This window comes from Castanea sativa, chromosome 6 (assembly GCF_040712315.1).
Source record: "Castanea sativa cultivar Marrone di Chiusa Pesio chromosome 6, ASM4071231v1".
Classification (NCBI taxonomy): Eukaryota; Viridiplantae; Streptophyta; class Magnoliopsida; order Fagales; family Fagaceae; genus Castanea; species Castanea sativa.
In genome coordinates this window covers 40,969,397-41,041,142 of record NC_134018.1, presented here as the reverse complement: position 1 = coordinate 41,041,142, position 71,746 = coordinate 40,969,397, and the positions used below count along the sequence as shown (strand labels likewise).

Genomic DNA, 71,746 nt, shown 5'->3' with positions numbered 1-71,746 from the left:
TAAATTCAATTTTGAACATCTTAATATGTGACTTTGGTTACTAAACTTGGAAAATCCTCAGAGTGGAATGCATCATCACTCTGGTTTAGTAATTGAATCCACCGACATATGGATGGAGAGATGCAGCCGTTGGTCCTAATGACTAGCAATTCTAAGCTATTAAAAATAAAATTGAATCATTGGCCCCATTTTTAATTTATGTAATCTTGTTAAAGTAGACAATAAATTAATCCATCTATATTCATTATTAAAAAAAAAAATTCCATCAATAATAAGATGGGGCAATTCAAGAATGGCACCCGTCATCACAAAAATGTTTGGAAGGCAATCTGCTACACCCCTACATGTACGCCACATAATAATAACAAGAACAATAATTCAAAGATGAGGAAAGGATATGCAAATTATTAAAAAGGTACTGACATAATAGATGACATGAAACAGTATAAATGGATAGAGTAGCGTGTGGTGGATGTGGATATACGTATACCATGACATCGTAGATGGAAGCAGTCAATCCAAAATCGGAAACGGCGCGGCCAAAACCCACCAACTGGGCGTTGAATGGCGTGACAGGCATGAGTTGCTGGAACAAATCTTTAAGACCCAGACCCTGAATCTGAATCTGAATCTTCTTATTACTAGTAGTACTAATCTCTGAAGAAGATTTAGTGGCAAATAATAAAACATCAGTGGGTTTGCAGAAGACGGAGACGACGAGAGAGCTGTGGGAGAGAGCAGTGCGGAGCTTGTGAATGTCGACCGCTTCCACAACATCAGTATCACAGTCCAGATACTTAGGGAATCGGTGGCAAGAGTGATTGCAGGCACTGTAGAGGTCTCTCAGCTCCTCGGAATTTATGTGAGATGGGTTTGTGGATATGTATATTGGCACTTTTTCTTTTTTATTCTTTAGCGACACTCTCTTTTCCTTGTCCCCTATGGCTTTGCTTCTAATATTTCTACTTACCCATCTTAATTCCATGCACTTCCCTGGATAACCCCCTTGTATCTGTCGTGTGCTACCGCCAACAACAGCAACCTCCATCTCTCTCTCTCTCTCTCTCTCTCTTTCTCTGCAGTCCATCTTTGTAGATAAATTAAAATATATAAAAAGTAAATAACAGAGGAAAGGCAGGATTCTCAATTCTCTGTGTGCCGTAAACACTTTTTTTTTTCTTTTCTTGCCAAAAACAAAAGTGGCAATTTCTAATTAAACCAATTATTCATCAATCATAATATGACACATCAACAATTTTATATATATAACAAAAAAAATTATAAAAAGTTTTGAACTCAAACCTATTGATTTGTTTTTAAAAAGAGAAAGTTAAAAATGTCACGTAACGAGTTTTGAATAACAAAGTTGTCATCCTAGCATTTTTTTTATTAAATTAATAATTATCCATTCAATATTCAAAGTTGAGCTTGAATAGTTGGAGAGTTGAGGTATTTTAAAAATAAAATAATAAAAATACATTATTGGCCCTTAAATTAAAGTTTGCATACTAAATATTTTTGGTTCTTAGGGGGAAATAAGCATAAACTTGCTTACTAGTGGAAATCAAGGAGATTTAAATCCAAAACTAAAGTCTTGTTAGCCCAAGATTTGACCAATAGACCACCTGTCATGTCGACTGGTTCTTGAAGTTTTAACTTCCAAATAAGTGTTATCAATCTTTTAAGTTTAAAAAATGAAGTATAGATGTGACAACTTTTCTATTATCAAAAAATTACACTATATTTTACACATTTTGAGCCTTTCCCCAAATCATATTTGTGGAGAATATATACCGCATATTGAGCATATGTATCAACCCTCTCATAAGATAAGTGTGTATATATTATGGAGTCCACATATTTTATAAGATAAATTTTATATAGGTTAGATATAGAAGATAAAAATTAGAGCAGTTGTTGATAATAATTACTCATTAAACTAAAAATCAGTCGTATCATTTTTTTTTCTCTACAAGCTCTTGGCAACCTAGTTGATGTATATCAAATTCCCAATACAGTTTTCTAGTCATATTTATATTAACACCTTGGTTATTTGAGTTTGGGTCTTATTTTAATACGACGTAGGTGGTAGGGATTTAATATGTGATCCATAATGAGTACCTATTGCTAGGAAATTTTAAATTCTTATTGTGAAATTTAATTGGATTTTCCTATTGATGAAAGAAAAATTAATTTGATTAGCCTTTAGGAATTTTTCTTATTAAATAAGTAATTGGTATTCCTTGTCAAAAAAATAAATGCATTTCTTGCTCAAAAAGAAATACACAAATTAAGGTTTTATAAATAAACAGTGTTGCTAACCTCAAAAAAATAAAATAAATAAACAGTGTTGCAAAAGATTTGATGGTTTTGGCCCCTGAGGGGAGAAGAGAAGAATTTCAAAATTAAGGGTGATACCAAGAGAGAAAAATAAAGGAATTTTCTCTATTTTTATAAGGTGAATATATTAAGAAGAATTTGTGTGGCTTGGATAAATGTTATGAAGTAAGAAAAAGAGAAAGTGTCGTCTGTGTAAAAAGAATGTAAAAAGAAAAAGATAGTGCCACAATGTGAGCATAATGCTAAGAAAAACAAGGTACAATAGGCGTGTGAGAGAGAGAGAGAGAGAGTATAAAAAAGCAAGGGGTAATTTTCTTCTCATAACAAAAATGAAAGTAGGGTTTTATCTAGGAAGAGGTTGTTTGGGTGCTACTTCCATACAGAGTTATTATGGTTAGAGTAAGTGAAGATCTCATGTGAATTCATACTAATTCCTAGAAAGAAAACATTAATATAGTTGGTGTAAGGATAAGAGACCCAAATATGGGTATTGGGCCGTGGGCCATGTCCGAGGACCTCAAGTGGCCCGAGGATAGGTGCTAATGACGGAGGTCTACATAACTATGGCCCGTGAAAGGAGTCTGGTCATGAGGAATTGGAAATGTTGTCTGAGAAGAAGTACCTCCTCGATTGGGCAAGGTAGAGGTCATACGTTCGATCTTTCATCAAGAATAAGGCTATAGACAATCATTTAGGTAAGGATAAACATCAGAAGGAGATAAGACAAAAGAGATTTGGAAAATATCTGAGAAGAAAGCTGATGTCACCGCATTGAATGCTCTACAGCTAACCCCCTGACCGCATTAAAGTGGAGGTGATACCTGAACTATGACCCTCAACCTTACAGCTGCCCACAAAAATTTCAAAAAGGTGCTGATGGGACAAGTATCAAAGCCAGCAATCTGATCTACACATGAAGGGCTAAGATGAAGTGAGGAAGGAGAATATAAGAAAAAAAATTCTCATTACAAGGGGATCACAAGATAATCTGTAGAAAAATCATGATACACTCAAGAACTGTAATTGTATTTAAGTTTATGGGAAATATATAAGAACAACCTTCCTCGGACTTTGCCGAGGAAGATTTTCCTTGCTCAAATTGTTTGTTTCATGCTTTACCATAACAACTACCTACAGTGATCATTGTCTAACTCATTGAAAGTTCAATTTCAAGCCCACTCTCTACAAATTCATTGATTTGAGCTTTTTGAGCCATTGACCCTTCTTTTGAGCTTTGAGAACAAAACGTGTCTTTACAGTTGATATGAATGTCAAGTTAGACATAAACTTGAGAAAGTATCATGAATTTGATTTAATAATATTGGATTTAACAACAAATTCAACAATGGTTGAGTAGTACCTCAATATCCGAAATGATTATACCACTGAAATTTCTGAAATATCCCAATATCTACATCCATACGTTTCTAAGAGTTGAGTTTGGTGATTGATATGATTTTTCAGTGGTAACTCATAACTGAAGGTAACTTATAAAAGAGAACATATATCTTGATGGGTTCGGAGGTTATGTAATGCGGCAGCTCATGAGGCTACTAAATTTGCACTACTCTCTCATCAGTCTTTTTTTTTTCAATAATGGTAATCTCACAGCAGTGTAAGGCAAATTACCCTCCCTGTGTTCTCTCTGTTGTTTAATGCCATTGCAGCTTATCAAAAAATAAATAAAAATAAAAGAGAACATCTTAATTGTTTAATTGCCAACTTGTTTTCAAAACAGTGGTTCAACGGGGCTACATAATCCTCAACATGTTTTGCAAATTGAGCTAATGACTTCATCTATCCATCTCTTTCTCCGTAATTACTAAGAATTTTTTTTTTTTTTTTTCATTTCTTAATGAATCACTCTGTCTCTAGTATCGTGATTTTTTCCTTTTTTTTTATTTTAAGTTAATCATTTATATATACAAGCATTAGAAGAAGGATTAGCGTTGTCTTTGTGTAAGACGATACTCCCAAACCCGAAGAATGAGATAAAGTAAATACTACATAGATGAAAGAAGTACAGATTGGGAATATGCATAAATACATCGATCCATTGCATGCACTAGAAAGTAGAAACAGCAAGAGTTTCACTTTGCCTAGCTAGTACTATTAGATAGGAAAGTTTTTCAAATTGGAGGAGGAAAAGAAGAGATAGGCGAGGCCTATATATAAGTGTCATTCATTGGTGGAAGTCAAAGTTAAATCCTTTTGATGAGGATATGAACACCGTTTCCGGGCTCTACAATCATTTTATAAGCAGGAGAATGTCGGTACTTGGGAGATAGGGAGAAAGCAAAGTTGGAGACAATGAGAGAGAGGAGAACCTTCAATTGAACCATAGCAAAGTTTTTCCCCAAGCACAAGCGAGGACCCAATCCAAAGGGGATATAGGCTTGGGGAAATTTGCAAGCATGGGAGACACCGTCGGTGAATCTGTCTGGTCTGAAATCGTTGACATCCGGTCCCCAAATATTGGGATCCCTGTGCAGTGTTGGAATGAGAGTCCACAAGCATACACCCTTGGGGATGACAATGTTTCCAACTTGGGTCTCTTCAAGGGCCTCTCTTGACACGAAGGCTGCTGGTGGGTATAAACGCAACACTTCTTGAATCACAATAGTCACCTGTACAGTACGTACGTACGTACGTTGAAATTAAATTTTCTTCATTATAAATATACTAATATAAGCTAGATGGAGAGATTATTATTACTTATTAAACTCTAAACTAAAGTATTTATATACCGTCTTCAAGTTCATGACTGAATTTACATCTGGCAGGCCATTTGGGCAAACTTGAGCGACCTCCTTCCTTATACGATCTTGCCACTCTGGATGTATAGCCAGTAGCAGCAAACACCAGGAGGCTGCAACAGCAGTGGATTCGTGCCCGGCAAAGTATATGTTCTTGCAATTATCAACTATGAAGCGCTTGGACTTGGCTGAATCCTTGCCCAGACTTTGATCAGTCATGGCTGCCTCCATTATCAACTGCAATAGATCCTTTTCAGATGAACATGTCTCCAAGCATTCTTGTTCTCGTTCTTTCACCACCTTCCAGATCAATGATTCGATCTCTCTCTCCAAACTGCTAATCTCCTTTTGCTTCCCCGTTTGAAGAAACCTGCCACTTCATTAATTGTCAAGTGTCTTGCCAAAATCCATCGAATTACACTTTTTTTTTTCCTTAATATTATGAATATGCATCCATAGATGGGAAAGGAGCCTACAACTAGAGTCTTATAATTGCATCGTTACAACACATATATTCAATTGTCATATTTTGTTAACTCTTAACTCAAAATCAACTTTAAGTACTGATGATGAACATGTACAAAAGATTTGTGAATAACATATTTTTAATGAATTATTAATAAGAGGACCGTATATATATATTCATATTTATAACCTACCCGAAACTTGTGACCCCCAAAAGAAAGCCTTGCTGGGAAATAGCTTTCTGAAGGCTTCTAAGCTTTAAGAAAATTTCTTTGCCTTTGAAATAAGAGCTTCCAAAACAAGCCCTGGAGATCACATCTGCTGATACACCCTTTAAATCCTCATCCACTTGAATGTCTGCTGTCACACCACCTTGATCTTCGATGTAGTCCTCCCATTTTCTTAACAATGGTTGTGCCGATTCAAGCATTAGCCCCACCATACCCTACCAATATTTAATGTTATCACTTGTCCTAAAAGTTATGATAGTGATACCGGGAATTCGAACAATAGTATATCTTTTATTACAAATTAAAATTTTCATGAAATGGATCACACTTAATAAAGAGAAATTTGGTCTCGTTAAAAGTAAAGAGAGTATTAAAATAATGGTAAAATGATCCTTCACAAGAGATCAACCTTTTACAATTGTAAGTGATTTATCATTATACATTATAAATGTGCATACGGAAAAATTATATTTTGTGCTGACTCAACTCGCAAAAGCGTTATTTAGCCCCACCATTCCCACGGCTAGTAAATATTAATCAATGATCCCGACTAGATCCTTTTAAATTAATTTAAATTTTAAGTAGGGAGAAATCCCACATAAATTGAGAGATATCTTGATCCACTACCTTAACTTTGTCCATGAAGAACTCTGGTGCAACAATTTTCCTCTGTTGTGCCCAAATAAGGCCGTTGGACCTCAAAATGCCATTGCCGAGCATGGGTGCAAGTCGCTTTGTCACATAATAAGGCTTACCTAAGGCCAAAGTGATACACTGGTTCATTTCCTTCACTAGCTCCGGCTGGTTTACATACAAGTGTTGCCTCATCCCCGTCGAATAAGTATATATCAGACCTGCATGCACCGTAAATATATACCAAATTAAATTATTTTTTTTGGTAGAATAACAAATTAAATTTGATGTTAGGCAAAAGGCCACCAATTGAAGCGAGTGGCAATAAATCAAGAATCCATAATTTAACAGACCACAACCAACCCATCTAGTTTTGGACTTGAGCCCAATCATTGCCAGCTCCATACCAGGCCCACTTTCTAAAAAAAAAACAGCATATTTCGCTTGGGTTTTTAATTATATGACTTAGAACTCACACCTCTTCATGCACAAAATGTTTAGAAGATTAAGAGAGAAATAAATTGAGCTGCAAAGTTAACAGCATATTATAGTCGTTTTAAAAAAATTAATATCATTTTCTAGGATTTTAATTGCTACTATTTTATTATGATATATATTATATAATGACTATTGATCTTTGACCTAAAAAAAAAAACAAGTATTGATCTTTCAATCTACGTTGTTATAAAAATTAAATAAATAAATAAAAAACTATTACGTTTATTGTGTTACACAATATTATAGTTCAAAAATATAGTTTAAAAATATTAGTCATTGTCTTAGTCTATTAAAAAAATTACTATAAGAGAATTCCGGTGCAAATTGCCAACTTTAATTAATATATTTGAAATCACTGGACACTGGAGGATGAGGATGTACCCAAAATTGTTGCTTTTGCTGATGGTAATTGTCGAACTCGACAAGTCAATGACATCGATCTGTATTCTAAATCTAAAATAAAAATAAATAAATTTTGTATTTCGAATGATAATGGCCCGTTTCCTCGGGGGTCGGGGCCTAGAGGCTAGAAGTTAGAAGTGAGCTGGGGAGGGCCAGCCGGCCAAGCCAGCCAGAGTGGACTTCCCCCTTAAAATCTGATTCTGATAGATGCTAAACAAAACTGAACTTCAACAAATTTATAAAAGTTGGAATCAGCACCAAACTAGTTCCAGATACAACAAAAACAGTTAATTTACTACTTCTGTCAAGATCTTAGAAAAAATAAATAAATAAAATAAAATAGAAGCACTAAACTACGCTTCAACTGGCTGGAACTGGAAGACGTTTATTGTTTTCTGTTGAGTTTTGACTTGGAACTGTATCCTCTTCAGCATTTCAATTTTACAAGGACTATCAAAAATGAAAAGAAAATAAAAGCGAAGAATGGCATTTACCCTTTTACAAGGAATGCTTAATTTAGTAATCAATTACCTTTAATTACCTGTGCTGAGCTGAGCTGAGATATATATACACATATACAGGTGAAATTATAGTGAAACCAATTAACTAACTGATTAGTACCATATATGGATTTAAACTTTAAACTACAGTGTAAAGAACACAAAACAAGTGAGCTTTCGATATGTCTTAAGCTAGCATATCAATAATATATCATGCCATGAATCATGAATGGTATTATATGGAGTATAATTTATTACTACGACGAACAGAGGTGGACCGACGGAAGAAAATTAGAAAGTGGAAAAGAAAGAAGTACATATTTATTCATACCGTATTCTTTTCTCCAATGTTCAAAATATGGGAAGAGAGTAGAAGTGTAGTCGTGGGCTAGAATCTGATCAGCATGATTTGAGGCTGCTTTGGTGGCCTGGAATTGGATCTTGTGCATCTCAGCAAGATTCCCATGTAAGAAAGAAGGTGGAGGCCCTTTGATACCTTGCATTTGTAGCTTCTTCCTGATCTTTTTAGACTTAAGCCACACACGGTTGAAAAGATGAAATAACAAGCCAGACAATCCCATAAGAGCTACCCAAAAAATGGTCCTCAAAACAAGGGGAACGACCTTCATCATCTCCTCCATTCGATCACACTCCTCTCTCTTCGACTTATTATTATTGTGCGGATGCCACTTGCAACTATATGTGCATATATATATTGGTAAGAGAGGTCCCAGGTGATGACATACGAACTATTTGGGAGAGAGAGAGAGAGAGAGGGAGGGGGGGGGGGGGGAGAAAAAACCCAGTTGATGGATGGAAATATATAATTAAGAATATAAGTTTTAAGGTTAATTATAAACTGTCCACTATATTTTATGGAGTCATATATAATGTTCATTTTAAACTATTAAATTTTGAATTAAACATCATAATTCAAGTTAAATGTGTAATGTTTCTCAACAAAAAAAAAATTAATGTGTAATGTGCTTCTCACCAAATACCCTAATTAGTAATAAGAGTCAAAATTAACAAATTATTAGAGGTAGGATGGGGTTAAAATTATTTAATAAGGGGAAAAAAAAAGGATGGAGTGAGTCAGTGAACATATATTCAACATTGTAAATTTATATGAATATGCATCAATCTTTTAATATTGACATATCAATGCATCCCACTGCCGAATGTACCCATTGATTTGTTAATGTTGACATTAATTTAGACGGTGCAAATTAATCTCGAATTACGCTTTAGATTCCAAATATGTATAATCTAAAGAGGACATTACAAATGACGTCATAGTTTCTACCGAACATGCAATTAACCTATATGTTGGTTGTTTTTCAAAAAAAAAAAAAAAAAAACCTATATGTTGGTGGATGGTGGGGCATCTTCAATTTTCCTGTATATAATTTGTAATAAGATAAAATGCACCCACACCCTCTATGGTTTAATATAATTTTTGTGCTCATCAAAAAAAATATATATATATATATATATTATTTTTATGACAGAATGTTTAATATAATTTTTAGGATAAATTACAAAGTATTCTCCTAAAGTTTGGGATTATTGTTTGAATTTTACACACTCAAGTTTACCTTCATTAGCAAAAGTAACCTCTCCATTAGTGGACTCGCCTACATGATGGTCGTTAAGTGACATGTTGGTGTCTAATGTATAATTTTTCCCATTTAAAGTACAAAAAACTTGAAATTACACATGAAATAATTATTGATATTTGATAGTATTAAAATATTGCATGCATGAAAAGTATAAGGAGAGAATGTAATTCTACATTGAATTTTTAACATAAAAAAAATTATTGAGCTGTGTAATGTTGCAAAAAATTAACTTAGGTATAACTTAAATTTCATGTTGATTTGTTGAAATATTCCTTAAGAGAAAAAAAAAATGGATGATGTAACATTAACACATAAAAGATTAGATCAAATGTAACTTCAGTTTATCATTTTTCCCATAAAGTGTAAATTCTAAAGTACACTCCTAAAATTTGAGATTACTTAGATTTTACACCCTGAAATTTGAAAGATTGAATTTTACACCTTAAAATTTGTCTACATTTATAAAAACAGCCCCTCCGTTAGTGGACTCGCTTATGTGGTCATCAAGTGACACGCTAACTTCTAAAGTGTTTTTTTTTTTTTTTTGCCATGTAGGTGGGTCCACTAACGAAAAGGGTTGCTTTTGCTAATAGAGGTAGCACAAAATGTACACTCTTTATGGTTTAAAGCAATTCTAATAAGATAGTGGTAGAAGCTATAACCCCTTCTTCTCTCCCCTATTTGTTTTGTTTCTAAAAAAAAATATAATAAAATAAAATAAAAGATCTCCTTGCTTTTAAAATTTCTAATTACCACCGCACACTCTTGGTGTGATGGTCACTTCACAAATATAAGTGCTCGTGGGGTGTGGGGTGTGGGGTGTGAAGGGCAATGGTCGAGGTTCAAATCTCCAGGAGGGAACTTCACACTCATATACACTTAGATTATGTTAGATTAGAATTTCTACCTTATATAAAAAAAAATATCTAATTAAACTCTCTATTGTATCTAATTGTCATAAACAACTAATTTTATCCACTTTCAATTTGAATCATTAGTAAAATTTAAGTCACATTAGAGCATTCTCTTTTAATTTTGCATATCTCATCAAAATGCAAAATAGATGATACTTTTCACTAGAATTGCACAAAAAAAAACTCCCCATATCCAGTGTGGCCCCTTACACAAGCACAATAGCAACATATATATATATATATATATATATATATATATATATATATATATATATATATATCTTTTATTCTCACTCTCTCATCGGGTTGCAGCGTGTTGGTTGAGAGTTGCAATGGTCACAAATCGATGCGTTGGTTGTGGGACTCATTGTTGTTGGTGGCAATTATGTATCAGACTAGACGATTGAGTTTTGTGATGCTGGTGGTGGTTGAGTGGCTGGTTTTGGCTGTAGAATTTGGTAGTTGTTGTGGCCGGATTTTGGCCGTGGGTTTTGGTAATGTGGGTTTAATAGATTGTTTTAATGGGGTATGTGAAAGTTGTTGTGTGATTGTGTGTGATGATTAAATGAGGAGCAAAAGCATGAAAGAGAGAGTACACATAAAAGTTTACAGTTTTCGGCCTATGTCCACTATGAGAAAGTTCTTGACGTTTACATATTATATTAATAATTGTGTTACAATGTACCCAAAATAGAGTTTATATACTAGAGAATATTTAACTATCCCTAGGCTAACCATAGACTAACTTAAGATTAAGATGCTTATGATTCAAAATTACATGAGCCTATAATTGGTCTGGGCCACTTTGGCCATAATATGTCTAACATGATGAATTGTAAAATAAAGGTTGGGATGTGTGGTCTATTGTCAAGTGGGAATGTAAAAAAAATAATAATAATAATAAAAATAAATAAATAAATAAATAATTGGGGAGTCAAATGGTGTTTTGAGGAGGTGAAATGTATATTTTTTTTGCATTCATGGATGGGAATGCTCTAAGGTACTCTTGAAATTGAACATATAAAGTCAACATTTAGCGGTAAGAATCACCGCACGTCTATCACTATTAGTTTGGAGTGATGCACAAGTATAGAATTCAAAAGGAATTAGCTTAGTGATTCCTAAAACTTCATGGTATTTATAAAATATTGGATTCGAAACCTCTTGACAGCATCTTGAGGCTACTCTCGAGAAATTTCTCCTTGTAAAAATATGGTGTGTGTGGGACAAGGGGACTGCATACACTTGGGAGAATAGTCAAATACTCGAAAAGATCAAAATACATTTATTTTAAATAAAAAAAATGATTAAAAAACACTTGTATCCTTGTTGAACTGCCCTAGTAAAAGTTGTTCATAAAAAATTAGAATTAATAAATCCTTATTCTTTTAGAGTTCAAATTTGGAAGGGATAAGGTGTAAAACCCATGTTTTACATTATTTAATAATAAATTGTCACATTAGTATTTTACCTAAAATTCAATACATTATACCACACCGAATAACATCTCAATAAATTCTCAATTTGGTTGGATTTATATATGGGTATTAGAATTGATTAGGTGTGGTTGTAGTTATTCTTAAATATGTGATAAAATGATATAGCATGTTGAAATTGGATGGGTATAATATGAGTTTTAAACCACATCTTTACATAATTTAATCTCATTCTTTTAACATTTTAAAAAAAACTGTTCAATAATAAATGTTTGTGATTTATTATTTGAATTAATTTTAATTATCAACCAATGATAATCTATATATGATGTAATACAAGAAAGCCAAAGCACATAAGACATGATGGGGTTGGTGGGTTAGGGCACTGGCAGAACGCAATTCACGTTTCATGAATTTACCATGGAGGTGAGGTGACGGCTCCCTATTTAAACAAGATGGAGAGAGGGAGCAAGTTGACGATAAGAAAGTGAATTTGGAATGAAAATAAATACCATTCGTTAGAGCATGCCAACAGAATAGCAATGTATCATTTTATCTATATTTTGGAGAGTGACACCCTAAAATTCATCCCCAACATATTATAACATATTAAGTATATGTTTGAAATTTGCTTAAAAAATTTTGTTTTTAGTTTTTGTCTTAGGTTTTTTGCAAATAATATAATTTTTATTTTTTTGTAATAAAAGTTTTGCCTTTTCCTTTCACTCTAAATAATTTAATTTTTAGTTTTTTTTAAATAAACTAATTTTTAGATTTTTGTAACAAAATTAACATAAAAGTTACCATAAAATATATATTTTGATAAACATTGTGCAATAAACAACAAAAAATAAGCAAAAGTCAAAAACATTTAGAGCATATTTGGTAATATTTTTCTCATAATATTGTTTATATTTTTAAAAAATACGTGTAAGTGAAAAAATGTGTGAAAATACATTTAATGTTATTTAAACTTTAAACATTGAAAACTATTGTTTAAGTGCATGTAACAAACAACCTCCAAATATTTTATTTGGGTTATATATATATGTTCACTGGACCCTTCACACCTAGAATGTCACTTAGAATCTTAGATGAGCATTAAGTTTTGTCCAAATAAATAATTGAGATGAGACAACTCGATAAATATATATATATATATATATATATATATATATATATATATTCACTGGACTCTTCGCGCCTAGAATGTCACTTAGATGAGCATTAAGTTTTGTCCAAATAAATAATTGAGACAACTCAATAAAATATTCAGTTATTAGTAAACTCATTTTCGCATATCTCTCTCTCTCTCTCTCTCTCTCTCACCCCGTCCAAGATATTGTTCACACCCGGCCCTAAACAAATCTTTATTTGCTGCTCTTGCCTCCTCAATCCTCACCATTCAATATAACGAATTTAATAGGTCTCTATTCGACTCAACCACCAGTATGAGTCGCATATGCTAACAATTTTTGAGAACTTATCTGCTTGAGATTCGCAAGCATATTTGAGAAAGGCAATGTCTAAGGGATACATTTTAGTGTATTTTAAAAAACAAATAAATATCAATTAAGTATTATTTATTCAACTAACTATATTATATTTTTCTGGGTTCAAAAACGGTTCTTTTTGTTTTTTGATAAGCAAAATTGCTTATTAAGTTTTTGTATTTATATTTAATTAACACCTCTTTAATAGTACATCAATCAACATCTCTTTAATAGGTTGTTAGAAAAATTCATTGTCAATGATTATTTGGCATACTTATAACTTATAATATTTTTTTATTAAATTGTTAGTGATTTCAATTGAGTTGGACTTCTATTGACTCAATATTTTAGCCTTTTTAGGACCATTTACGATTTGGGAAATTCTTGAATGATTTTGGGGACCTTGGGACCCTTTGTAAATTTTATGGACATGTGAGGCCTTAGGCCTAGGCCTAGAGATGGCCATGGAGAAAAGAGAACCTCTTTTGGTGTTTGACCATTGGATAGATAGAATAAAGAGTGAATGAATAAAGAATATTTAAATAGAATAGGCAAAGAATTAAGAGTCTATGAAAATTTATATATATATATATATATATATATATATATATATATATATATATATATATATATTATGAACTAAAAAATGAGTAGAGAGTGAGGACTTGTGTTGGCGTCTTCCACCTACGCGTGACTGTAGTGATACTCTACCCACTAGGTTTAAATCTGCAGGAGCAAGGGATTCGGGTGAGAATTTAGAAGCTTAGGTAGATAAAAAGTGTGATTTTAGAAGCGTAGGTATATTTATTTAAAGCTTAGGTAGATAGAAAGTGTGATTTTAGATAAAATCCAAGTGAGAATTTAGAGACTTTGTAAGAAAAATCCAAGTAAAGCATATGTGGGGGGCAAAAAGATCCTGATGGGAACGTGGGCCTTGTGGGCCGTGTTAAGGAAGGCCGACCTGATCCTGGGTTTAGAAATTGTTAGTACTATGGGTCGGCCCATGCGCCGAGGATCCGAAGATCCAGCCGAGGGTGACCTTATCCTCGGATAAATGTTGAAGAACTCGGGATTTCATAGTAAAGGTTGGGGAATGACACGGTCAAGACCAATGGTTAAAAAGGGGTGAACCCTAGAACGCCCCAGAAGCACCGGTGTTGAAGAAAAGTCAAAGATAAAGGCTGCTACCTCCACATTAAAGACCCTGCATCTACCACCTTGGCCGCATTTATGGGGAAGTGACACCTGAACAGTGGAAGAGAAACTTCTGGTCACTATTCAAAGGCACTGAGAAAAGAAATATCTAGTTTAAGGGGGAGATGAGGCAACACGTGTACAGAGCATTAAAAAGAGTAGTATTTAAAGAGCAATTTAAGACAGAAAAGAGGACAGAACTTTTTGTAACCTAAAAAGAAAAAAGACAAAGAGAGGGATATAATATAAGAACAGCTCTCGGCTTACGTCCAAGGAAGCCTATTTACAATATTCCTTGTTGTTTCCAAGTATTGGCAGTCTTTGGTTTGTTATTTAAGTCCCATCCATTTCTAACCTGTGCTTTCCACACTCTACAAATCGTATTGTTTAAGCTCATTTCGCCCCATCTTATCTGTCAGGTGCAATTGTGCACTTACAGCATATACATCTCAAAATTGCTTCTACAACTAGTCACTCTTTCAATCTCTTTTTTCCCCACTAATATTCCACCTCAACTCCGTCCAACAGTTTTTTTTTTTTTTTTTAAACAAACAAACAAAAACAAACAAACAAACAAAGAAAACAACAACAAGAACACAATTACTAATTTAAAAAATCCTCTCCCCATCTCTGCTCCTCTCTTCGTCTTATCTTCGTCTCAACTCCAATAAGTTCTTAAACGCTCAAAACAACACCATAGCAGTGGATGGAGCTCCTGAACAAATGAGTGTAGCTCGGATGATAGAATCGCCAACAAGCCTAAAGTCCAAAATGAAGTAATTTCTAATTTTCTAAAGTAGTCAATAAAATTTATAAAAAAAAACAAAACAAAAAATTTACTTTATGTCGACTTAAAATTTTTTAATTATAAAACAGACATTTATCCATAATTAATGTGCCAAATTTTATTTACTAAGCTAAGGCAAAAGGGGGAGGGTATTTGGTGTATAATCTCTTTAAAAAATCAAGGCTCACAAAGAATTTTGTAAATTTTTAAATATATTATCATACTCTTAATATTTCTTTTTTTTCTCTCTCTCATTTTACTCTTGAGTTATCAAATGATATGTTTGAATATCTTATAATAATTATTATTATTATATATATATATTTAATTGTTTGAAACATATGTGTTTAGTTACTCAAAATTATGAAGTATTTTGGGCATAACAATAATTATATTAAATTTCAATTCTAACACTATGCACCAAAAATTATTTTAATAGTTATAATATACATTCATATTATATTTTCTATGTCAATTTTTATCTTTTTTACTTGCAGCACAATCTATTTTTTTTTATTAATTTCGTCATCAAATTTTTTTATTTGAATTTTTTTCCTTGAACTAAAATTCGTTTTTTTTCTTATTAAAAAATAAATAAAATAAAATAAAAAACTAGTCTTTCATGTTAGTCTCCGCGGGTAATCACTCTCCTGCCATTTTATTAATAAAAGGATATATTGATTAACAAAATAATTTCCTAAAAAAAGAGAATAATAAAAACTAGTACTTAATATATAAAATAATCCATTTCAAAACAATAAAAATAATAAATAAATAACTTGTACCTAAATTTTTTTTTTTTTAAACACTCTTAAAAGTTAAAACAACTCAAAATGAACACAGTTATAAGATAAATAAAAACATACATATACATGCTAAGCAAAAGTGGACTGCAGAAGTCTTCCACATGGGAATTGGTAACTCAATGCCGACAACAAGTCGGGTCAAAAGTCTTTTAGGTGATGTCAGTTTTAACGGGATCAGCCGATTGGGTTTTTCTCTCTTTCTCTCTCACATGAATTTAGGGGTGGTCCCTGGCCTCCTGGCCTAGAGTAGCACAGTAAAATAAAATAAAAAAAAAAGATGCTGGGATGAGATCCTCTGAGTTTGGGGTGAGTTAATAATAAAAGATTTAAAAATGACAAGCTGGCGTGGCTAGTTGTTAAATTCAGGCGTGAGGACCACGTCTATGTTCCTCCCTCTCCAGAAGAAAAGGATAGCTAGCTGTTTTTGAACTGTCAGGATATATGATGAGTTTGGGCTGGGCACGACCATGGGCCATGGGTGTGGACTGGTGGCCATAAGATCAAAGTACGGAGGATTTGAAGACCACCGAAAACATATCAAATACTTTGTAGCAAATCAAATAAAGTTTTTTTTTTTTGGTAATAAAGTTGAGACCGAGTACATTTCTAGCTAGCTCTCTCTCGGTAGCCCTATCATGCTTCCCGCTAAACACTGCAAACTATGCTCATATAATTGGGTGTACCGCAAAAGGGACCGCGCCGTCCTTTAGCCATACCACACCCGCGTGCTTCTTTTTAGTTTTCTTTACATAATGCAACCCAAGAATCCCTTTTGTCATTAGCTGTGTACAGCTTTTAAAGCCCCTCCTTTTCAAGGTTTTTTTTTTCTTTTTTTTTATTACAAATCTTCTAGTATTTTACCAACATTTTTTTTTTTTTTCACAAATCTTCTAGTCTTCTACCAACAATTATTATTAGTAACAAGTCAGGACATAAAATTGTCATCTCTTTGGCTTGCTTAAGTTTTAAATTCCAAGTTTTAGAGCAACCACAGCAATTCGTGCAAATTTTCTATCTATTTTGCAAGAAAAAACCTACTTTTTCTATTTTACGCATCTACTTTTACAAAACATCAACATCAGTTTATCTATTCTACACATTTATTCAATAAGATATTCATTCTTTTTACATTTTTTATTATTTCCTTCCCTCTCATCTCTAGAACCCTCTCACAGACCCAACACAAACCCAAAATTACCCACACACAGCCACCATCTTCTCTGTCGAGCTACAGACCCAACACAAACCCAAAATCACCCACACCCAGCCACCATCAACAATCAAATAGAACAAACCCGTCGGAATCATTGGCGTTCACTGAGTCAAGACCTTGGATTGCCGGATCATGGTTCGCCGAGTAAGCTGATCATTTTCATGTGATCGGAGATGAGAGAGGATGATTGGAATCATGGTCCGTCGGAATCACCGCTGTATATGCTCGGAGAGGCTGATCGGATTATTGGATCAAAGAGGCTTATTGGCTTCATGTGATCGGAGATGATAGAGGCTAATCAGAATCATGGTCTGTTGTTTTCATGGTCCATCGGAATCACCGTTGTATTTGATCAAAGAGGCTGATTGGATTGTTGGATTTGCAGTGCAGAGTTGAAACGAGAGAAAGAGAGAGTTGTGCACATCAGCAACCACATCAGCTCATCTATAATTTTCTAAAATATAAAAAAAGTACCAATTTTGCACATTCTAACCCAAAAAACACACATTAGTCTTTGTAAAAATGTGCAAATATATACTATGGCTGTGTAAATGAACAGTAACCGTGCATATATGCACGGTTACTATTCACCGTGTAAATGACTTTTTATTCTTTTTTTCTCTCTCATCTCTCTACCTTTGACTCACCTCACTGTGTAAAGAAATGAATATTTTATTTGAATAAATATATATAATAGACAAACTAATGTAGGTATTTTGTAAAAATAGGTGTGTAAAATAGAAAAAGTAAGTTTTAGATGTGCAAAATGGAAAAAAAAATTCACATACTAATGTGGTGCATATATGCATAGTTACTATGGCAATTGTGTATAAATAGACAATTTTATACCCACTGATGTGGGTGTTTTTTTGGCCAAAATGTGTAAAATAAATGAATTTTTGTATTTTAGAAGACTATACACCCACTGATGTAGATGCTCTTAAACAACCACATCAGTCTATCTATAATCTTCTAAAATAGAAAAAAGTACCAATTTTACACATTCTAACTTAAAAAACGCCCACATCAGTCTTTGTAAAAAAGTGCAAATATACACCATGGTCATGTAAATAAATAGTAACTGTGCATATATGCACGGTTATTGTTTACCGTGTAAATGACTTTTTTATTCTTTTTTTTCTCTCTCCTCTCTCTACCTCTGACTCACCTCACTCTCTTTTTCTCATTTCCTTTCTCGCCTCAATCTCACTGATCAACTCTCTCTCATTTCATCAACTCTCTCAAATCAACTCTCTCGCCGACCCATGCCACCAACCCAAGCCCCATTGTCAATCTGTTGGTTGCTGGTTATTTTTCTGTTGTAGTGGGCTATTTCTGTTGGGTTGTTCTTTGGGTTGTGTGGGTTCCGATTGGTTGCTGGTGTCGATCTTGTGTGGGTTTCGATTGTTCTGATGGTGGCTGTGTGGTTATTTGGGTTGTGTTGGGTTTGTGAGAGAGATGACACTGTTAAAGAAATGAATATTTCATTTGAATAAATGTGTATAATAGACAAACTGATGTGGGTGTTTTGTAAAAATAGGTGTGAAAATATAAAAAGTAGTTTTAGATGTGCAAAATGGAAAAAAATTTCCACATACTGATGTGGATGCTCCTAGTCAAAACTCTTAAATGAATTATTTTACCGGCTAATGGAGCATCAAATTTAGGTTCAGTAACTTAAATGTAGTACATTAAACCTTCCAATTAAAGTCAAGAGTTTTTGAGCTCAACTCCCTTGTGTTTCTCAAATAAAAAAACTATCAATTTATCCACAAAGAAAAAAACAGCACTTCAAATATTTTATTATATTAACCAATAAAACACAAATATTATTTTTTTTTCAATGAAAAAATTCAAAACAATTAATTGTTTGTAAATTCAATTGAGAAATCCTATGTACTGCATTTTCCTGTTAATAAAACAACATAAATGTGCTTGTTTATTTTTCAAAATAACACCCAAATGAGTAAAATAGAGAGAGTGTGTAATAATAATAACAAAAATAACACAACTATTGATCATTAATTAAATTAATTAGATTTTTTTTTTAATTTGATAGTTGGAGATGAAATGTTTTGAACACTAAATGTTTCCGCTGAAAACACTAGAAGACACCAATCAATTGAGTTATAAAGCACTTACGCTCTGTTTGTTTCAATAATGATGTTTTCTAGAAAATGAATCATTTTCTAAAAAGCATTTTCTATAAAACTATCTCATTTTCCAATGTTTGGTAGCAACTTTAAATAAGTTGAAAAACAACCTCTTAACTTCCCTTATTTAGCTTACTGTGAGATAGAGTTGTTTTCCAAAAAAATTTAATGGAAAACAATCTCTAAAAATAAGTCATACTTTTTATATTGACCAAAGATAGTTTTCCTTTTACTTATATTTTTTTATGCTACCAAACATTGGAAAATAAGGAAAACTATCTTTACACAAGATTTTCCATTGAAACAAACGGAGCGTTAACAATTAAATTAATTAGACTGAATTTGGAAAAGTATGAAACATTTTTATTATGCCATATTTTGTCATCCCTTGCATCTAAAAGTTGTTTTTTTAATCTTTTTAATCAATTTAGTTACCAAATAGGTGTAACAACTTTAAAGCACTTTCTCACTATTATTGGTCAACGTAGCTTTATAGATTAAAATTTAGTTCCTACACCAATTTCAAACAAATACTTAGAGTGGATCATTAGACATCACGAGTCCAAATCTTCTATTACTGACGGCTCTAGAAATTTTTTTTAGGGTGATCACTAAAAAACTTAAATTATACAAAATTTAAAAAAGAAATAAATTAAATATATCAAGGTCACAAAAAAAAACACCCAAAGTCATGAAGTAATACAATTTCGTTTTACTAGCAAAGAGAAAAAGTTTTTTTTTTTTTTTAAATTAACAAGAGATAGAGTGGGAACTAAGAATGCTGATATGAGAATAATATAGTGAGAAAAAGTCTGAAATGATAATATAGAAGAGAAAAACAAAGAGAGAGAGAGAGAGAGAGAGAGAGAGAGAGAGAGAGAGAGAGATAATATTTGCTAAAACTATGAGTAGAGTCACCAAGGAGAGCAAAATTATTGAGTTTGCAATGCCAAAGAAAAAGAGAACTAAAGAAGTCTGATATGAGAATACTGTTAAGGACATATTTTATGTAGTTGGCTAATCCTTTGACAAAGCGTACTTTACTTGTATTTGGATTGATCTAGGATGTGTTTAATACTTCAAAGAACATGTTGTTCAAGTCTAGTATTAAAGCCATAAAGATTGGACCAAGAAATAAGTGAAGAAAATGTGTTTACTATTACTAGACACTTGCGGATAGCTGCTGGACACCTGCTCGACAGCTGCTCGACAGATAGCTATCTATCGAGGTTTAATGAGGCTCGACAGATACTATCTATTAAGGCTACCTATTGAGGTTACAAAAATCGGAATTTTCAGATCTGATTTTTGGGCCAGGCTTTTATATTTGTGTAAGGTTTCTTTTCTCACAACCCTAGACATATATAAGGCATATTTTAGAGGTCATCACATAAAAGAATACAAGGAGAACATATGCAAAAGGTGACCGAAGCCTACTGCGTCTTTGCGCCTTAGGATTTTGTAACCAAGTGCTTCTTGATCTTCATTGTTGATGAAGTGAAGAACTTTGCAACCAATATTCTTCTTTCTCAAGTTGGTGAGTGAGTCACGTACTGGAATTCGTGCAAAGGAGTTAGTCACGTACTGGGATCTGTGCATCAAAGGGTGGCGTTCATATATTGAAGAGTTCAAAGGTTCTGAAGCGATGGAAGGTTTCTGCTGTGAGTTCATCTACGGGGATTGTAGAGTCTAGGGACAAATGTTTTATACTAGATCTGAAACTTTTCTTTACTATAGTGGATTACTTTTCGGGAAGATTTCCCCCCAGGTTTTTTACTGTGAAACTGGTTGGTTTCATTGGTTTTCCTAGGTCATCATATCTTGTCTTATTTATTTTTTCGCTGCACTTAATTTTGACATGATATTGATATTTGTTTGTTTTAACAAGTTTTATGCATAATAAATCTAATTAACAACTTGGGTTTAAAACTTGTTAATTCTATCAACCGGGGTCTAAATTTCTCATCAAGTGGTATCAGAGCGGGTACACTCTGATTGGATTAATTTCCTGAGTGTGATCCTTGACCCCCGTTGTCATGGATCGTGGACAATCTCTTTTGATTCCTTCTTTATTTGATAGAACTAATTATGCATACTGGAAAGTTCATATGAAAGTTTTTTTGCAGGCTCTAGGTGAACAGGTATGGTAAGTTGTTGAAGTTGGTTGGATTAAGCCAAAGAAAGCGCCAATGGATTGGAATGATGCAACAATCACAGCAGCAAATTTCAACAGTAGAGCCTTGAATGCTTTGTTTTGTGGGGTAACTAATGAGGAATTCAAGAAAATGTCATCCACGGAAGTTGCCAAGGAAGCATGGACCATTCTTGAGACCACCTATGAAGGTACCATGGCTGTAAAGACTGTGAAGTTTCAAAGACTCACTAGTAGCTTTGAAAAAATAAGGATGGAGGAGGATGAGACATTTGATGAGTTTTATGCTAAACTCAAGGATATTGTGAATTCTGCGTTCAACCTTGGAGAGTCCATAGCAGAATCCAAAATTGTTAGGAAAATCCTTAGATCCTTACCCGAAAGATTCCATGTCAAGATCACTGTCATTGAAGAAGCAAAGGACATTGATCAAATTCCTTTGACTGAGCTTGTAGGGAACCTCTAAACCTATAAGATGGTATTAGGCCTGATGGGAAAATGTGGAAAGAGTAAAAACTTGGCTCTTAAGAGTATAGAGGAAGAGATTGAGGACTCTGAAGATGAAGATGAAAGTGAAGATGAAGATGATGATGAGGATGAGGATAAGGATGATTATCTAACTTTCATAACTGATGAGATTATCAAGCTTCTTCAATTTAGGAAAAAGGATAAGGGCAAACCTCCTAGGAAATCTAAATCCTCTAGGATGGGTAAGAATGAGAAGCCCCTCATCCAATGCCATGAGTGCAAAGGTTTTGGTCATATGAGGATAAAGTGTCTAAACTACCTTATGAGGAAAAAGGCCAAGAAGTCAGAAGATAAAGGGTTGGTTGCTACTTGAAGTGACACTGAGAATGACTCTTCTGATGAATATGTGGATGAATGTAGTCACGTTATGGTCTTTGCTGCCTCAACTGATAAGGTGATTGTGGAGAGTGCTAGTGACAGTGAGGATTCTTCTGATGAAGAAGTACCCAAGAAGATGATCATTCCGGAAACCTATGATAAGCTATGCATTGAATTCATAAAATCTGAAAAGACTTCTCATCTTTGTAAAAAAGAGCTTAATGAGGTAAAAACTGAAAAGCTGATTTGTTAGTCAAACTAGATGAAACTACAAGGTTAGTTGAGACTCTCATTGTGAAGAACACCTCATTAGAAGAGAAGGTCAAGAATCTTGAGGTTGAGCTTAGTCAAGCTAGAACTCAAATAGAGAGGATGTCTGATGCAAAGCTTGAAGAGGTCTTGATTGCTCAAAAGCCTAGTTCTGATAAGACTGGCTTAGGATATGCTGTTTTCTCCGGCCCCTCCTCTTCCACGGCTTCTGGATCAAGGATTGTCATTATGCCTCAATCCAAGAAAGGTAATAAAGGTATAAAATCCAAAACTGTTTTGGCTAATTTTAAATCATTTGTTAGACCTCATGTTTGTCACCATTGTGGTGTTTCTAGACACATTCATCTTAATTGCTTTAAGTTGTATCCTCAAAAGCAAGTGTCCAAACAGTCACAAGTTTCTTCTCCTTGACCTACACCTTTGTTTGGAGAGTTATTAAAAGTCTTGAGGTTTTTAACTCAATTTCAGGAGAATCTTAATTCTTCTATGTCCTTTAGTAGTCATACTAGAACACGTGCCTTTTCATCTTCACGGCTAAAGACTCGTGTTGTGTGGGTGAAAAAGGAGCCTAAGACTTAATTGTCTTTTATGTTTGTCCTATGCTTTAATTCTTTCTATCTAAAGTAGGACTCTCTTTGCTTGATTTCTTTTATGTTTTTGGAATCATGCCTTTATGCATTTGCATTTTTCTTTCATGCTTTCATGATTGTTTCTCTGTTTTTGCTTGATTGTTTAGTTTTTATTTTGTTTTGTTTTCAAAATAAAATAAAAAAATGAAAAATCAGAAAAATACAAAAACAGTGTGTGTTTGTGTACATCGGTTCTTGTGAACCTTAAAATGGCCATTGAAATATAGTTTTCTAAACTTTGTATCTCTTGTATCTTAGATGAGCATCTCTATGCACAACTAAGCAAGTGAGCTTTGTGGCTCTTTGTTTGTGATGAGTAAGGTTAAGTGATCTCTTGTACTTAACACTCATATCACTCTTTTTGATGGGTAGGACTAGAAAATCCTAAGAGAAAGGCATAAATAACCATCTCACTACTGTTACCCGCCAATCATGATATGACATCTGTATGCTTCGGCATAGCAAAAGTGTAATGTCAAAAACTTAACATAATTGGGTATTTCTTTTCTCTCCTTTGTATACCCATGAATGGTTTGCTTAATAAAAAGAAAATATGCAAAGAAATAAAAGCAAAAAGAACAAAAATGCTTTAAATATGATTGCAAGCATGTTTTCTAAGAGATGTGGGAGTTATAGGATGTACCTTGAAGGTGATAGTCTCCATCAAACAGTTATGGTTGTGTGTGAGTTAAAGTGATTTTCTCACATCTCAAATCGTCATAACATAGAGACATTTATGCAATCTTGCGATGTTTTCACACACAACACGCAATATTCTTTGCTACTCTTGATACATGTGCAGGTACAATGTGATTTGGCCATCACAATGTTTACATGTGTTGATGTATGCTCACTAAACTGTCTTAACTTATTTTTGAAATATAAAATTGGTTAGACTTGTTTAGTGTGTGTGTGAGTTTTTGAGATCCCTATGCTTAACTCTTTGTTGATTGAGAGATGTTTTGAGAGGTTAATATGTTTATTGGATCATTAGCTGAGTTGCATGTTTGATTGCATTCATATCTGTGTTTTTTCCTTCTTGAAAAACTGATTTTAAGCCATCTCAACACCTCCTCGACACCTCTCGATACCTGGCTTATATGTCGAGCTCTTCTGTTGCATCTTATCGCAATCTCGACACCTCTCGATAGCTAGATGGATCGATCGAGAAAGTTTCTGTCTCCTCGATAGCTTCTCGATTACTATTCGATCCATCGAGGTCTGCTCGATAGCTCCTCGATAGCTCTCGATCGATCGACATCCTTTACATGCATTTTTTTCATGTTTTGCATGTTTATTTTATATTGTCATCCATAGCATATTGTTTTATTACATTCATGCATTTTTATGGATTCTTTGTACCCCCTTGATCATTTTTTATCATTTTTATGTTTCTCGAGCGAAGCTTTCTAGCTTCTTGTACCCATTGTCAATCGTGACAAAAAGGGGGAGAAATTGGAGAATTTGTGGTTTCTTTCTTTAAGATTTTACAAGTTAGGGGAAGAAATACATTCCTTGTAAGGGAGAGATGTGTTTCATCTTGTTACAGGGAGTGCTTACCTCCTTGTTGTTGTAGGAGCTACTTTTAGCTTCTTGTTCTTGTACTTAGGTCTTGTGACCATGTTTACATACATTGTGCTTATCTTTGATATATATATGATGATGTATGTTTTCTTCACCTACCTCTACATGTGTTGTTTCTTTTCTCTCTTTATACGCATGTTTCTTTATTTGTATGCAATCTATTATTTCTGTCTCACACTAAGATGCCTTGATGAGTTTTGTTTAAAGTGTTTCAGAAATACAGGTTGTTAAGTCTTCCATGCCATGAACTCTCTTCTTGCAAAGTTTTTCAAGAGTTTGTGTTAGGGTAGATTTTATTGTATTCAACAAGTGAGTATGAGTTGAGTGATTTATGACTTCTCTTATATGTTAATTTGTTTGTTGTGGTTTTGTCACGGATTACCAAATGGGGAGATTGTTAAAGACATATTTTATGTAGTTGGCTAATCTTTTGACAAAACGCATTTTACTTGTATTTGGATTGATCTAGGATTTGTTTAATACTTCAAAGAACATGTTGTTCAAGTCTAGTATTAAAGCCATAAATATTAGACCAAGAAACAAGAGAAGAAAATGTGTTTACTATTGCTGGACACTTGCTGGACACCTGCTCGATAGCTGCTCGACAGATAGCTATCTATCGAGGTTTAATGAGGCTCGACAGATGTTATCTATCGAGGTTACGAAAATCAGAATTTTCAGATCTGATTTTTGGGCCAGGCTTTTGTATTTGTTTAGGGTTTCTTTTCTCACAACCCTAGACATATATAATGTATATTTTAGAGGCCGTCACATAAGAGAACACAAGGAGAACATATGCAAAAGATGATCGAAGCCTTATTCTCTCAAAAAGAAGCTACTGCGTCTTTGCGCCTTAGGGTTTTGTAACCAAGTGCTTCTTGATCTTCGTTGTTAATGAAGTGAAGAACTTTGCAACTAACATTCTTCTTTCTCAAGTTGGTGAGTGAGTCACGTAGTGGGATTCGTGCAAAGGAGTTAGTCACATACTGGGATCCGTGCATCAAAGGGTGGCATTCATATATTGAAGAGTTCAGAGGTTCTAAAGCGGTGGAAGGTTTCTACTGTGAGTTCATCTACGGTGATTGTAGAGTCTAGGGATAAAGGTTTTGTAGATCTGAAATTTCTCTTTACTATAATGGATTGCTTTTCGGGAAGGTTTCCTCTCAGGTTTTTTACTATGAAACTGGTTGGTTTCATTGGTTTTCCTGGGTCATCATATCTTGTCTTATTTATTTTTCCGCTGCACTTAGTTTTGACATGATATTAATGTTTGTTTGTTTTAACAAGTTTTATGCATAATAAATCTAATTAACAACTTGGGTTTAAAACTTGTTAATTCTATCAACCGGGGTCTAAATTTCCCATTAAATACAGTGAGAAAAAGTCTGAAATGATAATAAAGAAGATAAAAACAAAGAGAGAGAGAGAGAGAGAGAGAGAGAGAGAGAGAGAAAGAGAGAGAGAGAGAGAGAGAAATAATATTTGCTAAAACTATGAGTAGAGTCACTAAGGAGAGCAAAATTATTGAGTTTGCAAAGCCAAAGAAAGCATAACTGTTGGTACAACCAAGGAGAACTCACGACCACAATATTTCTATTGGTACCTTTTTCTAAGTAAAAATGAAATTAAAGATTATAATGGGTTGAATGAGTTACAAATTTGAATAATTAGAGTTTTTTTCTTTTTTTTTTTAATTGCCTTCTTGTTGAATAATTTGTATGCTTGTTGTTGTTTGGTCTAGTCTTATTTTTGTTTGAGTTATTTTTGTGGTCACTTGGGCTAATTTTTATTGTTGTTATTCAAGCTTTTTTTTTTTTTTAAAGGGGCTAAGAATTATGGTTTGGGGGGGGGGGGGCATAATTATTTTTGGAGAAATTCTATGTCCAAAATATTTTTATAACAAATCTTATGCGACAATCTATTAATGATGGGTAGAAATGTGGTATTAGTATTGGACTCAAATTAGAATCGATATTAGCTTACTGTATAGGATTTTTTGTAAAATTATTGTAAAAATGTTCTAGATGTAGTATTACACTTATTTTTGTTGAACCAAAATTATTGTGATTTTCAAGGCAGAGTGTTCAATATTTTTTTAGGTTGGTCACAATATGTTAGTTTAGTAAATAATTTTTTTTTTTGCAAGTATATATATATATATATATATATATATATATATATATATATATATATATATATATATATATATATGTACACACATTTTTTTGCAAGTCAGGGTGACCACCCTAACATCAATGCGGAGTCGCCATTATCTTCTGTCCTATTTTTCTTGTTTCACTTTATGCCCTACCAATAAAACTTACCGCGTGTACAACTATTTTATTAAAATCTAATTATTTTCCTTTACTTGTTTTAGTTTCCTAAAATAAATTTTTTTTTTAAAAACCCAAATCATTCCACAGACCACAACCAGCAACCTTCGCCAACACCACTAGGAAGAGATGTCAACGTCATCAACAACCAGCCACCACCTTTGGCCAGCCATCCACCACCTACAACTAGTGGCCAAACATAAATAATTTTCTTTATAAATTTTTATTTAATTTAAAAACCAACACATCCCTACCAATCACTACCACCCTTCTCCGGCGCCACCGGAGAGAGATCCCTGAGATTTGTGATTTTTTTTTTTTTTTTTGGTTTCCCTCTTGCATTTCTTGTCAATGGCAGCGTGGACAGAGGCAACGTTGTGACTTGGCGGTAGAGAGGGGAAGGGGTGAAAGAGGAGAGAGAGATAGAGAGGGATGCATTTTTACTTGATATTGTAGCAAGTTTTATAATTGGCAATATGAATAAATAACCGGATGTGGGAGCTTTTTTAAAAAAAAAAATTGAGCTACAAAGTTATTTATTTTACATTTTAGAGGATTTTGCATTCTCATCTAATAATCAATTTGACCTCAGATTCTATAATTTTTTTACTCAAATTTATTGAGGGCTTCACATGACTCACATCACTCCTCTTGTTTTCTTTTTTCCTTTAGTTCCAGAGAGAGAGAGAGACAGAGAGAGAGAGAGAGAGAGAGAGAGAGATTTCTTGGAGCAAATAAAAAAATTGTAAGAATTTACTTAGCAAAGCCATAGTGCTTTTCCAATTGAAGTATTGTAGCTTCCACTAATTTTGTTGTGCAACTGACGATTTGTTACAATGATAATTTTTGGGGTTTGGCTAACCAAATTAAAAAAAAAAAAAAAAAAAAAAAAAAAAAAAAAAAAAAAACAAACGTTTGGACCATTGCAAATATTATGGATGCATAGTGTTTGTTCTACTATAATAATTTAAAAGTTATCATTGAGAGGGTAACCAATCTTGTTGATAGAGACATACAGTTCTCATTAAAAAAAAAAAAAATTATTGATAGAGTTACTAACAGTGTAACAATTATATATTTATTTATTTATCTCTAGTTAAATCAATGTTTATTTAACTGTGTCATATCATTGTGTGTACAAACAATTTTTTTTTTTTTGTTGATAACATTGTGGATACGAACATAATAGTTACTTTAAGATGATACACGATATGCATCATTTGATATATATTAAATCATAGTAAAAAAAAAAGTCACATTATAAAGTGTTTACTAGGTAGACTCATGATTCACACAATATAAATATACTTATTGTATTGATCAAATTAAATCAGTGAATTGAGCATATTGTATGATACATAAACAAGTACGCTTATATTGAGATTTTAAACAAGTACGCTTATATTGAGATTTTACTATATATTTGAGATTTGATTAAAGTCCAATGATTAATTTTAATGCAAGCTTCTTGGGTCACTTGATTGAACCCAATAAATCATTCACATCCTCTCTCTCTCTCTCTCTCTGATCCCACACACTTTTCAATATCAAGTTTGATTCTCTTCCTCGTAGTCTCTCCAACTCTTAAAATCCTCATTTTGTTCGTCTCTCTTTCACTCATCATCCTTTTGGTCTCCTAACTTGTCCCCCCACCCCGTTCCCCCCTTCTAATCCATGGAACCATAAGAGTCACTTTTACTCACTTTTGGTGTCTAGTGGATTCTCTTTGAACTTTTGATTTAGGTTAACAGTATTCTTTCTTAAATCTATTAGTAATTTTGATTTGCTCATTTTCAAATTTACAATATATGTATCGAATTACTTTGTGATAATGGATGTGCATTATCTATTATAGGGAAATATTTTATGGCAATATGAATGTTCTAATCTAGTATTTTATTTTTACCATACTATTTTTTTTTTTGAAGGATCACCATACTACTCTCTCTCTCTCTCTCTCTCTCTCTCTCTCTCTCTCTCTCTCTCTCTCTCTCTCTATATATATATATCTACTAGCCTCATCACACGCTCTTTGCGCGAGCGATGAGGCTTTTTTTTTTTTAGTGAAAGTAGCAAAAAAAAATCTATTTTTTTTAGTATATATATAATTTTTATTTTGAGAATCTAATTTATAAGTGAATAAAAAATTTGAAAATCAATTGGAGAGTGACCCTATTTTTTAGGCAATATTTTAGTGAAAGTTAGAGTTGTATTTTTACCAAATTGTCCTTTAGTTTTGTCTCTACTTAAATATAGGGATGTAAGGCTATTTTAGAACAAACATAAATAGTAGTATTTAGTAGTATAAATACTAATATTTAAGGGGCTTCCCATGTTTGGACCTGATTTTTTTTTTGTTCTAAAATACCCCTACATCCTATGTTTAAGTTGGGGTAAAACTTGATAAAAATGCTTCTTTAACTTCCACGTAAAATACTATCTACAAAATAGGACTACACTCCCAGTACACTCACGCTAGTTTTCAAACTCAATTGCTTCTTCTTCAGTTCTCCAATTCTCTCATTCTGTGTTAATCTTCTTTTCACCATTATCATCGTTGTTAAGAAATTCCTCTCACCCACATCTTTGCTTCAGATTTCACTGTAGACTCTCTCTCTCTCTCTCTCTCTCCCCTTTTTATTTCTACATTTCTCACTTCAATTTCTCTCTCTATTTGGCCATGTTTTGCTTATTGTTATTTTGAGACTTATTGAATATTTTTTGGTCAATTGTTTTACTGGCCTTCAGAAGATGCTATTAAAAGATGTTTAATTTTTTATGACTCTTCATTGATGTGTAGGCTTTGAGGTCAGTACTATTCCGCTTCATTCTTCTCTACATTATTTTCTGGTCTATTGTTTTACATTGTCTACTGACATTAACGTCATCATTGTAATGGTGATGAAAAATATTACTTGAATCAAATACTGATAGGTATTTGTAATTTTTTATCTTGGTTTTGCTAAAGAATTATCATCATACTGACATCAACGTCATCATTGTAATAGTGATGAAAAATATTACTTGAATCCATTTTTTATAATGGTGATCAAAAATATTAAAATATTGATGGGTATTTGTAATTTTTTATCTTGGTTTTGCTAAAGAAGAATTATCATCATACTGACATCAACGTGATCATTGAAATGGTGATAAAAAATATTACTTGAAATCCATTTTTTATAATGGTGACGAAAAATATTAAAATACTGATGGGTCTTTGTATTTTTTTTATGTTGGCTTTTCGGGTTGTACTTTTGTTGTTTGTATAATGAAAAATATTAAAATGCTGATGGGTCTTTGTAATTTTTTATGTTAATTTTCCATGTTGTACTTTGTTGTTTGTATAAGAAAGGCATTGGGAACTCCGTTTCCTACGTAGTGTTGAGTGACTCTCCTCTATTATTATATATATTTTGTCATTTAGTATAACTCTACATGGTTTGTGGGACTCCACGTAGTACTGTGTGACTCCTCATTTTTTTTTTTTTTTTTTTAGTCATTGAATTAGCTTCAATTGATTCATTGGGTTTATGTGTTTTTTTTTTTTGGTGTAGATGTTGTGAATTTGAATTTTAGATATGAGATAGATGCTACATAGATCTCTTAAATATGGGGTTATCATTATCTTTTCTATATCATTATCTTATCTTATTTTTTCTTTTCTTTTCTTTTCTTTTCTTTTATTTGGTTAGTTTAATGAGGGTTTAAGTATTTTCTCTAATTAACGATGATTTTTTAAAGAATAGGAATGATATATATTGATTTGTCTTTTTTTATTTTTGTGGTTATCGGGTTTGACTCATTATTTTAGTGTATGTGTTCTAAGTAGTGCCCTCTCTTCCTCTTATTATTTTTGTCTGTTGTTTTTCTTGCATTTAAGCCTTACTCTTTTTTTCTTTTTCTTTTTTGTATTTTTTTTAGGGTGACATATCAACAATTTGGTTAGATTGCATAGCAGGCACATTGGATAAATTCGGGTGAGCAAAGTGGTAGTCAATCTATCAAGTTTTTTTTTTCTTTTTTTTGAGAAAGCAATCTATCAAGTAGTTGTTATAAAAACATTTTTTTTATAAATATCATACCTTATGAAATTTAATATTGTCCTTTTTTGTGCCTTTCATTGCACTTTTGATGATTTTGTAAGCAATTTCTATATACGCAAATTTGCTAAAACAAGAATGATACTGGAGAAGTTATCTTTTAATATAAAATTTAAAAATTGTGATGAAAATTACTTCTAAATAATAGACTAACTTTTAGGGGTAAAAACCTACACCCTTAAATATATCTTATATTTAATAGTTTAAAATGTTATGTCATTTTAAATTTTAAAAATTGGTAAAATTTAATCTGATCCAAAATAACTTACCAAAAGACAAAAGGAATCCAAACAAACCATGCCTTTTGAATTTTCAATGTGGCGTTTGGTACGGGGAATCCAAATTACTCCTGGCATCTAGATTCTCAGGAATGTAGCTATTCCTATGTTTGGTTTCATTGGGAGATTCCTAGGAATGTGAGATGATAATGTTTGGTGTATTCCCAGGAATCTTAAATGAATTATTGTTTTTCCCATTTTGTCCTTAGATTTGAATGTGAAGTACCAAGCCCATTAAAAAAAAATCTTCCTTTAAATAAATAATGAAAAAATATATATAAACTATTAATTAGTCCTTTAAAAAAATATCTTACTCTAAATAGATAGATAAAAAACATTATATAAACTATCAATTAGCAACACATTCATTAAAACTGTGATCTAACATTTCAAAATGACAAGAATAATACAAAAATAACTATTAGCAGAGTTATTTATTATGTTTATGTTGTTTTGGCAGGAAAAGATAAAGACAAGAGAGAAGATATTGATAATTTGTTTTATAGTTTATCTTAATTGCTTAAATGATAAGGAAAAAGAGTTAAAATTGTCAATTTATAAAAAATACAATTTCTTTTAAATTTGGAAATCTGAATTTCCACCTGTTTTAAAGAGAATCCACATTCCTACTGAGAGAGGTTTAAGGATTCCCCTGACATCTGATTCCCTAGCATAATTTGCAACCAAACATGGGAATCTTTAAACATTCCTGAGAATCCTAAAACATTACCCCGTACCAAACGCCACCTAAGTGTTACGTGTCCTCAATTAATAAATTGTGAGTCCTTCAACTTTTTTTTTTGAGAGCGGTGAGTCCTTGAACATTTATTTCATTTTTTTTTTTTACAACTTCAAGCAAAAAAAAAAAAAAACAAATCCCAATGTTTTAGGTATTTTAATAATATGTTGTTTTAAGTATTTTAAAACATGTTTCTTTACATTTAAATTTAAAAACATTGCCAGCAATAAAAATCCCGTTGTTTTAGGTATTTTAAAACATGTTTTTTTACATTAAATTTTTTTGAAAAAAAAAACATGTTTTAAGTATTTTTATTCCTAAAATTTTTCTTATTATTTTTAGATATTATTTAGAAGTAATTTTTTCCATGATTTTATAATTTTATATTTAAAGAAAAGAGGAAAAAATAAAAACCCACGTTTTATAGATTTTTACCCAGGTATTTTTTATTTATTAAACTTTTGGGCTTGGGTTCAAAAAAATAATACATGCACCAAAAAAAAATTACATCACTTGATATTAAACTTAGAGAATAGGTGGACTCCTCAAATGGTATTTATTCATATAAATAAATAAATAAAAAGAAAAAAAGAAAACAGGCCCACCTAGAGATTCCAATGTTGCACAATATCTAGAAGCAATTAATTGGCAATCACATTTAAGATCCTCATGTCGTTTGTTCACATTGCATAGTGGTGCAAGCAAGAAAGAAGTGTGAATCACTTGGCGGATTTCATTGGGAAATTAATGATCTATTAGTCTATTTCTTTAGCACAGTCTCATTTTTCTTTCATTTGATTGGTTGCCTTATTAATATTCTCATATTTGATTTCTTTTTGCAATGATTGAGAAACTCAAGGGATGACTATTTGAAATGCTTTGGATCAATTTTCAAAATCCAAAACCAAAACAACAGTGTAAATTTTTGGTGTTAATCTAAATTCACATGCCTAAATTCATATATAACTCCCATTAAAATATTATTAAGAAAAATAAATTAATAACATGAAGCCTTTTTTATACAAAAAAAAAAAAAAATTAATACCCTTCAATGGGGGATGGAAATTTCAATCAATTGAGCTATTATTTAAAAAAACATTATATTATGGCTAAAATATTGTGTTTACATATTTTTAGTGTTAGAGCATTGCAACTCAAAAATAAGGGTGAAATATTATTTTGCAAAATTTTTATATAACAAATTTTACTACAAAATTTTAACATAGCACATGCTTCCACTTTTACTAAAATTCTATTAGAATTTCACATATTACTACAATTCTTACATGTCATTGGGCAAGTGCCTTGCATTTATAATTTACTCCAATGTTTACAAGTTTAAATACACCCTATTTGGACTAGGGAATAATTATTGCGCTAAATATGTATATATGTGCAACTAACACGATTATTTTTGTCTTATTTAATGCAGAAATGAGTCTGGGAAATACACCTATGACTCAGAACGTTGTCGAGAACTACAGAGATATTATGATCGACGTAGTATACAAATAGAAGACCATGAAAGTAGACAAATTCGTTTGGCAAGACGTCGTGCCAATTATGCAAGACGAAGACAACAAACTTTGAGTGGTGATATTACATTAGTGGGAAGTCCAGCAAATTTAAATGAGCACGTTGTGCAATTTAATTCAACATCATCATGTGTATCACTAATACCACCTAATCGCGAGGCTACACCAAGTTGTCGTCTTACGCATATCCGTAACTTGGCGCGAAATATGCCAGCTGAGCGAAATGCTATACAAGAAACTAATGGTGAGATCATACTTTTGTACCTTTTAAAAAAATTCATTGCTTGGAATATGATTATTGTGGGGAAAAATATAAATTTTAGCATGTTAGTTTTATGTCAATATCAAGAACAATACTAAATGTTTATAATAACTTTAGGTTTACCTCCAATATATCCAACTATAATGCCAAATTATTTTGAGGCTGGACCAAGTCATATAAATTCTAATGTTAATGATGGTAAGTTTTATGTCAAATATTTATAAACTTTGCACCATTGTAATTTTTTTTAAACTAGCGTTTTTTATTATTACATTGCAGATGTAAGAAAGAACTGAAGAAGTTGAAAATATAAATGATCAAAATCATGGGGATGGCTACAGAGAACAAGGTTTGTTACTCAATGTCACCCTTTTTATTTCAATTTACATGTTTATTATTATCAATTTTATTATTTGTTTACATGCTGCATATTCAAAACATTATTAATATTTTGCTTATTTCACAACATAATATTTGATACAATTTTTAATATTTTCTTATACAACTATCATTACACTCTTTATCTCTAACTTTTTCTTCAAAATTAAAATTAGGTGTTAACAACACATTTGATGGTACTGCACATGTAACAAGTTGTATGCAAGGCAGATACAATTGTGCCAAAGATTTTAAAGAAGGTAGAGAGACCATTAGGTGCCAACTACCACAACCAAAGACATGTCGCTTTTGTAATGCCCGTTTTGTTCCATCGAGAGACATCCTCGATGTGTTGCAAGGATGGAAAAAGACGCTTACCCAACATACTAATTTGCCTTGAATTTATGGAGCTCATTTGTGAGCAAACACCATGAGACAGACATTTCAGGCAATATATACGGTTTTACAATAACATGTTTGCATTTACCTTAATGGGTGTGCACGTGGATGAAAGCGTGGCCTCGAATAGTCAAGGAATATATACATTCCGTGCCCAAGGTGCCAACTATCATAGAATTGGTAGTCTTTTACCACATACATCTCTAAGTGTGCAGCATATACAATTGTATATCTATGACACCGATCTTGAAATACAATGCAGAATGTCTCAATCTGTAGAAGCTCACGAAGATATTGTGCGACTTATTCAAAGGATCTTAGACGTGCATAACCCATTTGTGGAGAGATTTCATCAACTATCTCGAACTCCAAATTTACATCAATGTAAACTCTTCATTAAAGAACAACCTCTAAACGAACCTCAATATTGCCTTCCCAGTGCTTCCCAAGTGACAGCTATTATTGTAGGAGATGAAGAAGCTGGACGTTTAAGTGGTAGAGAAATGTTGGTTCAAACATTTTGTGGTAATTTGATCAATGTTCAAGATACAGCAGGATATTATGATCCATTGTAGTACCCAATACTTTTTCCATTTGGAACATATGAATGGGATATCAACACATGTGACATTAATAGAGATAAAGTGTCATGTTGATTATTATGCATACGTCATTCAGGTAATAGTTTTATTATTTTCAATCTATTACTTCAAAATGCCACTTACGCTATGAAATAATTGAACCTAAATCTATTTTTACTATTGTCGAAGATTCGCCACAATGATCTGGTTTGGAGGACGCCTTTCACAACAATATGTTGTTGATAATTATGTAAAAATTGAAGCACACAAGCTTAGGTGGTTTGAGCACAATCAAGATTCTATTAGGGCGGATCTGTACCAAGGCTTACAAGATGCTTTTTGTGAAGGAGAGTGTGATACTGGTAATGTAAACTTCACACTTGAAATTTACATTACTTCATTAATGGCGAATTTGCATCAATATTTATTAATGACCTAACTTTGTCATCTTATATTTAGGAAATGTTGGACATAGAACCATTCTACCATTATCATTCGTGGGAAGCCCACGTGATATGATCCAACGATTTCAAGATGCAATGTCATTGGTTCAAAAATTTGGGAAGCCAACTTATTCATCACAATGACGTGTAATCCAAGATAGGAAGAAATCCAAAATGAGCTTTTACTTGCACAAACCACACAAGATTGTCTAGACTTGCTTAAAAGAGTTTTGAAATAGAAATTTGAAGAATTAGAAGATGATATCATGGTTAAGAGGGTTCTTAGAAGAGTTATTGTATATGTACAGGTCTTTGAGTTCCAAAAAAGGGGTTACCACATGCACACATGCTTATAATTCTTAATGAAGATGATAAATTGCATAATCTAGAGGATTACGATCGGGTTGTTAAAGTAGAAATACCGTGCAAGGAAGAACAACCTCAGTTACATAAAGCTGTACTAAAGCATATGATACATGATTCTTGTAGAATACAAAATCCAAGATCATCATGCATGAAAAATGGGCGATGTAAAAAATGATACTCAAAGCCTTTCTCACTAGAAACCTACCAAGGCAATGACTCATATCCAGTTTACAAACGATATGATACTAATAATCCTGTGCCATTGAATGATCATTGCAGAATTATGGTAGATAACACTTAGGTTGTTCCATAATTCCATATAATCCTTGGTTACTACTAAAATATAATTGTCATATTAATGTTGAAATATGTTGCAATATCAAGAGTGTAAAGTACTTATATAAATATGTGTATAAAGGCTCAAATCGTGTCTTTATGGAAGTTGAATCAGGCCCAAATTATGATGAGGTTCAACAGTACATTGATGCAAGATGGGTATGTGCTCCAGAGGCATGTTGGAAGATATTTGCTTTTCCTATGTATCGAATGTTCCTTGCCGTTTTTCGTTTGCAAATTTATCTTCCTAATAGACAACAGGTACGCTTTAGACCATTATGAACCTATTGCTAATGTTTTGGAGCGAAGTAAAAAGGCAATGCTCATTAAATTTTTTTATTTGAATATGATTGGTCATGATGCACGAAATTATCTATATAGAGAGTTTCCTGAGCATTATTGTTGGGATTATAAAAAAAAAATGGACACGAAGAAGATCTCATAAAAAAAGTAGTGGGTAGGGTACATATTGTTTCACCATTTGATGGAGAGAATTTCAACCTGCGTGTTCTTCTTAATCATGTCAAGGGGCCAACAGGATTTGACGATTTATTGACTGTTAATGGGATAACCTATCTAGCTTTTAAACAAGTAGCTGAACAAAGGGGTTTACCAGAGAATGATAACAGCAAATGACAGTGTCTACTTGAGGCAAGAGACATTCAAATGCCATCAACTTTAAGAAGATTGTTTGCAACAATATTGGTATTTTGTCTACCAATTGGAGTAAGAGAATTGTGGAATGAGTTCTACCCATACATGGTAGAAGATTACCCATCAACATCTGTTACAACAGAGACACGCCGTACAAATATATTTCTCAATGATTTAGAGACGTTGCTCTTGCAACATGGAAAATACATCACAGAGTATGATTTGCCGGTTTTAATTGGAGAATGTGACAATGATTCAACTGTACCAAGACTCATACAAGATGAGCTAACTGTTCCTAATGTAGATGAAGAACTCACTTTAATTAAGAAGTTGAATAATGACCAGAGAGTCGCATATGAGACAATCATGACAGTTATTGATCGTAAGGAAAGCATGATATTCTTTGTCGATGGGTCAGGGGGAACTGGGAAAACATTTTTGTATCATACAATATTGGCAACCTTGAGAAAATCTGGTCACATTGCAATTGCCACAGCTACATCTGGCATAGCAAGAAGATTACTCCACGGTGGAAGAATAATGCATTCCAGGTTTAAGATTCCTTTAACTCTTGATGCTTCATCTACTTGCTCAATAAGTGAACAATCAGACTTAGCTGAACTTATTAGACGTGCCACCATAATTATTTGGGATGAAGCCCCAATGGTAAATCGACGTGCACTTGAATCTTTAAATAGAACATTTAAAGATATTATGGAAGTAAACTTACCTTTTGGTGGGAAGGTGCTAATTTTGGGGGGAGATTTTCGTCAAGTACTTCCGGTTGATCCATAGGGTACAAAGGCAAAAATGATTGATGCATGTATAGTCAAGTCCCCATTATGGAAAGATGTCGAAGCGTTACATTTGAAGCAGAATATGAGGTCTGTCAACAATGAAGAGTTTGCTGAGTATATACAATGAATCAGTGATGGGAACAAACCATTTGTAATGGATAATTCGATTAAACTACCCATTTCAATGGCAATGCAATGGGAGAGTCAGCATTCTATATACAACTTGATTGATAAAGTTTTTCCAAGTTTATAAGAACATGCCAATGATGCAAGATATATGGTTGATAGGGCTTTGCTAACACCTATAAATGATGATGTCGAACAACTTAATGCAAAGATAATTTTTCAGTTTCTAGGAGATGAGTTTACGTTACATTCTTTTGATAAGGTTAAAGGAGATACGTAACATCTATATCAACAAGAATTCCTAAATTCTATATCTACAGGAGGCTTACCACCACATATATTAAGGTTGAAAAAGGGTGCTCCAATTATGTTGTTGTGCAATATAGATCCAAAAGCCAGATTATGTAATGGTACAAGATTGATATGCCGTGGATGTTTTAACAACGTAATTGACGCTGAAATTTTGACTGGACAATATATGGGTACAAGCGTGTTCTTACCAAGAATCCCTTTGAAGACAACAGAAAATGTACACTTGCCATTTGTAATAATCAGACGACAATTTCCTGTATGTTTAAGCTTTGCAATTACAATAAATAAAGCACAAGGTCAGACAATTCCAACTGTTGGAATTTATCTTATTGATCATGTTTTTAGTCATGTCCAATTATATGTGGCGTTGTCAAAGGGAGTCTCCCAATCCACCACAAAACTATTGGTGCAAAAAAGAAGAATACCCGAGGAGGAAGGTGTTCACACAAACAAAATATTGTGTATAAAGATGTTTTGTTCCCTTCATCATAGGTATTAATTAACAATTGGAAAGAATTGTCTTACATATAGATTTATTTTAATAATTTACAAATTTTATTGGTTATGCGGTCTTCGTTTTAATATTTTATTTCTTGATATTTTTTATGTGTACAATTAATTGGTAACAGTAAGGATGCTCAACTCAAATGTGAGGATCGAGTCCACTATGCTAAATAATGGAGTGCATGTTGTTCCTACCACTCATTGGGAGAATTGGAAGGATGATTGTGAGAGACCTTGCCTGAGCGGTGCCCCTCAAAAAAGAAAGAGAGTGATTTTTTTGGTGTGCTTTTTAGGACACATCTCTTTTTAGGTAAGTGTGGTGTGGAGTCGCCACTTATTTTTTATGTACAAAAAATAAGAAAAACTAAATACAAAATACATGACTTAATTGTTTCATTTCATTGATTGAATAAAAAAATATAAATTTGAAAATTTGAACTTTACATGGTTTTGGGTCCTAGTTACAATCTACCGCATATACATGGCTTTTTGTCCTAGTTATAATCTACCAAAAATAAATAAAGACAAGACTAGATCTACTTAGCCAAAGACCTAAATTCGGAGGCTAAGTTACGCAATGGGAAGGTATTAGGCACCCATTCCGCCCAGACAAAGTCTAATCTTCTAGACTCTTGTGACCAATGTACCATTTTATGCATGACATAAATGATATGTTATGTACATGTGAAATAAAAATTCTATCACACAAATATATTATGAATGAAATCTTTTCTTTTGAAAATCAGATTTGTTTTAGTTGGTAAAAAATTGATTTTGATTTTTTAAAATACCAGATCTGTTTTATAATATGTAGAAAAAAGTGGTTTTTGAAGAAAAAATTCAGATATGTTTTTATTTAATAAAAACAAAATCTTTTGGTTGGTTTAAAAAATTCAGATCTGTTTTTAAGAGATAAAAAAATGGTTTTGAGTTTTGTAAAAGATCTGATCTGCTTTGTGATGATAGGAAAAATGTTTTTTTTATAACAGAAAAATCAGATCTGTTTTTTATGTTTTAAAAGAATGAAAAGGACTTTCTTTTTAAGAAGAGAGCTTCACTCCTAATTCAAATTTTTGCTACATGCACTTAAATAAAAACAAACATAATCATGTTTAATCTTCTTTTTTATTTCAAAAATCTACATGTGTTAAAGAAAAATCGGATCTGTATCTAAGAAAGATACAAATCAGTTTTTATTTGAAAAAAATCAGATCTACATCTATGAAAGATGCAGATTTGTTTTCTTTATATTCAGAAACAGTCAGATCTACATCTAATAAAGATATAGATCTGATTTATTTTAAGGAAAAGAATTGTTCACATGCAAATTATTGACATTCAAGAAAGAGATTATGACAATTACATAAAAAACAATCATGCTTTAAATCAAACAATTATGAGCCATTCATGTTATGGATAAAACATTCATCAACATAAAAAAGAAGCATGCTCTTGGATGCTAAATGCACTTTCGTGTTCGGGTGCCATTTGGACTCTCTTTCTAGGGTTTTTTGATCGATCCTTGTATCTAGTCGCGTTTTCATCCTCTGTCCATTTTTTTAAATGTCTTTTCTAGATAATTCAGGCTTTTTAAGAACAATTATCTTGAACAATTATCTTGTGAATAAATCCCTTAAAATAAATCTTGATAAAGTTCAGATTATCCATAATTTTATTGTTATCCAATCATCCCTTTAATTCCTATGCATGCATCCTTATCTTAAACACTAATTATCAACCAATCACAAAATTATTTAATTAATTTTAAGTACTCAACCATCAGAATTAATTTAAATTAAGCGTGTGTGGTCGACTCTACCTAGACACAATGCATATGGACCGTGCAAACTTGATCATACGATATCTTTCAATCCGATGGTTCAATTTAGAAACCAGACCCACTGTTGTGATCGTTAGAATCTCAAGATAATTGTTATGATATGCAATGAATGAATTGATGCATGCAATGCAAGAACAAATTGATGCATGTGATGCAAAGACAAATGATGAATGTAATGCAAGAATGATTTTATTTTTTTGGTACATGGATGGTCACTCCAGTCATCTTCCTTGATTAAATCATGGGTGCAAAAGCAAGTGTCTACAATGATCAATCAATATTGAACATGGAGGCCATTGATAACAAGGTATATTTCTTTTTAATGATATCTTTAATCAGCATCCCTTTCTATTGTTTTATCAAAATTAATATAAAAATGTCATGCTAAGTATGGGTTAGGTTCAAAAATTGTAAATTTATTCACCTGGTTAGGGATTCACTATTCGAGCTGACAAGAAAGAGCTTTGGAAAGATGTGAAACGAGTTTTAGAGTCATAAGGATTGGAAAGGTGTGTTACGCTATTTTTTAAAATTGGAAAATAACTAATTGATAATCTTAATATACAAACAATTTTTTTTCTTCATTTTGAAGTTCCAAGAACAAAGACAAACAACAAATCAATGTCAAGAGCAATGAGGTTTCCAACATCCATAAGAATAAGACAAAGGAAAGATGAAGGATGATGTGATCTCTAACACTCATGCCAACAGAGACAAATGAAGAATTAAAATCAAGGACAATTTGTTTCAACATCCATGAGGAAAAAAAAAAAGAACAAAAAAACCAAGGACAATGCAATTTTCAACATCCAAAACAGTAAAGACAAACAGAAAATGAGAGTCAAGGATGATGCGATAATAAAGCAGGTACAAATCATTATCACATCTACTTTTTTAAATTAAAAAAAAATTAATTACATAGTTTGTATGTAATTTTTTTTAAATGGTAATTAAATGATAGTTCTTCAAATCCCAAGCTGAAGTAGACCATTTCACATACATGAAGTTATGCAATATCATTACAAGGTCAGTTCAAATATTTCATTTCATGAGTTTATGCTTGATGTTTATTGTACTTATCATTATTGTGTACATTTTAAAGTCTCTATTAATAACACAAACTAACACATTTTGTATCATAGGTTCATGGCAAATGCTGGAAAGCAATTAGAATGTGGAACAAATAACATTGCTACACCAACTTCTCCACCGTAGCTGGCTTAATATTAATAAGTTCACATATTCCATGTTTCAGATGTGATGAATTATTTTACAATTTTACCTGATGTAAATATTTCACTTTTCTACATTGATCCATCAACTTCTTCATAATAGCTTTGGTAGAGGTCACCACACGTATTTTGTAAGTAGTTTTATTGCTATGATTTCATTATGCATTTTCATTATATGCACTATTTATAAGATTTATTCAATGGATCTTTTTTTCCTTCCTCTATAGGTTAATACTAAATTGTAGTATTATCTTCCAATCAATGACACGCATGAGCGCGTGAGGCTCTTCTATTTTTCTGTGTAAGGATTAATTTAGAGCATTTATTATAATTTGGGATTACTACATTTTTCAATCATAAAAAACCTAGGGGGTGTGATGAGTATTATGCGTTAGTAGGTGAAATAATTTTTCATCAATTTAGTTTGTATACATTAAGAGGATTCAGAAAGTTAGTTATTACAGTTTTTGACTTCCAAAAATACCCCTGATTTAATTAATTTATCCTTATTCATAACAATAAGAAATGAGGTTAAAATCATAAATAGATAAAAATTAAAAGAAACACCTACTGGTTATTAAATCCCCACTAAATAGTTAATGTTGATCACCAAAAAAAAAAAAAAAAAAAACCTTCCCACTACCCATGTTTGAAAGAAAATAACCACCCCTCCCAAAAAATAAGGAAAAACTATCCCACATTTTTTTTTTTTTTTAAAAGTGCCATACTAAACTATCCTACATTTCTTTTTTAAACTATTACATTATCATCTTTTTTTGGATTTATTACACTATCAAATTTTTTATAATTATTACATTATCAATTTGGATTTAGATAAACACGCAAAAGCTTCTAATTGAAAAAGGAATCCTATTCTTTTCAAAAAATAAATCTTATCTATTTTTTAAAATTATGATGAAAGAAAGATTATAATACTAAATAAAAAAAAGCCTCATCACACGTGCAAAACGCGTGTGATGGGGCTAGCGTGTGTGTGTAACTAAAACCTTTGACTTTTTATTGACCTCTCCAGAGCTTGCCATATCATTATCTTTTTTTAAAGAAAATTATTTTTGTTTAGTTTAAACTTAACAAGGGCCAAAGGCCTTGTAACTGAATTGACACCTTCCTATGTACAAAGTGCTTGGGGATCTAGGGGGAAAGAGTTCGAGCTGCAGGGTTAGCAGTATGTTGTGATTACTTCTCAAAAAAAAAAAAAAAAACTTTACAAGGAGGGAAACTATACCTCTCTAACAAGTCCAACTTAAACTAAAACTCATCATTATCATTTTTTTAAAACAAAATTATTTTTGTTCAGTCCAAACTTAATAATGAGTGAAACTCTATCTCTCTAACAAGTCTAGCTTAAACTCAAACTCAAATGTTGATAATTTATCTCCAAATTTACGAGGTTAATCATAAACACTATAAAAGCAGTGCAAACCCCAATTTTTTTTTTTTAAAAGCTGAGTAGAGGTACAAGTTCTTCTTCTGTTATTTTCTTCTCCTTTACTTTGTTGAAAAAAATTATTTTATGATTTTTCATGTATTTCTTAAAAAGTAATTTTCGTACATGAACCACCAAACTCTCTTTAGCCGTTTTTTACAAGGTAAAAAAGCTTGCAATAATTGATATTTAAGGTTGCTGCTTCTACATATGTATTTGCTTCACCTCACTATATGAAAGTATATTAATTTTTTGGGCAAAAAACTTATATACGATATATCAAGGGGAGGTATGGCTTTCATAATTTCAACATGGGCTCTTGCTCAACATTTTTTAGCGTGAGCCATATGCTGATAAGGTTAGTTTAAAGTTTAGACCCACTAAAATTTAAAATTTATTACTTTATGGGTTCGTGTATTTTTTGTTGACTACATGGCTATATAAATTTATGCCACATATACATTTAAAAACATCAAACAATTGTGCATTTTCACTTTGTCTGTTAAGTTTTAGTATCTATTTCACATAAGATGTATGTATTAAAACAAAAAACTATCATTGAGAAGAAAATCATCGGTAAAGCGTAGCGAAGAAAATGAGAAATCTAAGAAGAATAACATTCATAAAGCGTATAAAGAAATTGTATAATATTATTGTTACTACCATTGGTATGACTTGATTCTTGGACCTTTTCACTATTTAGCAAAAAAGAACCCAGCTTACAAATAGTAATTTTGGAAAAAACTCATAGGTTTCTTGTGTTTCTGAAAGAGATGAAAGAAAATAAGTTACCAAATGAAAAATCAATCAATATTATTGTTACTACGTTGGTGTGACTTGATTACTGGATTTTTTCACTATTTAATAAATAAATAAATCGACTTACAAATAAAAATTTTAGAGAAGATTCATAGATTTCTTGTATTTATAAGAGATATAAAAGAGAATAAGTTAGGAAGAAGTTACCAATGAATAAAACAACGTTTTTTTTTTTTCTTTGAAACTCATCTAGTAGTTATTTCCGTGTAGCTATCTCCGTGTATCGCAATTGTTAGCTATTCACAAATTAGCGTGTGGACTAGAAGATAGCAGCTGAAGTAAGAGCAGGCCCAAAAGTAGAGTCCAGTTTCTCTATGGTCCATATTCCATAAAGTGATAGGACAAAATGCGAAAGCCCATTGAAAAGCTATTTGTCGTGAAGATCCAAATCCGGAATTTGAAAAGAAATCAGACACGGACACAAATTGAATTCAAATCAGACATAGACACGTACATAATTGATAATTCTAATCTGTCTGTCTCTCTCTCTGTGTTTTTTTTTTTTTTTTTTTTTTTTTAAATATTTTTTATCCTTACCTTTTCAGAGATTGAGAGATACAGCTCCAGATTGCAGTGGTTTGGGTTTTTTCTTTTGGGAAACGGCCAGGCGTAGAATTTTGTTGTTATATTTTAAAAATATACAATAATATTTTAGGGGTTTTGGATGATAGGGAGTGGAGGGGAGGGAGAAGTTGAAGTTGAAGTTGAAGTTGAAGTTGAAGTTAGGGTTTAATGATCTGGGAAGCTGAAAGATAAAAGTTTTTTTTTTTTTTTTTTTATAAATATTTTAAAATTAGTAATTGCGGAAAGGAAACAGATTGATAGTAAATGTTGTTATCGTGGGTGGTTGATTAGGTTATCAATTTTATTTTATTTTAAGAGTTAAGAGAGATGGAAGGCAGTAGGAGGATATCGGTGAGTCCTCGGCCTGGAAGGCGGGTAGTGGCAAAGAAGCGAGCACGCGGAAGCGGTGTGGATGGTTTCGTCAACAGCGTTAAGAAGCTTCAGAGACGGGAAATCAGTTCCAAGCGTGACCGTGCTTTCAGTATGAGCGACGCCCAGGAACGCTTCCGTAACATCCGTTTGCAGGTAGGTACCTCATCTCTTCTTTTTCTTCTTTTTTATTCTTTTTTATATCAACCAATTCTTCTTCAAACTTCAAACCCACTTCATTTATCCATAGGTCTGCTCTTCATAATTTTTATATTTCTCATTTGATTTATTCGTGTGTAGGAGGAATATGACACCCATGATCCAAAAGGTCATTGTTCCATGGGACTGCCTTTTCTAAGAAAGAGGTCAAAGATAATTGAGATTGTCGCAGCACGTGACATTGTGTTTGCTCTTGCTCATTCTGGTGTTTGTGCAGCATTTAGCCGAGGTATATATATGTATAGCTGCATTATTATTCTTTCTTTTTTTGATATTCTGTTTGCATCTGATAGTAGAATGACTATAGAGGGGATTATTATATCGGTTTCCCTTGTTGGATGCAGAGACTAATCAGAGGATATGCTTTCTGAATGTCAGTCCTGATGAAGTTATACGAAGCCTGTTTTATAATAAAAACAATGACTCGCTCATCACAGTTTCTGTATATGCTTCAGACAATTTCAGTTCTTTGAAATGCAGAAGCACAAGAATTGAGTATGTTCATCTTTTAACACCACAGCCCCCCTCTCAAAAAAAAAAAGAAGACAAAAACTCCTAAAAAATTGAAAGAATCTCAAACTATCTGACTACCTGTCCCAATTTCCTTTTGTCTGCTTGTACTTCATGTTGAAATTGTTGTCTGTTCATATGTTTTAGATATATAAGGAGGGGTAAACCAGATGCTGGCTTTGCCCTTTTTGAATCTGAGTCACTGAAATGGCCTGGTTTCGTAGAGTTTGACGATGTCAATGGGAAGGTACTCACTTATTCTGCACAGGATAGGTAATACATCTTTATATGAGTATTCGTTTCTGCTAAGATATGATTATCTATTACGCAATTAGCTTATTGATTTTGATATGATTTTTCCTTTTCACTCTTGTGCTAGCATTTACAAAGTATTTGACCTGAAAAACTATACAATGCTGTACTCCATATCGGATAAACATGTTCAAGAGATTAAGATCAGGTAATGAGTCTGTATGTGCTTATACATTTGCATGATAGTGGTTGCTCATGTTGCACGTTCTTTTTGGAATGAGCATGTTGCATCTGTTGTTCTCTCTAATACTACTAAATCAGTATTTGCAATTGGTTCCTTTTTCCCACTTTCATATTCACTTATGTTTCTTGTTTTTTATGGTTTTTCCTGAACAGTCCAGGGATCATGTTGTTGATTTTTACCAAAGCAATTAGCCATGTTCCGCTTAAGATTCTTTCAATAGAAGATGGAACTGTTCTCAAGTCTTTCAACCATCTTCTTCACCGGAATAAGAAGGTGGATTTCATTGAACAGTTTAATGAAAAGCTACTAGTAAAGCAAGAAAATGAGAATCTACAGATTCTTGATGTAAGGGTCTCTATTGATATCTTTTAATGGTATTTGTTCATTTTGATTTAGACATCTGACTGCTATTATACATAGGTCCGCAATTTTGAGCTGACAGAAGTTAGCAGAACTGAGTTCATGACACCATCAGCATTTATATTTCTGTATGAGAATCAGTTATTCCTGACATTTAGGGACCGAACAGTGGCTGTTTGGAATTTCCGTGGGGAGCTTGTAACTTCATTTGAGGATCACCTTTTGTGGCATCCTGACTGCAACACAAATAACATATACATCACAAGTGATCAGGATCTTATTATCTCTTACTGCAAGGCTGATTCTGATGATCCACTGTCTGAAGGAAATGGTATTTTTTTTAAAGAAAAAAATTCAATAGTAGTTATTTTTGTGATTTCCACTATTATTGTATTACAAAGATTCAACTTTGTGGTATTTACTTGTGGGGAAAGTTCTACAGTGGCTACGAATTTTAAACTGTTACAAACAGATGTGGTGATGAATATGATTTTTGGATTTAAAAATATAATAAATGAATCTATGATATACTTTTTTCTGATTGGTTACACATCATTTTGTAAAAGTTATCTAGTAAAATTTGTAGTATCTCTAGTATTACCCTACTTGTGGTGTTTTCATAGGGGCAGTATTTTAAAACTTCATAAATTAGGGTGGTGATTAAATTGTCTGAACAGAGATAACAGAATGAGAGAAGAATATGGATATTGAATGGTGTGGTTTGCTTTTACAATGTGTGTGGGTGTTTTGTTTCGCATTTCGCTTTTGGGGAGAGAGAGGGGGGGTGGGGGGTGGGGTGGGGGTGGGTTTGTATGTGGCTGTTTGCTATAAATTATTGTCTTATTATTACTTATTTATACAAAAAATAGTCTATATTTTGTTGTTCTCTTCAATTGTACAAGATGTTGAAGCATCTCTTCTTTGAAAATGCATGACTATCAGCGATATTAATTTGTCTTTGCATCACTAATGCAGCAGGATCCATCAATATCAGCAATATTTTGACTGGGAAATGCCTTGCTAAGATTAGAGCAAGCAACAGCTTCCCCATGGAAAATGAATGCAGTTGCAGTGGCAATTGTTGTGGTACTAGTTGCGCTTTAAAGAAGCAGAGTCCAGCCTCCAGAATTAGGAGCACGGTTGCAGAAGCCTTGGAAGATATTACTGCTCTCTTTTATGATGAAGAGCGGAATGAAATTTATACTGGTAATAGGCATGGTCTAGTTCATGTATGGTCCAACTGATGGTTTCTGTATTTGTTCCTAGTTATCTTTAGATTTATTTTACTTTTCTATCGTTGAATTGATTGTTCTGCTGCACCATGAGAATGGGAACTGTACCATTTCATGTTATCATACCAATTCTTTTTTTTTTCTTTGTTTATTAGTTGAATCTCTTTTATATTAGGATCAAGTTAAACTTTACATAATATTAAACAACATTTGGTCCGTTTTGGATACAGTTTATTTTGCTAAAAACTGAAAAAATAATAATAATAATAATAATAAAGAGTTACTGTTCACGCGTTTGGCACTGTTCATGAGCTAAATCACTGTTTATTATAAACAGTGCCAGATGCGCATTCAGGAAAAAAAAAAAAAAAAAAAAAAAAAAACGCAGAAAACGCAACACCCAAACACTCACTTTGTCACCTAAATTCTTTTTTTAGATTAATATTTTGAAAATCCCGACTATTGTTTCAATACTGGGGAAGGTGTTGAATGATTTTGGGTTGGCCAACCAATATCCTGGTGGGCTGGCTCTGCCTTCCTCTTTTCTTGGGTGGACATTTTTCTGGTAAAGTTTCTTCACATGGATCAGGGGGCACAGTCTCTATGATGATTATGAATACTCAAGTCAAGGCATGAGTAGAGTGATCCCTTTACGATTTTCCAACTCCCATCTTGCTTGTGCTCGAAGCAATATCTGATGTTGTCCTTGCTACAAGTTTATAGTAACGCTGTGACCACAAGAGGAAACAAGTTGAATGCTGCATCTTTAGTGTCAAATGGGATTGTTAAAATTGGGATTCTATGTAGGTTGGTGAAGGTGCTTAACGAATCTGATCTTAGAATCGTGTTGAGAATTATAAGATACTACTTTTATTTAAAAATAAAAAGTGTTTAAATAATCATTAGAATTATTCGTTAAAAAAATGTTAAATTTCAATGTAGTGTAATTTTTATACCATATATGACTACATCCCTATAAACTAAAGAGATCTGTTTTGTTTTGTATATATATATATTTTTTATATATAAAAACGAAAACTATCCAAAAGTTCATCAATTAGCAACCATGTATTAAATTACGTTTTATCAAAAATATAAAAAAAGTACTTAATTACGAATACATGAGGAAAATATTTTTAAAGTTCCAAATTGTTACACTTGATATCATTAATGCATTGATCGCCCACACAAGTGCCAATTGAAGTACCTGAAGAATAAAAAATAAAGAACCTACTAAGAGTACTTGTGGGGTGCTGGCAAAAGACTCTCCAAATGTTAAGTCAGTGAAAGAAGAATCTCCAAGAACCTAGTAACGTGAGAGCTAGGAATTATTTTTCGTACCTTAAGGAAGATGAGGTTTAATACTTCTATAGTGGTGTAGAGGTTGACTAAGTTCCCTTGAATGTAGGAGAATTCCTTGTGAAGAAGATCTGGAGTTAAGGCTCCGAAATCTTAGGGCTTCTCTTCCCATATGGGGAAGACATGAAAATGTAGTGGGGTCTTTAGACGTGGTGTGCAAGTTATTTCCATGTAGGAACGCATGAGTGGGGAGTACATAAATGCTTGTGGGACCCAGTAGGTTCAATCGTCGGTGTGCCCATCCATTTGTTAGGATGATGAACCATCTGTCGGTATCCGAGAAAAGGATAAAGTGCAGGCCACTCGTTAGGTATATACACGAGCTACCTGACGGGTCTTCGAGCAGGTGATTGACTCGTCGAGATGATGAGGCATTCAAATATCTTATTCGACCGGGCCTTGGTTGTAATCCCATTGGAAGTGACATCTATCCTGACGGGTCAAAATGTGTTGACAACCATGATGGACAAAAATACCCCTATCACACTTGATAATGGAGTTGATTACAAGGTTGATCTTGATACACAAATACTTGCTAGAGAATGAAAAACACTGGTTGAGCTGTTGGGGGACTCTTCTTTGCCCAATTCAGATAGGTATCTCACAAAAACATGCCTATTTTACTAGTTTTTGGGATGAGCCATGATTGTTTTTTTTCCTACCTTTCCCTCGTCAATTGTCTTCCATTTATCCTCACTGTGGGAGAAACTTCTTCTATGATTCTAGCTCAAATCTTGAAATTTGGATTTGAGTGTGATATCTAACTTTCCCTACTTAAAACTCATGGGGGGGGGGGTGTTTGTTGTTGTTGTTGTTGTTGGTTTTTTTTTTTTTTTTTTGGGTCAAAGTAGCTCAAAATGGATAGGCTTACTTATTGAGTTATGAATGGTTGAGTTACCACTTTATTATGGTGATGTTGCCAACTAAATTACACTAAGGTTCCACGTTAATGCTGCATTGTAACTAAATAGCTAAAACATAAAGGCTAAAATGAGTTTTTGCCCTTTTCGCAAAAAAAAAAATCAGCATGTTGCCTCCTTTCCCAAACTAATTAGGGAAATACCCCTATTTTGAAACTCGATTTTCTCAAAATCAAGTTAAGCACTTTTGAGGAGCTTATAGCGATGTTTTGAGGAGTTTATAGCGACGTTTTTAAGGACCTATAGCGGCGTTTTGTAACTCGAGTTCGAGTTGCTATAAGTCCTTAAAAACGTCGCTATAGGCTCCTTAAAACGTCGCTATAGGCTCCTTAAAACGTCGCTATAGGCTCCTTAAAACGTCGCTATAGGGCTCCAGAATTTTTTTTTGAAACTCGATTTTGAGAAAATTGAGTTTCAAAAGAGGGGCATTTCCCTAATTAGTTTGAAAAATGGGGCATTTGCCCATTTTCATCAAAACATAAAACTATAAAACTTATATAGAGCCACAAACAAAAATAACTTATATTATAGGTTAGTAATACTTTTGGTCCTCAAGCATTTCTTTATGTTTCAAAATGGTTCATAACCTTTTAAGTATTTTAGTTTAGTGCTTATACATTTAATTTTGTGTCAAAGGGTCCCTATTGCTAATTGTTAAATGAAAAATGGGTGGCATAGCAAATGGAAAGAGTTTCACTTGAGCGAGATATATTTATAATTTTTTTAAGGATATTTCAAATTGAGATTGTTTAATAAAATACCAAAATGTTTTAATACCAATAAAAGAGGGTTTAAAGCTTGCATTGGGGGACTCAAACCTCGAGAGGCAAATGAATACAAATCAAATTTACTAAACAAAGAGGAAAATGAATGAAAGTATTTGCAGTTTCAATACAAATGGAAAATGTTTAAAAAAATTCTCCAATATTGTTTTTACCATCATTCTCTTAAGTTTTGAAACTCCCCAACTTCCACCCCTACTATGGTCTTGATACAAGATTAGGTTAGAGTAGAAATTCTATTTTGTATCAAGACCATAGTAGGGGTGGAAGTTGGGGAGTTTCAAAACTTAAGAGAATGATGGTAAAAACTATATTAGCGAAATTTTTTAAGCATTTTCCATTTGTAGACTTGGTTGGTAATTATATCTTATATTTTTTCAGATGTAAAATTTACTTAGTTTGATTTTTATTTTTTCTCTAAACAAATTTAAAAGTAAAAGATTAAATTGAAACGTTTGGAAGGTTATGGATCATTTGAAATCATGATCTAAAGAATGTAGAGCAAAAGTGTAATATTATATTCTACATGCATTTAACTAGAAAATTTTGGTCAAAGGCTTATTGATTCGAGCATGAGAAAATTGTGATAAAAAGGGTTAATTGGAACGTTTTTTTAAAATTTTGAGATTTAAAAAGTAAGTTAGCTAGAAGGATAAAAAAGGAAAAGGAAAAAGAAAAGAAAAAGAGTACGGAGTACCGACACATGTGGAGTTGGGGGAGCGTTTAAAACACGCGTCTATAACTGAAGGCACAATAGTCAATGAGTGATGCATTAATATCATCTGGTTATGCTATTGCAAGCAAGCAAACCAACGCGCTACACACACTTCTTTTTTACTGTCTCTCTCTCTCTCTCTCTGTACTCCTCTTACTCTTTCCCCTTTCTCATCATCTAGCTCGTTTTCTTCTTCTTCTTCTTCTTCTTCTGGCAGCTTTGTACACGAATTTTTGAGTTCCCATTCAAACAAAGATCTATCTCTCTCCTACATTTTTAAAGAGAGTCATAATTTCAGATCTCAGGTATAAGGTAAACAAAACAAAACCAAAAAAAAAAAAAAAATCTAGCTTTTTCGTTTTCGTACTTTTTCTATGGATATATGGAGATTTATTCGCATTTCTCTTTGCTTTTGGGTTTTCTAATACTGCATTATTATTATTATTAGTTCCACTTTGCATTTCTTTTAATTTTCAAGCAAAACTCAAACTTTAACTAATTACTACAATACTACTGCTACTACTGTTTAATTACTCTCTTACTGCTTTGTATTCTTTTCATTATGCTCATGGTTTCTCAGATCTGAGTGCAATGCGCTTAATTATTTTTGATTATTTATAAATGTCTCATTCTGAATCTAGGCAGGCATTATTCAATTTCAAACAATTCAAAATAAACAACCAAATGAAGTAGATTTCTTTTTTTTTTGTTGTTGTTGTTGTTGTTGGGAGGATGTAAATATAATAGCATTCTGGAATTCCAACAACGATCCTACAACTACAAGGTTAGGTTCTGTGCTTTGAGACGAATCATTGTTGCTCAAATAAGCTAGTATTCTTAACAGTTTCAAGCATCATCCAATATTCGAATCCAATCTTGGACTAGTCTCTTCAATCTCTATTTTCATTCTAATCTATAGGCCTGAACTTTTTACTACCTTAGGCCATCCTCCAAACACCCAAATAGTTATTGTCTATAGTATATGATATATCTCACTCCTAAACTCCAAAACTATAAATTTCTTTTTTCTTACATGAATCCTCTGCAGTAGCATGCCAACGCTCTCTGAAATAAGAGGAATTTGAATTAGAGGAGATAAGCTTGTAGTAGATTAGGTAGTTGTCTCCTTGAGATGGATCTCTATTTAATCTACTTAACCTTAAGATAACTTATATAAATATTATATTTTTCAGTTCCAATAAAAACCTCCCCGTCTAATAGTAACGTGGAGGGTGAGGTTGCGGGTTCAAGACCCATTGGATGCTGTATGTAACTTACCAATATATCAGGCATCTAGCTGCCCTCGACACTTTCAGTATTTTCTCTGGTTATATATATACATTTGGAGTTGCATATAAAACATCCACAAACGCAGATTGGTTTTTGAGTTAATATATGCCTTTTCTTTCCTGCTTATTCAGGCTTCTTTGCTTCTACAGTAAGCTGCTTTAAAATGGAGGGTGGAATAGATGCTGATGCACCTTTAGATTATGCTGCGATTCAAATTTTGCCTAATCAAAACAGGTAAAATTTTTTCTGTAGATTATCTGAAATTTGTTGGCGGAGTTGGAGCTGACAAAAGTAGTTCACTTATTACACTTCATACATGTTAGTGAAGAATATTTAGAGAGTTCAAAAGGAGGAGCTGAAAATATTTCATAGCCCTCAGCCTATATAACTTCAAAATTGCAGATTGAAAAAAAAAAAAAAAATCCAAATATCCAAAAAAAAATTGCAAAATTAAAAACTCATCAAATGGCTACCAAAAATTATGGAAAAATCATCATAATTGCCAGGAATGTTGACAACTTAGATCATGTGGTTGTCAGAATCTAGTGACTGTGTTGGTGCTGACTTAGCGATGGAGTTCTTGTACAGGTGTTGATGTCAGCACCCTACTCTATAGGGTTGCATTAGTATGCTTTGATTCCAAGTGGAGTTGTGAGACATGAGATATTAGGGTTAAATGAAAGAAAAAAGATAAGGACAGAGAGAGAGATTTGAGAAAAATTTTAGGCTACAGTATCAACGCTTCACCTTAGCAAATATTTATATAAGTCTTCGCTGCATGATTATAAGAATACCATTAACACGCTAATTCAAAAAAACAATTAACTAGAAATAACTCTAACAAATATCAATATAATATTTATTTATATTGTGATATTAACTCTGTTGTGATTTTTTTTTTGTCTTGGAAAATATTGTTAGCTGTCTGTTTTGGCTCCACACACAGTCCCTCAAAAATTTTCTACTGATTACATAGTTATTAGAGAGGACTATATATATCAAGGCTTTAATGAAATTTTGAGAATAACCTTCCAATTTTGCATTATTTTGGAATATTGATGGCTTAACCTTTCTGTATACCATATAGTCTTTTGTTTCATCATAAGTTTTGATGGATATTGAGGTTCTGCCTTTTTGTTTCAATTTTGACTTGGAGTAGATTAATGCTGAAACATCTGGGTAAATATAGAATCTAGGGGTGTCCATGGATCAGGTTTGGATTTAGAAATAGCTCACCCATTGTCAACTGCCAATGCTCGGGTTTTAGACCGGCCACTTCCGGATACAGTTGGTTTTGCTGATGTGGCGCAGTGACAACAAGGAGCTACCAGTGGCTATTCGGGAGAATGGAGATCTCTAGATCTACACTAGAGCTGGGCGGAGATCTCTAGATCTCCGTTCCCCTTTGAGGATTCTAGAAGCCCTTCAATATCACCGTGAGATGGGTTGGGTGTGTTGGATTTTTATGTGGGAAACCTGACACTCACTGGGTTGACTTGGGTTGGATGGGTGGTTTGGGTTTTGTGGGTGTTTGGACAGTCCTAATAGAATCAAATAAGTCCTTCAAGATGGATTGAAGAGAACTTGGATTTCAGCCAGACCTATTGAGCTTATTTGAGTTGAAATGTCAAAACATGGCCACATGTGTCTATGTTTCTGTTAGTTATGATAAACTTATCTAAAATGTTTGGTGTCAGGGATGGTGGTGTTAGGTACGAGGCATTGATTTACAGTGACAACAAAGTAGAAAAACTGGCAACTGGGCTTCTTGAACAATTGTTGGCGCATGTACCAAAAGTAAATGACTTGTATGCTAAAGGTTCTGATGGTAGCTTTAAACTTCAACTTCCAGAAAACCTCAACAGTGCTGCATGGTTCACAAAATCAACTTTGAACAGGTTCTTATCATTTAAGTTTCTTGTCCTATTTTATTATTATTTGGATGTTTTCTTTTGTATATTTTTTGTGTACTAGGATTGGGCCCCTCGCTTTGTTCTTTTTATTTAAATATTGAATTAGAAAAAAATATCTCTCATTTGATGTATTTTTAACGAAAATGTTGGTATCTATTGCTCTTAATTGTACATATCTTATTCTTTCTTCTCAGATTCCTATGTATTATTGGTTCAGCGGATTTACTAGAGGTCACTAAAGCTATTGAAGATGAGATGATTCAATTGGAGGAAGCCAAAAAATTTCATCTCTCTTTATACAGCCAGGTGTATTTTCTGTCCTTATATAAATTGATATTTTAATGTGTATGGTTGTTCACCAACAAAAATTTTCCTTCTCAGGACTGTCACGATCAATTTGGAAGTTCGGAAGCAGGTAATTTTTACCATAGTGTTATCATTCAAGGAAATTTGGTGTATTAAACACAGTTGTGTTATTCTCACATGTTTTTGTTATTATAAACTCCTCTCCCCTTTTTGATATCTTTGTAACACGGTAATTATAGAAAATTGTTCTTAGAAAATTAAATTAATTAACCCTAATACATATGTATTATTTATAGTTTAAGGATAAAATATAATGTTATCGAAATACCCTCACTACTTTTACAATATTACTCATAACACTCCTTGATGACATCCTCACAATAAACATCAATGAATGCAAATGTGTTGGTTTAATTGAATGTGTTACGAGTAAACGTGTATTTAGGGTTTCTTAGTCAGCCCCCTAACACACAAAAATATTATATATGCCCCTGACATATATAATAATCCATAACACTTTCCCTCAAGTTAGAGAGTATATCATATAATCCCAGCTTGTTACATAATAAATCCAAATGAGTTTTACATCAAGCTGTGGTAAACATATCAGCAATTTGGACTCTCTTAGAAACATATGGAGTAGTAATTACACCATCTTCTACTTTCTGCCGAGTAATGTGACAATCTACTTCAGTCATGGAACATAGGATTGGAGGCAATGCGAATTGTTGCTTGATTATCACAATGCATAGTCATTGGCAACTTCATATCAAATTTTTATTCCTCAAGTAAATGCTTAATCCACATAAGCTTACATGATGTGTGTGCCATGGCTCTATACTCAGCCACTGCACTAGATCTGGCTACAACGATTTGTTTCTTACTTTTCCAAGTAATCAGGTTTGCTCCTAGAAAAGTGCAATATCCAGTAGTGGATTTTCTGTTTGAAGGTGACTACCCAATCTGCACCTGTAAAGGCTTCTACCTGTAGTTGACCATTAGCTTTATACAAGAGACCATAGGCTTGATGTGCTTTAAGGTGCCTCACAATCTGAATAACTGCCTCTCAATGTGGAAGACGAGGAGCTTTCATGTACTGGCTCTCAACACTAACTGCAAATGATATATCTGGGTGACAACTATATCATTTTGGATATTTTCAAAATACTCTCACTACCTTGCCAGGCTTGCAGCTTGGCAAGGTGCTCTCAATAAACATCGTAATATATCATTTTAGAGGGCTGTACCACATTGCATCATGTGGTGTGCTGAGAACAAACAGTTTTGAGGGATGTGAACACTCTATCCTTGAAATTAAATCCTTCTTATTTTGTACATTACAGGATTGGAGTTTGGCTTTTCATTGTGTTCCTTGCTTCTCCTTTTTAGATTTGCTTGAGCACTGTAATTTGTAAGTCTGTTTGTACTGCTCCCTGTGTACACCCCCGGTGTACTCGGGTTTCTTTTCCTATTTCAATAAAATCTTTTTGTTACGTGTTAAAATAAAAACTAAAAAAACACTCTCCTTGAAGCTAGGGCATATATGTCATGTAGTCCCAGTTCGTTACATAACAAATCTAAGCAAGTCTTGCACACTGGTTTGTGAAAAAAATAAAAAACTTGAGCCCCTATAGAGACATGTGGAGTAGCAGTCCCACCACTTTCCAGTTTCCACTCTTTCTCAGACTAAGTGACTATCCACCTCTATATGTTTGGTTCAATCATGGAACACTGGGTTGGAAGTGATACGAATTGCTATGTAATTGTCATAATATAGTGATGGTAGCTTCACATCAAACTTCAACACCTCTAGAAGATGTTTAATCCGCACAAGCTTACATGACATATGAGCCAACCTCTGCATTTGAATGTGAGACAACACTCTGTTCTTACTCGTCCAAGTAATCAAGTTCCTTCCTAGGAAAGAGCAATTATGCTGCTTACTTGTCCAAGTAATAATTTTCCTCCGAAGAAAAAGTAATATCATGTAGTAGATCTCCTATCTAAGGGTGATCCTAGTAAAACAAAGAGAGAATAAAAAAGAAATAAAGAAGGTAGTATTGATCAAGACTAGAGTCAAATCAAATCCCTTGCTCTGATACCATGTTGGTGAAAAGGAAGATTTAAATAAGGAGAAAAGTATGAGAGGGAAGTGGCTGTTTCTATATTTCAGTCCTCACCCAATCCATTCCATATATATATGAGAAAATTTACAAAATATTACAAAGAATATTGTGATGGTGACATTTGGTAGGGAGACCTCAACAGTAGTTTTTTCTATAGAAAGATGCATTTCTCTTTTTTCCAAAGAATGCCCAAAAAGTAACATAACTTTCCCAGATCTTTAGTCCAAAACAAAGTATGAAGAAATACCTTTAACTCAGCAATTTCCTTCTGGTTGTCACTAGTCTCCAAGGCCGTCCAAACTTCCCAAAGCCATAAAACATATCAACTTTAACAAATCAACAAAGAAGTTTTTAAAAAAGCAATATGTGTAGGGATGAGTCTCTCAAAATTCACAAAACCAAAGAGAACAAAAAAAGGGCAGAAGAAGACCGAAAATAACATTAGTTGAAGTAACCAAAAAGGACATGGCAATCAAGGAGGTAATGTAGAGTATGACTTTGGATAGAGTAGAATGGGGAAAAAAATACATGTGGCTAACCTTGATTAGTTTGTTGAGGATTCATAGCAGATCCCAAAATTTTGACTGTAATGATTGTGGTTCTCAATGGGCTATACTAGAGTTTGTAATGGTGGAGGGGTGGGCTTAAGTGTATTATATAGCATACCACAAAATTGAATTTTATATAATAAAGTTAATCATTTAATGGCTAAAATTCACATTTGTTTTTGCTTTGTAAAACCTCCAAAAAGTGTGCATTGAGCTTATTGAAAAGCTCCAAAAAGTGCACCATAGTGCTTCTTCAAATGTGCCTCAATTTGCAAAAATTGCAGAAGCTTTGGCGCTCTGCGCTTCCTGCTTAAGTGCACTTTTACCAGCACTGATTTTGAGACTGAGGCTTGGTTGTTGTTGTATTAGGTGAAATCTTTGACTTCCAGGGTTTAGTAAACGTTTAATGGTTTTAGCTTTCCACTTTTGACAGATAGCTGTAACTCTAAGGATGTGGAACCAAGATCCAAAGTAATTGCTCTTCCCTTTGTACATTTTTTTAATTTAGTCTGATTTCGCTGTTTAGATATTTAAAAGTTCATCTTGTTCATTTATCCATATAATCATATTTCATTTACTATGAGCGGTTGACAATTTGTTGCATGCAAACAGCCTGAAGTTAAGATTGCACCATCAGATGTTTCAAAGTATGTCCTGTTCTTTGTTATGTTTCATTTAGCAGTTTTATATATATTTATTTATTTTGCATCACCACTGAGCTATTGAAAATTATCCTCGCAGAAATGAACTGTTGCGAGCTATGGACTTAAGGCTCACAGCATTAAGAGGGGACTTAGCTGCTGCTTTTAAGAAGGCTGTTGGTGCTACCTGCTCCTATAAAGAAATCACTGATTTAGCACAATTTTTAGAACATTTTGGTGCAACAGCTTTGAAGTAAGTTGCCTACCAAAGTAAAGGTTGCAATGTTGATTGAACAATGTGGTTCTACATAATTTATGGTCATATGGTAAATGAAATTCCTTTGGAACTGAATAAGATTACAATCCATGGCAGGAAATCTTTTTGCAAATTTGTAGAACTGAATGAGGAGAGCCAGAGTGCTGATCCTCTAAATGATGACAAGTCCTCGTTCACACACAATTCAAGGACTGACAATGTAAACAAGAAAGATGGTAGTACTTGGACATCAAAACCTGTACATTCAGTTATACCAATAAAATATGGCGTTTCACCAGCAAAAGTTGCCCAGATTGAGCGAGAGGGCTCAACAGAAAGCGAGGAGTTTTCTGACTCAAGTGATGAGTATCAAACATCTGCTGAAAGAAGTCGAACTCTTATAAGATCTGCATCACCCAGGCGGTCAGCATCTCCGATGCGGAGGATTCAAATAGGAAGAACTGGATCACGGAGGGCCACTGCATTAACAATTAAGAGCCTCAATTGTTTTCCTGCTAGAGAGAGGGCATTGTCTCATAGAGACATAGCTACAAACAATAGTGAAGACGAAGGATTTGAACAACCCATTAAGAAACCTGAGATAAATGTGCAAAGAATCAGTGTTCAAGATGCCATAAATCTTTTTGAAAGCAAACAGAGGGATCATGCTACAGATATTCAGAAACGGAGGTCATTAACAAATATCTCTATCTGTGCAAATAAATCTGTACTGAGAAGATGGAGTTCAGGTATGGGTGAAGCTTCCTCCCAATGTCTGCCAGAAATTGTTTCTGAAGACTCTTTTCCAGAGACTCCCAATAACGTCGCAGATGGTGAGATTTCAATATCTTCAGTAGGAGTGACATTAGAGTCAGAATGTATACCTGGAGGTCACAATCTTGTTGAGACATCTGAAGTAGATGTAGGGCTAGAAAAGGGAGAAGAAAAAGCATATGATCCAATAGATATTCAAGCAGACATGAATGTTTTGGAAACTGATGCTAAAGAAATCCAAGGAGAAGAAATTATTGGAAAATTAACAGCCTCAGATGAATGGAATCGGCAAAAGGAAGCAGAGTTAAGTCAGATGTTGATGAAAATAACTGAAAATAAGCCTGTTAGATATGCTAAGCCTCAAAGTAGCAGAAATAAAAAGGTTTCTTCTGAGAAGAGAGGTGGGTTTTATGACCACTACAGGGAGAAGCGGGATGAAAAACTTCGAGGTGAGAATGCTAAAAGGCGAGCAGAGAAAGAAGTGCAATTTAGAGAAATGCAGCAAATTCTTAATGAGAGAAAAGCTGAAATGGCCTCCACAAATGGGAATGATGTTGGTAAAAAACATGCTATTCGCAAACCCCAAAAACCACATAAAAGTTCATCTCAACCTGTAAATGCCAGAAAAGAAACCTCGAAGCCATCTGTTACAAAGAAGGTTTCATCTAAAGCATCAACCCTGCCAGCTACGCGCAAATCATGGCCATCAACACCATCACCAAGAGCCACAGGGGCATCACCAGGTAAAATCATATGTTCTGTTGGCACTACACCAGCACGTCAGAAATTCAACCCAGCACCATCAGTCCCTCGAGCAAGCCCTAGAGTGGAAAAATCCCAGCTGGGGCAGAGAAATGTAAAGGATACACGAAGTGATCATGTCAGGAATGTAAAGGGTGTGAATGAGAAAAGGCAGGAAAGGGTGACAACCTCTTACAAAACAACCAAAACGAAAGTTGTGAGAGTTTCTGGAGATTGTTCTAGTATAGATTCCACAAAGCCTAGTTTCTATAACAAAATCACCCGGAAAAGCAGTGTGGTCCCACTGGAATCAAAACCTTTTCTCCGTAAGGGTTCTCGGAGTGCCCCTGCTATTGGTCCTGTTAACAAGAAAAAGCATTCTCCTCAGGTGGAGGAATGTCTGACAAACTGTCAAAACTTAGTGGAAGCTCAAGAAAGTGAGGTAATTGTTAATGCTTCAGATCTGGTCAGTCAGCATCAAGAGGGAGATGATGTTTCATTGGGTCTTCATGATGTTATACAACCTGAAACTCAGGTAAATAGTGACTGGCAATGTGGTGAGACTGAGAACTCTAACCCACTTGCTGCTGATGGAGATAATGTCTTCAAAATTCAGGAAGTTTCTTCATCAAAATCTCAAGTTGAGGAAGAATCAATTGTTTCCGCCATGGCGTGGGTGGAAATAGAAGAGCATCAGGAACTGCCCATTCCATGTAATGTCAGCACATCTCAACTTGCATCTCCAGCCAATGTTGAACCTGTTGGATTGTCAATACGTGTACGTCATTCTTTGTCCCAGATGCTGCAAGAAGAAAGTAGTGAACCTGATACTATTGAGTGGGGAAATGCTGAAAATCCTCCCATCATGGTCTGCCAAAAAGATGCCCCAAAAGGATTGAAAAGGCTCTTGAATTTTGCTCGGAAGAGCAAAGGGGATGCCAGTAGTACTGGTTGGTCTAGTCCATCTGTCTTCTCTGAAGGAGAGGATGATGCTGAGGAATCTAAACCTTTAAGTAAGAGAAATGCTGACAATTTTCTTAGAAAGGCTGCTCTTCAAGCAAAGAACTTTGCACAGCAAAAGACTTCATTATGTGAAAGCATTGAAAGAAATTTGGATGCTCGTGAACTACTCCCTGGTATATTTTCCTCTTTACCTTTTCTTTTTTTATTTTTATTTATTATTATTTTTTGTTTTGTTTTGTTTTGTTGTTTTTTTGTTGTTTTTAGTTTATTTCATCCTTGTTGGTCCTAACATTTCATCCTGATCTTCTTGAACTCCCCACATTTGGGAGTATTGCTTACTAAAATAGTTTGATATGTTTCTATTTGAGTCCAATGCTTTATACCATGGCTATTTTGCATGCAGCTCAATCAAATTTAAGCAAAGTGAATGACCCCTTTTCTTCTCAAAAGTTGCAAGAGAGCTGTGACTCAGCTGTGGTCCCCACAACCAAAGGTTAGTGTTCATCTATGATCTGGAGTATTGTACATCCTTATCAAATTCCTGTATGCTTTGGTGTTATACAGGTTCTTTGCATTTCTCACTCTAGTGTTATATTTTACTAATGTTTATTGATCCTGATATTCCAGTTTTTTTATGTTTCAGCCACGAGGTCATTCTTCTCTCTTTCAGCATTTAGGGGCAGTAAACCAAGTGAGACAAAGCTACGGTAATGCGAAGGATGATTGTATAATGAGCCGTGTTTATTTACCTTCTCTCCTATGCCATATGCAGGTGAAATTGGATCAAAGCAAAATTTATCATGCTTTTGTGATGCTATTGCATGCACTAGATATTGTGCTCTACATGCACAGATCAGGGAGTCATCCCTATGCTTCTGCAGGTCAGGTTGGTTAAAGAAGTGGGGCTCTGTAAATTCAGAAGTATCATGATGTTTGATTTTGCATCCGGCTGAACGTTTGGTTGCTTCCTTGTAAAGCTTTGATGTCAAACGTTAATCAAATTATAATTAGTGTACTTCAATAATTTCACCATATATTAGAATACTGCTGTACGTACAATAACAACAAAATAATTAGGCTTTGCTTAGGTTTGAGTCGTGCATATGGCTTGGTTCATTTATTGCTGCATAATATGCTCGCTCCATAGGGAACCATAGGGGAGCATGTTTTCCGGAACAATGGAAAAAGTAGTGGCTTGGGTTGTCGATCTTAAAGTTCTGGCTCTCCTTAGGCTGTCACTTTATGGTCCTGTTCTAACTTCTAAACCCCCTCCTTAGCCAAAAAAATGTGTACAAATTCCTTCTGCCTAACTAGTTTGGTTCGCTGAAAAACTTTCTGTAAAGATAGTTTTTTATATTTTCTAATGTTTGGTAGCACAAAAAAAAAACTGGTCAACGGAAAACTATCTTTAGTCAATGAAAAATCTTAATAAAAATAATGCTTATTTTCTATAGGTTGTTTTTCAAAAAAAAAAAAAAATGGAAAACAATCTCTCAAGGTACGCTCTCTTACTCTTTCACTTTTTTTTTTTTTTCCCTCACACCCTCACTGTCACTAACTTTGGTCTCCCCTCTTCTATAGATCTCTCTCTCTCTCTCTCTCTCTCTTTCTCTCTCACTCTCTCTCTCTTTATGTTTCTCTTCCCCTTTATAACACAGTTCTTTAATTAGATTTTTTTCCCCTCATTGCTTAGTAATTATTTCATTCCTCTCTACAAACTTGTAGAAGAGAACATATTGGGAGTTGTAATTATTTCATTCCTCTCTCCCAAAATTCCAATTCTTTACTTTGAATTTTAAACTTGATTTTATTTTTTTCTCTAAGAAATTTTTGGTTTGATGGATTACAGGTAGTTTTTTTTTTTGCACATAAAAGTGCTAAAAAAAATATAAAAAATAAAGAAGAAGAAGAATGAATGAATGAAGTAAAAGACGAACATTTTAAACATGGTGTCGGCTCTAAATTGCTTTTACATAGGATAATCTTTATGGTAAATTAATAATATTGTTATATAATGAATGATAATTGTTTAGGGGAAATGTATTTGTTGGTAGATACATTATGTAGATACTATACAATAATAATATATTATGTAGATACATTATATAAATACATAATATCGAGTAATATTAAAGACTTGTGGTTGACCATAATTGACAATTAGTGTACCAGCAAAAAGAATAGAGAATTAAAAGTTATTGTTATTTGTACTTATTAAAGATGTATTCCCATGTCAATCTTATGTATATAGACAAATGGTTATGTATTGTTCATAAATATGAGCAAGATGAGTGGTAGAAATCATGAAAATTTGACAACTAATTTTGATTGTATCTATTGTCAAAATTTTAGTATGAAAATCAAATTCATTCATGATTTTTTTTTATTTTAAATTTTAAATTTTAAATTTTAAATTTATTGATTATATTAATTGGTTTACATAATACACATGTTTTAAATTACACAAGAAATATAAAAAATAAAAATAAAAATTTGCATACCAAACATCAGAAAATATTTTCAAGGTCGTTACCAAACACTGAAAAATAATACAGTTTTCTAGAAAATGCTTTTTGGAAAATGAACCATTTTTCAGAAAATGTTTATACTGAAACAAACAGAACGGTTGTTCCTTTAAAAAAAAAATTAAAAGGTTGTTATTTTAGTGCGGAAGGAAAAGAAAGAAAACTAGATCTTCTTTTGACAGAAAAGAAAACTAATTTCGTTGTGAACAAAGTTTCTTTTCAAACTAGTTTGGAGAGAAACCTTACAAACTTATCATATATATATATATATATATATATATTTATACTGAGTGTGAATTTTGAAAATCTAATTGTTAGATTGTATGTTCTTATTACATCCTTAATGCTTTCAATTTTAGAAAATCAAAGATCAATTACTATGTTATCAAATAATTGTTATAATTTCAAGTTTTTATAATCTAAAGTTGTATATAAAAATAAGTTAATTGATCAAATAGATTTGAACAAAATTTGATATGCATGTTAAGAACATAAGGAACATGAAATTTAACGGTTAGATTTTCAAAATTTACACTTAAAAAAGAAATATATGAGAAGTTTGAAAATTTTTTCTTTAAACTAGTTTAGAGGGGAATTTTGTTTTTTGATTGTTGGTAGTAATAGCAACTAATGCTTGTCAATTTGGTTTCGTTAAAATAAGAGGCCTTATAAACCGGTAGAGAACTACTGCTTATATATAATATAGAGTGGGCCACCACGAACCCACAACCCAAGGAATAAGAATAAGCAGATCATTAAAAATAAAGAGAGGTGCTACGTCCACAACATTTTTACAACAAATCATAGGTGGTTAGTTGTTATTGGTTCAAATTTGAACCTAACACTAAGATTACTTTTTTGTCCCAACAATAACAACCAGTAACATCCTGCCACTTAGGATTTGTTGTAAAAATGTTGTGGACATATCATTTCTCAAAAATAAAAAGATGATAAAGGCAAGCTATCTTAAATGATTGTAAGCTAAAATGATAGTAGAATCGATCGTCATATGAACGAACTCCTCTCTTGATTAATAAAATTTGTTATTAGAGCATTTGCATCTGATTTTTTCAAAAAATTTCATTTTACCATCTCAAAAGTTTCTTTATCTATTATATCATACTATTTACAACACACCAACATCCTAACTTTTATTTTCCTATATAACACATTAAAATAATATATATCTACACAATAAAATATATAACACAAAACCATCTCTATTATTTTTATTAATAAAAAATTAGAAACACAATAAAATAATATTATTTAAGAAAACAATCTTGATACAGTAACCTCTTACCTGTAAGAGGCTACTGTAGCATAGTGTTATATTTTTTTTACAATTACAACTTGGGGTAATGCTTGCTTTTAGTGTTTGAAGATGGTATAATACAATTTTGGGGCTTGTACTAATGCTCTTAATATGTCTAACAAGAGTGGTTATGTGCCCAAAAATACGCTGTTTTGACCTTGGAGTTTGGAGTAAGAGAATGACCTTAACTTGTTATTCCCATATTTGTTCAAGTGGTAGGATAAAGAAAAGCTTTAGCACGCGTTGTTGAAGAAACATTTTTAGTCCAAATCTATTTTAAGAATTGAATTCTATCAACACTTCACCCTATAAATAGTGCAAACATGTCTACGAGATTTGATGTGTTGAATCGAGGTTTGGATAGGTCTCCACTCCTTATTTTGAGGATTTGGCTTGCCCATTGTTATTGGGTACAATAAAAGTTTGGATAGTTAAATCGATCGTCCCCTGAATGAAATTTCTACCTCGGTTGAAAAACTTTGTTATTATTATGAATAACAAGTGTGGTTATGTGCCCAAAAATATGCAATTGTCACTTAGGAGTAAAGAATGACCCTGACTTGTTATTCACATATCTGTTTTCAAGTGGTAGGAATGTAGGATAAATAAAAGATCAATCATGCGATGTTGAAGAGGGATTTTCCTACCGAATATAATGTCAAAATTGAATTATATCAGTTTTTCATCCTACAAACAATGCATACTTTTTTAAGAGAAGTAATTTTTGAAACGAGACTTGGAAATGTCTCCACTCCTTATTTTGAGGATCTGAATTGCCCTTTGTCATTGGGTACAATAACAGTTTGGATAATAGAATTGATCATTCTATGAACGAAACTCCTCTCCTTATTGATAAACTTTGTTATTATTATGTCTAACAAAAGTGGTTATGTGCCCAAAAATACTCAATTGTCTCTATCGTGACGTCATGAATTGTTTAGGGGTTAAAATCTCATTGGCGAAAATGTTGACATCAGATTGCGGTCTTAACTGCGTAGGAATATGAACAAAACACGTGGAAGAGACAACAAATGTTGCCGATATCAGAGTTGCTTACCGACGGTCCTTCAACCAACCTCGGCTGAATGTTGCTACCATCACCTAACTTATGCTAATTTGCAGGAGATACAAGATAAAGATTAGACAGGAACTCAAGATAACCTATTTGAATACAGCCACTGCATAATCCTTGAGATAGCACAGAAGTTTCGATTGGTTTCTTATGTATTTGAATTTGGATAATGGATCTATTCAATTGTAACGAATTAATCCATATAGGTCATGGTGACAATGCTTGATGGTGACAATGGTGACAATGTTGAGATCCTTGATGTTGTGTTTATTAATGAAAATCTCTCCTGGACAAATGCATAGTTCATTATTACTTATTTTCTTGTAACCATATGATGAGGATGATTTTACAATTAGCTCTTGACGTTTTAAAAAGGCGACGGGATAACGAGCTCGCCAGCACTACTCATCAAACCGCCTTCCTTTGACGACCGCGGCTCTGCCTCATATCTGACGGCATTAGGCTGAAGGGAGAAAGCTGATAGAATCAAGGCTGAAGGGGGAAAGCTGAAGAGATCAAGCTAAAGGTTGTAAGCTGACGACATTAAGAAGGAAAAAGCTGACGGAGGGAAAAGCTGAAGGGGATAAGCAAACCTTTGTCCATAACCTTGCTTGCCCTCCACGCATATGGGTATAAAGAAAGTTCTTGTGCTACACGTTTGACCCTAATTAAAGAGATTTCTATAAGGAAAAGAGCTCTAAGGGATACGCAAAATCCACGAGTTACTCTCCTAGAAGGAAAGTAACTCGTGGCCAAGGCGTAGATTTCGACCCTACGTTACTATAAATACCCCAAAGCCCTTATAAACCAAGGTACGAATAATTCACCTCAGCTCTAGTACTTTAGAGTTGCGAATAAGAGATTTCCTTTAACTTGACTGTTGGAGGGTATTTGGCCGGTACCTCACCGGTACTCCTCTTAAGGTCTTCAGCTTTCGTGTTGTGCAGGTTCTTCATCGGGAGCATGTGAGGACCGTGTGGCTCACTGACGATTTTTGGCATCATCAGTTGGCGTCGTCTGTAGGAAACTTAGCGACTTATAAAGCCGTGCTATCGCTTCCCAGACAGAGTTGCATGGTATTCACTCGCTCGATGGCGACCACTAACAACGTTCAAGGAGACGAACCATACACAACGGCACTCGAAAGGCAAGTCCAAACTCTAGCCGCCGTCGTGGAACGCCTCATTAAACAAAACCAAGAATTGGAAGAATAATTGCGTCAAAAGAACGCGGGTGCTATCACCTAGGAAGAAGATCAAGAAGGAATCAGCGCGGAAAGAAGGAACTAGGAGCGACCGGAAGGCAGCAATGCCCCTAGCAGGCCGAAGCGATAAGACACTAACTTGCCATCTGTCACCGATACTGTCCCACCTCATATAGTCGCTGAGATGCAGATGATGAAGGAGCAAATGGACTGCATGATGAACGCCCTCAAGGGACGGGTGTCCAACGATCTTGATGATTTGGTCCAGCGAACCGACTCGCCCTTCACAGCGTCGGTTAGTTCATTCCCCTTTCCACAAAAGTTTCGCATGTCGCAAGTCGAAAGCTATAACGGGTATAAGGACCCCTTAGATCATTTGGAGTCCTTCAAGATCCTAATGCACCTTCAGGGGGTGCCGGACGCGATCATGTGCAGAGCCTTCCCTACAACGCTGAAGGGGCCCGCAAGGATTTGGTTTAGTAGGCTGACGCCCAACTCCATTGGTACCTTCAAGGAGTTAAGCGCCTAATTCGCCTTGCATTTCATTGGAGGGCACATGTATAAGAAATCCACCACATGCTTGATGAACATCAAGCAGCCAGAAGATGAGACGTTGAGGTCCTACATAGCTCACTTTAACAAAGAGGCTCTCTCGATCGACGAAGCAGACGACAAGATACTTGTAGCAGTGTTCACCAATGGGCTACGGAAGGGTAAGTTCCTATTCTCCCTATATAAGAACGACCCAGAGACCATGTCAGATGTGCTCTATTGGGTGACTAAGTACATGAACGCAGAAGACGCATTGTTGGCTCGAGAAGAGAAGCCAAAAAAAAGGGAGAGACAGGAAGACGCATGATCGGATAGGGGCGAAAGAAGGCTAGAAGTAAAGAACGACGGGATGATCGATGCCCCAGACCACTCGCAGGGAGATTCACAAGCTTCACCCCGTTGACCACTCCTATCGACCAGGTACTAATGCAGATTAAAGATGAAGGAGCCTTGACATTTCCCGGCAAGCTAAAGGGAGGTCCCAACAAGAGGCCAAGGGACAAATATTTTCGCTTTTATCGAGATCATGGTCACGACACAGCTGACTGCTACGACCTGAAGCAACAAAAAGAAGCTCTCATCAGACAAGGAAGGCTGTAGAGGTTCGTTAGCAAGGAGAAAACGGACCCGCCACAAGATCAAGCTCGTCGACGGCTTAGATAGCCCCTAGGAGATATAAAGATGATTGTAGGGGGCACCGCGACCGCTGGGTCATCAAAGAAAGCCTGGAAGACATACCTCAGAATGGTTCAGAACATCCGGATGATAGGTTCCGTACCCAAAATGTCGTGAATTGACAATCCTTCCATCGAATTCTCAGAAGAAGATGCACGGCGTCTTCACCATCCCCATGATGACGCGTTTGTCGTCACCATACAGGCAGGAGACTACAACATGCCCGAATTCTTGTCAACAACGGCAGCTCGGCAGACATCCTCTATTACCCCGCATTCCAGCAGATGGGGATTGATAGGGAGCGGCTAGTTCCGACTAACACCCCGCTCGTCGGCTTTGGAGGAACGAGGGTATTTTCCCTTGGCGTCGTCACTTTGGCTGTAACTGTTGGAGATTTCCCTCAGCGGATCACCAAGAATGTAGCATTCCTATTGGTTGATTACTCGTCGGCCTACAATGCCATCATAGGACATCCCACCCTTAACTCGTGGAAGGCTGTAACCTCAACCTACCATTTGATGATAAAATTCCCTACTGATTATGGAGTAGAAGAATTGAGAAGAGATCAGGTGGCTGCATGCGAGTGTTACGTAGCTATGATGGAGATGGATGACCACCTTCAGGCCATGAGCATAGAAGAACGTTGGGCAGCGACGGAGCCCGTGGAGAGACTCAAAGATGTATTTCTCGATGACTCCCAACTAGAGCAGACAACCAAGATCGGCACCCTTGTAGACCCGACGGTACGTCAAGAACTTGCGACCTTCCTAAAAGAAAATCGGGACGTGTTCGCTTGGAGCCATGAAGACATGCCAGGAATTGACCCGACGGTAATGGTGCACAGGTTGAACGTGTTGCCATCCTTTTCGCCCGTCCGCCAAAAGAAAAGGATTTTCGCCCAAGAGAGAGATTGAGTGGTGGCAGAAGAAGTCCGCAAGCTCCAAGAGGCGGGATTCATTAGGGAAGTTTACTACCCTGATTGGTTGGCGAACGTCGTGATGGTCAAAAAGAGCAACGAAAATTGGAGCATGTGTGTCGACTTCACAGACCTAAACAAAGCATGCCCCAAAGATAGCTACCTCCTTTCGCGGGTCGACATCCTGGTAGACTCCACGGCTCAACACCAGCTGCTAAGCTTCATGGACGCGTTTTCCAAATACAACCAATCCAAATGGATGAAGCTGATCAGAAGAAGACTTCGTTTGTAACAAGCCAAGGCCTTTTTTGTTACAAAGTCATGCCCTTCGGCTTGAAAAACGTTGGTGCAACATATCAAAGGCTCATGAACAAGATGTTCGAACAACAGATTGGAAGAAACGTCCAAGTATATGTCGATGACATGCTAGTGAAAAGCAGAAGGGAGGAAGATCACTCGGAGGATCTCAAGGAAACCTTCGATACTCTTCGCTTCTACAACATGAAACTTAACCCAGGCAAGTGTGCCTTCGGAGTGACGGCGGGAAATTTCTTAGGATATATGGTGTCCCAAAGAGGTATCGAGGCCAACCCGGACAAGATCCGGGCTATAATGGAAATGGCACCTCCTAAAAATGTGAAGGAAGTGCAAAGCCTTAATGACAAGGTCGCCGCGCTTAATAGATTCGTATTAAGGGCAACAGATAAATGTCTACCATTCTTCCGCACACTGAAGAAGTCTTTTGAGTGGACGACCGAATGTTAACAAGCGTTCGAATATCCGAAGGCCTACCTCTTTTCACCACCGCTACTAAGTCCTTCACAACCAGGAGAAGAATTGTTTCTCTATCTGGCCGTCTCCCCGGCCGTCGTCAGTGTAGCCTTAGTCAGAGAAGACGATAGGGTGCAAAGGCCCGTATACTATGCCAGCCGGGCACTTTATGGCGTAGAAGGAAGATACCCACCGATGGAAAAGCTCGCCTTCGCTCTATTTATGGCTGCCCGCAAGCTCAAGCCGTACTTTCAAGCCCATACCATGGTTGTCCTGACTGACAAGCCCCTACGACGAGCAATGAGCAGCCCAGAAGCTGCAGGACACGTGGCCTTATGGGCAATAGAGCTAAGCGGGTTTGACATAAAATATCGCCCACGTACCGCCATCATGGGACAAGTGGTCGCTAACTTTATTGCGGAGTTCACCAATGTAGAAGGCCAGAAGCAGAATATCCCCAATGGAGTGTGTTCATGGACAGATCGTCAAACAAAAGGGCTGGCGGAGCAGGGGTCGTACTTCAGTCTTTGGAGGGTGACAAGATCGAATGCATGGTTCGACTTGACTTTCCTACGACTAACAATGAAGCGGAATATGAAGCCCTCATAGCAGGTTTAGATCTAGCCAAAGCAGTAGGAGCTGCAAACATGGTGATCCATTGCGACTCTCAAGTCGTCACTAATCAGGTAAACGACGACCATGAATGTAAGGGAGAAAGGATGAAGAGGTATTTGGAGCAAGCAAAGAGAAGGGTGAATGAGCTGTAGGTAAGGGTCGTTCAAATCCCAAGGAGAGAAAATGAGCAAGCCGACCGCCTTGCTAAAACCACGTCAGCAGAATACACGACCGCTCCCGACAAGGTACTATCCTTTATTTAGCTCTCACCACTGATAGACGTCATCGATGTACAGGAGATAGGATCCGAAAGCAATTGGACCACCCTTTAGCTTCCTACCTAAGAGACGGCACCTTGCTTGAAGGGAAGGAAGCCGCAAGGAACCTAAAGGTCCAGGCGTCGCGATTTGTCTTGATAAGGGACGTCTTGTACAAAAGGGGTTTCTCCAGACCATACCTGAGATGCCTAGGACCCGAAGAAGCGGATTATGTCATGAGAGAAGTACAAGAAGGGATTTGCGGCAATCATTCAAGGTTAAGGTCGTTGGTGCATAAATTAATCCGGGCTGGATATTACTGACCGACCATGCAGAAGGACGCTCAGACGTAT

At 34.2% G+C, this 71,746-nt stretch overlaps 6 protein-coding genes across 15 annotated transcripts in view; 4 read left to right on the top strand and 2 right to left on the bottom strand.

The window, feature by feature from the left end:
• Positions 1–1,116, bottom strand: part of LOC142641425 (GCN5-related N-acetyltransferase 3, chloroplastic) — a 5,650-nt gene extending 4,534 nt beyond the window's left edge. The window contains exon 1 of one of the 3 annotated variants that reach the window (XM_075815864.1): positions 491–1,116. In XM_075815864.1, coding sequence (XP_075671979.1) covers positions 491–1,087 — 597 coding nt within the window. In that variant the 5' untranslated portion in view covers positions 1,088–1,116. The remainder of the gene's footprint in view (positions 1–490) is intronic. The other 2 variants (XM_075815863.1, XM_075815862.1) reach the window with 2 other exon arrangements.
• A 3,211-nt stretch (positions 1,117–4,327) lies between these two features.
• On the bottom strand, positions 4,328–8,544 carry LOC142638571 (cytochrome P450 714A1-like). Of its 2 annotated transcripts, none has more exons than XM_075812602.1 (5): positions 8,156–8,544; positions 6,419–6,645; positions 5,756–6,006; positions 5,088–5,472; positions 4,328–4,967 (listed from the first exon to the last, which is right to left on the bottom strand). In XM_075812602.1, the coding sequence occupies exons 1-5, from the start codon at positions 8,463–8,465 to the stop codon at positions 4,542–4,544; spliced, it is 1,599 nt and encodes a 532-aa protein (XP_075668717.1). In that variant the 5' UTR covers positions 8,466–8,544; the 3' UTR covers positions 4,328–4,541. The 2 variants fall into 2 exon arrangements, with proteins under 2 accessions (XP_075668717.1, XP_075668718.1); XM_075812603.1 differs by having other exon boundaries at positions 5,088–5,466; positions 8,156–8,542.
• A 28,891-nt stretch (positions 8,545–37,435) lies between these two features.
• LOC142639966 (ATP-dependent DNA helicase RRM3-like) lies at positions 37,436–38,125 on the top strand. Its single transcript, XM_075814089.1, has one exon. The coding sequence runs from the start codon at positions 37,436–37,438 to the stop codon at positions 38,123–38,125; it is 690 nt and encodes a 229-aa protein (XP_075670204.1).
• A 6,720-nt stretch (positions 38,126–44,845) lies between these two features.
• LOC142641599 (uncharacterized) lies at positions 44,846–48,308 on the top strand. 2 transcript variants are annotated; one of them, XM_075816053.1, is made up of 8 exons: positions 44,846–45,496; positions 45,641–45,788; positions 45,904–46,054; positions 46,217–46,342; positions 46,449–46,529; positions 46,718–46,910; positions 46,986–47,256; positions 47,904–48,308. In XM_075816053.1, exons 1-8 carry the CDS (start codon positions 45,299–45,301, stop codon positions 48,167–48,169), a joined length of 1,434 nt encoding a protein of 477 aa, XP_075672168.1. In that variant the 5' UTR covers positions 44,846–45,298; the 3' UTR covers positions 48,170–48,308. The 2 variants fall into 2 exon arrangements, with proteins under 2 accessions (XP_075672168.1, XP_075672167.1); XM_075816052.1 differs by having other exon boundaries at positions 47,901–48,308.
• A 3,708-nt stretch (positions 48,309–52,016) lies between these two features.
• LOC142639230 (uncharacterized) lies at positions 52,017–62,593 on the top strand. Of its 6 annotated transcripts, none has more exons than XM_075813368.1 (11): positions 52,017–52,245; positions 53,355–53,457; positions 54,936–55,121; positions 55,331–55,442; positions 55,518–55,551; positions 58,550–58,587; positions 58,729–58,763; positions 58,858–59,010; positions 59,131–61,664; positions 61,895–61,984; positions 62,135–62,593. In XM_075813368.1, exons 2-11 carry the CDS (start codon positions 53,387–53,389, stop codon positions 62,200–62,202), a joined length of 3,321 nt encoding a protein of 1,106 aa, XP_075669483.1. In that variant the 5' UTR covers positions 52,017–52,245; positions 53,355–53,386; the 3' UTR covers positions 62,203–62,593. The 6 variants fall into 6 exon arrangements, with proteins under 6 accessions (XP_075669483.1, XP_075669479.1, XP_075669480.1 ...); XM_075813364.1 differs by having other exon boundaries at positions 54,921–55,121; XM_075813365.1 differs by having other exon boundaries at positions 52,021–52,238; positions 54,921–55,121.
• Positions 62,594–68,163: 5,570 nt separating this feature from the next.
• Positions 68,164–70,515, top strand: LOC142639965 (uncharacterized). The gene is made up of 3 exons (XM_075814087.1): positions 68,164–68,320; positions 69,039–69,664; positions 70,141–70,515. Exons 1-3 carry the CDS (start codon positions 68,164–68,166, stop codon positions 70,513–70,515), a joined length of 1,158 nt encoding a protein of 385 aa, XP_075670202.1.
• Positions 70,516–71,746: the final 1,231 nt, after the last annotated feature.

Excerpts from the sequence above, each read along its gene's own strand:
- LOC142639966 (XM_075814089.1), top strand. The coding sequence starts at position 37,436 with ATGGTAGAAGATTACCCATCAACATCTGTTACAACAGAGACACGCCGT.
- LOC142639230 (XM_075813364.1), top strand. The coding sequence starts at position 53,387 with ATGGAGGGTGGAATAGATGCTGATGCACCTTTAGATTATGCTGCGATT. Across the intron at positions 53,458-54,920 it reads ATTTTGCCTAATCAAAACAG|GGATGGTGGTGTTAGGTACG; the intron begins GTAAAATTTTTT and ends GTTTGGTGTCAG. Across the intron at positions 61,665-61,894 it reads TGCTCGTGAACTACTCCCTG|CTCAATCAAATTTAAGCAAA; the intron begins GTATATTTTCCT and ends TTTTGCATGCAG.
- LOC142641599 (XM_075816052.1), top strand. The coding sequence starts at position 45,299 with ATGGAAGGCAGTAGGAGGATATCGGTGAGTCCTCGGCCTGGAAGGCGG. Across the intron at positions 46,343-46,448 it reads ACTTATTCTGCACAGGATAG|CATTTACAAAGTATTTGACC; the intron begins GTAATACATCTT and ends CTCTTGTGCTAG. Across the intron at positions 46,530-46,717 it reads GTTCAAGAGATTAAGATCAG|TCCAGGGATCATGTTGTTGA; the intron begins GTAATGAGTCTG and ends TTTCCTGAACAG.
- LOC142639965 (XM_075814087.1), top strand. The coding sequence starts at position 68,164 with ATGTATAAGAAATCCACCACATGCTTGATGAACATCAAGCAGCCAGAA. Across the intron at positions 68,321-69,038 it reads CACCAATGGGCTACGGAAGG|GCAGGAGACTACAACATGCC; the intron begins GTAAGTTCCTAT and ends GTCACCATACAG. Across the intron at positions 69,665-70,140 it reads TGCCAGGAATTGACCCGACG|ATTGGAAGAAACGTCCAAGT; the intron begins GTAATGGTGCAC and ends TTCGAACAACAG.
- LOC142638571 (XM_075812602.1), bottom strand. The coding sequence starts at position 8,465 with ATGGAGGAGATGATGAAGGTCGTTCCCCTTGTTTTGAGGACCATTTTT. Across the intron at positions 6,646-8,155 it reads ACATTGGAGAAAAGAATACG|GTCTGATATATACTTATTCG; the intron begins GTATGAATAAAT and ends CGGTGCATGCAG. Across the intron at positions 5,473-5,755 it reads TTGGGGGTCACAAGTTTCGG|TGGCAGGTTTCTTCAAACGG; the intron begins GTAGGTTATAAA and ends CAATTAATGAAG.